We start from the raw sequence: 72,089 nt of genomic DNA, 5'->3' as shown, positions 1-72,089 counted from the left end.
CTAAAATTTCTCTCTATTGAAAGAGAAAATTCCCTATTTAGTATCATATCAGCAACATGATATGGTTCCTTATTTAGCATTGAGAGAGAAAATTTTCCCAACATAGCACTAGGTTCATTTTTTGTTCCCTATATAGCGCTGCCATTATATTTGGACTCTGACACAGTCAACTATGAGCAAAAAAAAACCATTTTGCCCTTGTTTTATGTGTAGTTACATCATTATGTCAACATTAATATTTTATTGCATAGATTTTTTAATAGTACTATTTTTTAACATTGAACATTTTTAACCAATACAAATTTTTTTGGTCCATGAACCTTTTTTGGCATTACCATTTTTTGCACAGGTTACTTATGATAGTACAATTTTCTGGACAGTACCAAAACACAATTTTGTGTATGTATGAACTTCGATGTACGTTTGGTAATGTAAAAAATGATCATTGTCCAAAAAAATTGTACTGCCATAAAAAATATGTGCAAAAAAATGTACCGCCAAAAAATTACATTGTCAAAATAATGTTCAATGTAATGAAATGGTATTGTCAAAAAAATCTATACAATAAAATATCAATGTTAACATGTTGATGGTGCTACACATGAAATAGGGGTAAAATGGTCTTTTTCCCAAATGGTTGACAGCGTTAGAGGCCACATCTAACGACATTGCTATATAGAGAACAACAAATGAACCCAATGCTATATTGGAGAAATTTTTATCTTTTGATGCTAAATAAGTAACCATATCATATTTCTGATGCTAAAAAGGAAATCTTCTCCTATTGAAATGGATGGATATAAAGAGGCTTTTGGTGTTGCTCTAAGTAATATAGTTTTATCGTGACATTTGTCCCTTATCAAATTGCGAATGAACGGACCAAATAAAATTGGCTTCTTTGTATAAGCCATGGCTTCTCAGCTGAGATACGAGCGATCAATCGCCTGTCTTTCTCTCTCTTATTTTTTTTTCCTTCCATCTCACCTCTCCCTAAACCCTAGACCTTCGAGTGCATTGGCCAGCCTCGTAGAGAGTAAATCAAGGTAGAAAGAGGTCTTGGTATCCCGATCCAGGACCTTAAAGCTTGGATGGTACTCGCCTGAGCACCTAGACAATGGGGCATTGTGGTGACAACCAACCATATATGTGCCAGTGCAGTAATAATTGATTATCGTATTTCTTACCAATTTTCCGTGCTACTTGTGTTTCTTTCCTCCGTGCGATTAGGGTGAACATCATATTTCAGTTTGGAAAGAGAATAGAAGCATGGTGCATTTTGGTTGGAGGGAGCTTCAAAGGTTATCTACAATCTATAAGAGAGAATTCCTTATTTGGCCCTAGAGTTTTATTAGATTTCTTCTTTGTTGACCACAGATTTTTTTCCTTGCCTATTTGAACCTAGGTTCTTTTTTTGCCTTGTCATGTTATTAGTTTTTAAGGCAACCATTCGGGATGCAAGGCAAACTGTTCACAAACCCATAAATTAAATAGGCTTAATTTTGTGGGTTATTTTCATAATGCATAAAAAATTGCCTATTTGCAGCTTCGTGAATAACCCGCCTCGCAATCCTAGCAACGATGTTGTGGCAGAACCTCCTAAGAAATCGGGCCCACGTGCACCTATCGTTGTCTTACCAGACCTCGGATAGCGTTCACGAGTTCCCAACAACTCAACAGGTCTGTCGAGTGTCCTCGGGAAACCCGAATCATCTATGATTCTCTTTTCAAACAGGATCCCAATCACAGTCATTGCAGATTACAACAGTTTATTCAAATATATACATCAGAGTAAAAGATAGCGGAAGTCTTAAGGTAACATAGGTTACAAACCAGTTGTTTTCAAACTTACAATACCATAAGTGTTATACAACCATAGTAGCGGGATAATATTACATTAACTTTATTTATCATACAAACTAGTGCCTTGTCCAAAGGCCATTCATCACTCCTCATCGTCATTGACTTCAAACACAGACATACAGCAGGGACCAAAACAAGCCTACGCATGCGACTCACCTTGAACAAGGGTTAACAAACCCTGAGTACAAAGGTACTCAACAAGACTAACCTGATGAAACGGGGTGTAAGACTTTAGAGATGCAGGGGTTTGGGACAAGGTAAGGATGTAGCAAAATTTAAAGTCCTTTGCCAAAAGCTTACTATATTTATCCTATTCTCAAATTTTACCCCTAAGTCCTTTTAGTTCATTATCTCAACTAATGTACATTTCCCATATTCCATTCCTTCTCATTCCATTCTTTCTCATATTTTAGTAATTCACCAGTCCTGCATTGCTTCTGTAATAAATTAAGTCTCCATATTCACGGAGCACCGGTAATTCGAATTGATTCAAGTCCCAGCTGGGGATTCCTTATCACACGACATATGTAGAACTTAATCTTACATATATCAACCTCGCTACCAGATCCTCCTATACTAAGCCATCTCCACGCCACCCGAGAGCACAACACACCTCAAATCCGGCCACATTCCAGCCATGAGGGTACACACTACTCCCGCCATCTCTCCACTCCTAGTGCGTGGGCATTCGTCTTAGTATCAGATTAGCCGAAGTAGGCTTACCAGAGTATGTGACCAGTACTACAAAGTGTCTCATTCAGAAGATCCACAATGAGTGGCCTTTAAGCGACATAGCCGGCAACCTTACCCAACATTCAAGATAAGTCACCCGACTAGTCTCTAATTCATTCTACATTCTTTCTTTCTTTGGCCAGTATGCCATCTTTGATTGTATTGAAACTTTTACTTTGAAAGCCTACCATAAAGCATACTAAGCATTCTACGCCTTTGTAAATGAAAACATCTTCAAGGATGGTAAACAAGTAACAAGGTAGGCAATGCATCAAGTAGGTAATATTTGAATTGATCAACTTAATGCAATAAGTAACATAGGTGATAAACTTTTCAAAGTAAACAAGGTAAGAGTTTAATGCATAAACTGGGGCTTGCCTTCGTTGATGATCTTAGGTTCTGAATTAGTACCACAATTATCAAATCCCGTGACAATCGAGGATTCTTCCAGGACTTGCTCAACAAGAATCGTTTCACTCTCGGGTTCTACACGAAATGATAACATATGCCTTAACATGATGATAATGTAAACATGATGCTTTCATGGTACATGAAATGTAAAAACACCCCGAATACGATTTTCCTTCACGGTACAGTTGCAAGCCAACAAAACCAACTTGTAAATCTACCATCAAGGATCACACATGTGACTTGACCAAACTAATCTTGAAACCCTACTGGTCACACAACATGACCCAAACAAAAATTAAACCCTAACCCTAACAATTAGGGTTGCTTTTATTCATTTTTTAATTAATTTGAAATAAGCCCAAAAATAAACTTGTTCTAAATGACCTCAAAATTTTATGTAAGCTTCCTCATAACAAATTAGTGTACCAAAATAAATTTCATAATTTTTGAAGCTATACAGTGGCCTACAAAAATCATGGAAATTGCAATTATTAATTAATGGACTGAATATTTAAACATTAAAAAATTATTTAAATTTCAAGTTTCAAATTTTTAAACCATACTAGAGCATGTACAGAAGCTGCACAAAATTTTTCAGAATTTTTGGATGTGTAAATAAATTCCTATAAAATTGAAAAATTGCTGCACTATTCAAAAATTAGAAATTAGAAAAACTCTCTGTTCTCTCTCTCTGTCGCTGACAGGTCGGCCCCACCCGTCAGTGACTCATACGCGAGCTCGGCGGCGCTGCCCGACTCCGACCGGCCAATTCGCGCCGTCGGCGAGTGCTCCGGCGATACGGTTGGCATCAACACGATCAACATCACACAGCGGACCTATCTCGACACTCATACCAGTCGCGGGCACACCGGAGAAGGTATCTCACCGGCCATGGCGGCTACGGTGGTGAACTCGCGGCGGTGCACGGTGGAACATCGACTACAACACGGTAGCGTCTAAAGCGAAGGGATTAACACGATCAGGGACTCACCACCAACACATTGATGTGCTCGGTGAAGACGGAGATGCTCTGGAATGACCTAGCCACGGTGAGGTTGACGGTGGTGGAGCTCCGGCCGATCCTGAGGAAGACGACGTCGCGTGGTGGCGCTGGACTTCCAGGAGCGACACGATCAGGCTTGGGAGGAGCAGAAAGACGAGGCGGAGCTACTGGCGGATGCTACTGACTTAGGATGCTACGACGGCGGTGAATTTCGCGAGCGCAGTGAGGTCATCGTCGGCGAGCAGAGGTAGGAAAGGAAGAGAGGGACGACGATGGTACGACTATTTATAGCCGGGAGGAGCTCGTCTGGCTTCGACAGCACACGACGAAGATGCCACGGTGATGATGACATGCCAGGGCGCAAGGAAGCGGCGCAAAACGCTCGGCGGCGGCAGTGGCGTGGCGCCGGCGATAAGCGGTGATGTAAATCTTGATTTTTGAATTATTTACAGAACTGCCACTGAGTCTATTTTTCAAATTACTCCCAAATTTTCTAAAGAAGTTGAAAATCTCCGAAAATGAAAGTTGCTCAACTTTTTAAACTCTACAACTTTGCTTCAAAGAATATTTTCAAATTCTGCCTCCATTTTGAAATTTGAATTTGGGGTGCATTTGAGTATTTGAATCATTTCAAAATTACTCCAAATTTTATATGTAAACTTGAAAAACTTTAAATACCAAAGTTGATCCACATAATATAATCTTCAACTTTGCTTTTTGCCTCAACCCCAAATTCCACATGGATTTTGAATTAGTCAAAAGGGGCAAAAAGGACTTTTATAATTTGAATTTGAATTCAAATTTGATTTGTCTTTCTTTTACTTTAACTTTGATTTTTGACCAATAACATGGCCCATTAGGGTTATTTGAGTCAAAAGACACATGGCCTCACATGATCACATGAAATTTGACCCTTGTGGTCATGATCTTTATTTAGGGTTTTGAAACACATCACATGAAATAACAACATTATGAAATAAAACTTATTTAGTGAATACATTCAAAATTTTCTACTCCATGAATGCTTTGCAATGCATATGATGACATGTAAAATTTTAGTGCTAGATCAAAACACCAGAGGTGTTACAACCCTTCCCCCTTAAAGAAATCTCGCCCTGAGATTTAAAACTTAGGATTAAGTAATGGAAAAGGAAATGTGTCAAGTTAACACATCATAACTTTATTCAAAAGACTAGTGAGGGGGTTTTCCATTCTTTTGACAAAAGAGACAAGTTACGATATAGACAAGGTATTGCAACTAGAGAGAAGCAAAGAAGTTAGGAAAGTTTTCTTCTAAGTAATCCTCAGACTCCCAAGTAGCTTCTTCTTCAGTGTGTTGGTTCCATTGTACTTTGTAGAATGTGATTGTACGCCTTCGAGTGACTCGATCTTTCTGATCTAAGACTCTAATGGGGTACTCGGCATAAGTCAAATCAGGTGCTAGTTCTACATCACCAAAGTCGATCACTTGGTTAGGTACTTGAAGACACTTTTTCAACTGGGATACATGGAAAATATCATGCACAGTTGACATGTGATTTGGTAGCTTGATGCGATAGGCGACTAGTCCACATCGTTGTTGGATTTGAAAAGGACCGACATAATGGGGCGCCAACTTTCCCCGAATCCCAAAACAATGAACTCCTTTCATTGGTGAGACCTTGAGGTAGACATAATCTCCCACTTTGAATTCTAGCGGTCGTCTCCTCTTATCAGCATAGCTTTTCTGTCGGGATTGAGCTACCTTCATATTGGCTTGTATGAGTTTAACTTTCTCTTCAGCTTCCTTGACCACATCCGGTCCAAAGAACCAACGTTCACCAGCTTCTGACCAATTTAAAGGTGTTTGGCACCTACGGCCATATAGTGCCTCAAATGGTGCCATTTTAATGCTCTCTTGATGGCTATTGTTATACAAGAATTTAGCTAAGGGAAGGCATTCATCCCATTTAGCACCAAAAGAAAGAACACATGCTCTTAACATATCTTCAAGAATTTGATTTACCCTTTTAGTCTGTCCATCTGTTTGCGGATGATAAGCAGAACTATGGATAAGTTTAGTTCCTAAAGACTCATGTAGACTTTTCCAAAACTTGGATATGAACAATGACCCTCTATTAGAGACAATGGTCTTGGGTGCCCCATGCAGACTAAAGATTCTATCAAGATAAAGCTTGGCATATTGTTCCGCTCGATATTTATCTCTAACTGGTAAGAAATGGGCTATCTTGGTTAGGCGATCAACAATAACCCATATTGAATTGTAGCCTGCAGATGTCCTAGGCAACCCTACTATAAATTCCATATAGATATCTTCCCACTTTCAAGATGGAACTGGCAATGAATGTAATGGACCTGCAGTCTTCATATGAACCGCTTTGACTCTCTGACAAATATCACACTTGGCTACATATTGAGCTATTTCTATTTTCATTTTGGTCCACCAATATCTCTTTCTCAGATCATGATACATTTTGTTGCTACCTGGATGAATGAAGTATCTTGTAGAATGAGCTTCATCAAGAATCTGCTTTCGCAGCTCTAGATTTTTGGGTACTACCAATCTATCCTTGAACCATACGACATCTGATTCATCAATCTTGAAACATGTTGGTCTCCCAGATCTGACTTTATCCTTAATATGGGCTATGCCCTTACTTTTTTGTTGAGCAGCAATGATCTAATCTTTGATAGTGGACTCAACTGCAATATTGGATAGGGAACCTTGTTCTATGATTTGTAAATTCAGATGCTCCATCTCTTGACACAATGTTCGTTGCATAGGTTTCACAGTCAGACAATGGCAATGACTCTTGCGACTCAGGGCATCGGCAACCACATTAGCCTTGCCCGGATGATAATGCACTTCTAAGTCATAATCTTTGATAAGTTCTAACCATCTTCTTTGCCTCATATTCAACTCTGACTGAGTAAAGATATATTTCAAACTTTTGTGATCCGTATAGATATAACATATATTGCCCAATAAATAATGTCGCCAAATCTTGAGTGCATGAACAACAGTGGCTAATTCAAGATCATGGGTGGGATAATGTTCTTCATGCTTCTTGAGTTGTCTGGAAGCATATGCTATGACTCTGCCTTCTTGCATAAGAACACAGCCAATACCAATTCCAGATGCATCACAATAGATATCAAATGGCCTCTCAATATCAGGTTGTGCTAATACTGGTGCAGTTGTCAGCAATTTCTTCAATGTCTAAAAGGCCTTCTCACATTCTGTTGACCATACAAACTTAGTTTGATTTTTCAGCAGTCCAGTAATTGGCTTCGCAATTCTAGAGAAGTCAGGGATGAACCGACGATAATACCCTACCAACTCCAGAAAACTACGAACTTGATGAATAGTGGTAGGTGCTTTCTAGTTAAGGACTTCTTCTACCTTGCTCGGATCAACAGCTATACCTTTAGCAGATAGCACATGACCCAGAAATTGTACTTCCTCTAACCAAAACGCACATTTACTGAATTTGGCATATAGTTGGTGATCTCTTAATCTTTGTAGAACAATACGGAGATGTTCCACATGTTCCTCTTTGCTCTTAGAATAGATAAGGATGTCATCAATGAACACCACTACAAACTTATCCAACTCGAGCATGAAAACTGAGTTCATTAGGTACATGAAATGAGCTGGGGCATTGGTCAGCCCAAAAGACATGACTAGATACTCATATAGACCATAACGGGTAGTAAACACTGTCTTTGGCACATCTTCACGTCTGATCTTAATCTGGTGGTAGCCTGATCTCAAGTCTATCTTTGAGAACACCTTAGCTCCTACAAGTTGATCAAAAAGCAAATCAATTCAGGGTAAGGGATATTTGTTCTTTATGGTGACTTCATTTAACGGCCGATAGTCAACACATAACCTTAAGGTTTGGTCCTTCTTCTTCACGAAGATTACAGGGCATCCCCAAGGTGATGAACTGGGTTGAATGAAACCCTTGTCTAACAACTCTTGTAGTTGCATTTTTAATTCTGCTAGTTCTTTGGGTGGCATCCTATATGCTCTTCTGGATACGGGCACTGTTCCTGGTTTTAGATCAATTCTAAACTCTACGTCTCGGTCTAGTGGCAGACCAGGTAGATCATCGGGAAAGACATCCGTAAACTCACATACCACTAAAATTTTCTCGGCTCCTTCAACACTAGTTGCATAGACCGTTTCCACTGTACTCTTAGGAAAAGGAAGTTGGATGAGAAGTTGGGTTTTGCTGTCGGGTACATTTACCCTTATGGTTCTACGTAGGACATCTATGATAGCCCCATGTTGAGTTAACCAATTCATACCAAGGATCACATCTATATCTTGATCCTTTAATATCAGCATATTGGTAGGGAACTCATAACCTCTCAAATCAATAGGTACATGCTGAACTACCTCCCTTGTATAGATTCGTCCCCCGGGCGACTGTATATGATAGGGTTCTTTTGTTTCCCAAATAGCTATCCCATGCTTCACAACAAATATACGATTGATGAATGTATGGGATGCACCAGAATCAAATAAGGTAATTGCAGGATGCTTAGCAATGGGAAACATACCCATCATAACTAGTTCTCCTTCTAGAATAGATTCCACTTGAGTATAGAAGACCCTTCTAGACTTCTTAGCCTGACCCTTCTGACTATTCTGAGTATTGCCCTTGTACTGATTCTGAGCTTGAGTAACAGGGGCTTTGGGTGCATCAAGATTGTTCTTCCTAGGATACGGACATTCTCGAGAAAAGTGTCTGGGTTTACCACAATTATAGCATGGAAAATTGTGATTCTGGGGAGTAGCATTGCGGTTTGCATTATTTGTATTATTTTGCTGCTGCAGTGCTTGATGAGTATAAGGCATATTAGTTGCAGGGCGAATGAAGATTTGCTGCCTGCTTTGGCCTTGTTGTGGGTGGAATGGTGCATGGCCATGATTCTAAGAATGGTATACTATCTTCTGACGCTTTCCACTCGACGATCCGAAAGCAAATATTTTCTTCTTCTTCGCCTCCTTGTGTCAGCGGTAATTCTCCTCTGAAGCGATAGCAATGTTGATTGTCTCATGATAAGATGCATTACCACAAGTTGCCATCATGGTCTGAAGTTTAGTGTTTAGGCCTCTAAGAAAATGATTCTTTTTCTTCCTGTCAGTATTCACATACTCAATAGCATACTGCGACAGGTGATTGAAACGCCCAACATAATGCATCACTAGGTGTTCCCCTTGCTTAAGAGCCAAGAACTCTTCTAACTTCATGGTCATCACACCGTCTGAAATATAGTGTGCCCTGAAGGCATCCTTGAACTCCCTCTAGTTGATTTGGTGACCAGCGGGCTGTACTGCTATCAAATTTGCCCACCAGGCACCAGCAGCTCCTCGGAGTTGCTGTGCCACAAACCTAGGTTTCTGAACCTCGGTACAGTGAATCAGCTCAAACTTTTGCTCTATAGTCCTAAGCCAATCATCAGCTTCTAAAGGTTCTTCTACCTTAGAAAACATAGGCGGACGTGTGTTAGTAAAATCCACATAGGTTGACTCGTCATTTCTATTACGACGGCCACGATTAGGGTATGGTGCCTGCTGGTTCTGCGCCAATTCCCTTAACAGCCTAGCATTCTCTGCCGTTGCATTGACGAGTGCGGCTATGGCATCTTCCATAGTCGAAGGCATTGGTGGAGGATTTGGGCACTCATCATCGTCGTGCGAGCCACTAGCACCAGTTCGGGTGATAGGACGAGGCATCTGTTAGAGAAACACGTTTACTTACATTATTCTTTATTGAAAGCATTTAAAAGGTTTCATACTACAAAGGGTCCTTATTTATATTACATGTCTTGTATCCCACAAGACAACCCTAGTTTTCTAGGAAAGCAGTAAAGGAACTATTTCTACTCTGAGCTCTCAGTCTTTGGCATCCGTGCCCATATCAGACAAAACCTCACCTTCATCTGAGAAGTACACTAACTCCTCAGGATCCTCCTCCTCTTCTTCATTCTCGACTTCCCCTGGAGCTACAATCATTTCTTCATCGGTAACTTCACCATCCCTATGAGGAGGATGAAGTTGAGCATACAACAGGTGGACATTCTCATGAAGAATGGCATTGTCCATCTCTAGGTCTTCCACATAGAACTCCAACTCATGGACGCGTTCATTGGCCGCATCCTCTCGTGTCCAGGCTTTATTTCGTAGCTCCATGGTCATGGTGATGCCCCTTTGCATTTCTGCCAACTCCTCTTGATCTTTGGCATGAGCTCGATGAAGAGTTTTGAGCTCCTTGTTAAGGTTCTCGATGTTGGTGGGGTTGCTTGAAGATCCTTCATCTCCTAAGGTCTTGGCACTACCTTCACCAAGCTCGTGGTTTCTTGGTGCCAACTGATGACGAGGGACTCCATGAGGTCCGGTGGACTTGCATGCAGTTTTCTTGGTCTTTGCCATAGCCTATAGGATTTAAGGTAGGACTATAAGAATAGCTTGAGGATAATGGAGGTTAGCAAGAATGGGATTGACATTACTTACCCAACCACTATTAAGGGGATTTATTATGCAATGTGCTTAAGCATGATGCATGAATCAATCTTATGAATCTATGTACAAAAGATTTTATATAATCATAAGTACTAGATTTTTAATACATAGGTCAAACCTAATCATATTATCCGCCACAAACTTTTCAATAAGTCAGGATTGAGTCTAGCTCAAAGGTAAGAAGAAAGAAATTGAACTTTCGAAATATCATGTTTACTTTCCTTGATCCAAATCATTTTGAAGGTTTTTCCAAAGTAACCTATAATGATCTTAGATGGGAACTGCTCTGCTACCAGCTGTGGCAGAACCTCCTAAGAAATCAGGCCCACGTGCACCTATCGTTGTCTTACCAGACCTCGAATAGCGTTCACGAGTTCCCAACAACTCAACAGGTCTGTCGGGTGTCCTTGAGAAACCCGAATCATCCACGATTCTCTTTTCAAACAGGATCCCAATCACAATCATTGCAGATTACAACAGTTTATTCAAATATATACATCAGAGTAAAAGATAGCGGAAGTCTTAAGGTAACATAGGTTACAAACCAGTTGTTTTCAAACTTACAATACCATAAGTGTTATACAACCATAGTAGCGAGATAATATTACATTAACTTTATTTATCATACAAACTAGTACCTTGTCCAAAGGCCATTCATCACTCCTCATCATCATTGACTTCAAACACAGACATACAGCAGGGACCAAAACAAGCCTGTGCATGCGACTCACCTGCAACAAGGGTTAACAAACCCTGAGTACAAAGGTACTCAACAAGACTAACCCGACGAAACGGGGTGTAATACTTTAGAGATGCAGGGGTTTGGGACAAGGTAAGGATGTAGCAAAATTTAAAGTCCTTTGCCAAAAGCTTACTATATTTATCCTATTCTCAAATTTTACCCCTAAGTCCTTTTAGTTCATTATCTCAACTAATGTACATTTCTCATATTCCATTCCTTCTCATTCCATTCTTTCTCATATTTTAGTAATTCACCAGTCCTGTATTGCTTCTGTAATGAATCGAGTCTCCATATCCGTGGAGCACCAGCAATTCGAATTGATTCAAGTCCCAGCTGGGGATTCCGTATCACACGACATATGTAGAACTTAATCTTGCATATATCAACCTCGCTACCGGATCCTCCTATACTAAGCCGTCTCCACGCTACCCGAGAGCACAGCACACCTCAAATCCGACCACATTTCAGCCATGAGGGTACACGCTACTCCCGCCATTTCTCCACTCCTAGTGCATGGGCATTCATCTTAGTATCAGATTAGCTGAAGTAGGCTTACCGGAGTATGTGACCAGTACTACAAAGTGTCTCGTTCAGAAGATCCACAATGAGTGGCCTTTAAGCGACATAGCCGGCAACCTTACCCAACATTCAAGATAAGTCACCCGACTAGTCTCTAATTCATTCTACATTCTTTCTTTCTTTGGCCAGTATGCCATCTTTGATTGTATCAAAACTTTTACTTTAAAAGCCTACCATAAAGCATACTAAGCATTCTACGCCTTTGTAAATGAAAACATCTTCAAGGATGGTAAACAAGTAACAAGGTAGGCAATGCATCAAGTAGATAATATTTGAATTGATCAACTTAATGCATTAAGTAACATAGGTGATAAACTTTTCAAAGTAAACAAGATAAGGGTTTAATGCATAAACCGGGGCTTGCCTTCGTTGATGATCTCAGGTTCCGGATCAGTACCACAATTATCAAATCCCGTGACAATCAAGGATTCTTCCAGGACTTGCTCAACTAGAATCATTTCACTCTCGGGTTCTACATGAAACGATAACATATGCCTTAACATGATGATAATGTAAACATGATGCTTTCATGGTACATGAAATGTAAAAACACCCCGAATATGATTTTTCTTCATGGTACAGTTGCAAGCCAACAAAACCAACTTGTAAATCTACCGTCAAGGATCACACATGTGACTTGACCAAACTAATCTTGAAACCCTACTGGTCACACAACATGACCCAAACAAAAATTAAACCCTAACCCTAACAATTAGGGTTGCTTTTATTCAATTTTTAATTAATTTGAAATAAGCCCAAAAATAAACTTGTTCCAAATGACCTCAAAATTTTATGTAAGCTTCCTCATAACAAATTAGTGTACCAAAATAAATTTCATAATTTTTGGAGCTATACAGTGGCCTACAAAAATCATGGAAATTGCAATTATTAATTAATGGACTGAATATTTGAACATTAAAAATTTATTCAAATTTCAAGTTTCAAATTTTTAAACCATACTAGAGCATGTATAGAAGCTGCACAAATTTTTTTCAGAATTTTTGGATGTGTAAATAAATTCCTACAAAATTGAAAAATTGCTGCACTATTCAAAAATCAGAAATTAGAAAAACTCTCTGTTCTCTCTCTCTGTCGCTGACAGGTCGGCCCCACCCGTCAGTGACTCATATGCGAGCTCGGCGGCGCTGCCCGACTCCGACCGGCCAATTCGCGCGCGTCGGCGAGTGCTCCGGCGATACGGTTGGCATCAACACGATCAACATCACATGGCGGACCTATCTCGACACTCATACCAGTCGCGGGCACACCGGAGAAGGTATCTTGCCGGCCATGGTGGCTACGACGGTGAACTCGCGGCGGTGCACGGTGGAACACCGACTACAACACGGTAGCATCTAAAGCGAAGGGATTAACACGATTAGGGACTCACCACCAACACGTTGATGTGCTCGGTGAAGACGGAGATGGTCTGGAATGACCTAGCCACGGTGAGGTTGACGGTGGCGGAGCTCCGGCCGATCCTGAGGAAGACGACGTCGCGCGGTGGCGCTGGACTTCCAGGAGCGACACGATCAGGCTTGGGAGGAGCAGAAAGACGAGGCGGAGCTACTGGCGGATGCTACTGACTTAGGATGCTACGACGGCGGTGAATTTCGTGAGCGCAGTGAGGTCGTCGGTGGCGAGCAGAGGCAGGAAAGGAAGAGAGGGACGACGACGGTACGGCTATTTATAGCCGGGAGGAGCTCGTCTGGCTTCGACAGCACACGACGAAGATGCCACGGTGATGATGACATGCCAGGGCGCGAGGAAGCGGCGCAAAACGCTCGGCGGCGGCAGTGGCGTGGCGTCGGCGGTAAGTGGTGATGTAAATCTTGATTTTTGAATTATTTATAGAACTGCCACTGAGTCTATTTTTCAAATTACTCCCAAATTTTCTAAAGAAGTTAAAAATCTCCGAAAATGAAAGTTGCTCAACTTTTTAAACTCTACAACTTTGCTTCAAAGAATATTTTCAAATTCTGCCTCCATTTTGAAATTTGAATTTGGGGTGCATTTGAGTATTTGAATCATTTCAAAATTACTCCAAATTTTATATGTAAACTTGAAAAACTTTAAATACCAAAGTTGATCCACATAATATAATCTTCAACTTTGCTTTTTGCCTCAACCCCAAATTCCACATGGATTTTGAATTAGTCAAAAGGGGCAAAAAGGACTTTTATAATTTGAATTTGAATTCAAATTTGATTTGTCTTTCTTTTACTTTAACTTTGATTTTTGACCAATAACATGGCCCATTAGGGTTATTTAAGTCAAAAGACACATGGCCTCACATGATCACATGAAATTTGACCCTTGTGGTCATGATCTTTATTTAGGGTTTTGAAACACATCATATGAAATAACAACATTATGAAATAAAGCTTATTTAGTGAATACATTCAAAATTTTCTACTCCATGAATGCTTTGCAATGCATATGATGACATGTCAAATTTTAGTGCTAGGTCAAAACACCAGAGGTGTTACAGATGTTAACCGAGAAATGACCTTTTTTTTGCTCCTCATGCATTGAGGCATCAAATGTATCTCATGCAATGCTTTTGAGCATTTTTTAAGCCATACCGAACTAAATTCTTCTCAAAAGGTCCATTAAAAAATTTATCTTTGTTATTGTTTCACGATTGCAATTTCATAATCAGCCTGTTCGCTGATTGGTTTCTGAGCTGATAAGCCCAGCTGGTGCTGATTTGTTGTGAGAGGAAAATACAATACCATGGCTGATAAACCCCGACTGAAACCAACAAGCAAACATGATGAATGTGTGTGCACAGTTCTAGCTGACATCTCAAGAATTTGGAGTCTAGGTTGGGCACTGATTTCTCAATAGTGAGTCTATTTGAAGAACCAAATATTTTATAAAGGTATACTAAATTGGCAATGTGCATGTTATCCAAATGGAATCTATAGTTCTTATTTGTTATCTCTGTTAGTTTTTCATTGAAGTTGGGTAGCGCTTCTAATCTATTTAGTGGTTTGGAGAGTGAAAATCATTACTAAAATTTTCAAAGCTAAGTGACTCGCCTTATCAATAGCATATAACCTATTTTGAAATTGTATATTTCAAAATTTGTAGCATTTAGACTTGTGTACGCTTACACTTTATATAGTGCACATGTTGAGTTTTATAGAATTTGAAGTGTAATTACTAATTTTATTTAAAGGTTGGCGGCGGCTGCAGTGGTGTACCCAGGATTTTAGAGTAGGGTATGCCCATGGCAAGAAAATATTTGGATGAACAACGTAAAAAGTTCACAAGAGCTTAAATAAAAGATACATATAGTTCAAACTAAATGTGTTCCATAACAAATTGAGATTACAAAATATTAGAAGAAAATTACAATTAAATTTCAACTTTCCAATCCTTCATTGTTTGATAGCGATTAATGACGTCATGATCTTTGACTTAAAAAAAGAACTCATGCTCATTAAATGTGACCAAACAATAATTCAAACGTAATTGAAAACACTCTCTCTGCAGTAGCAGTTGCTACAGGTTGCTATAGGTAGCACTAGCACCAATTTGAGAAGTTTGTACACAAGATCATGTTTGTTGTGCTTATTTGTTGAAACAAGCATGACAGAAAGCTCAGCAAGGTTGTTCAATGCTAATTACATGTGGTCTTGATGTGAAAGGGGAAGGGGAATGTACCCTACGTGCCTTTTCAGTTAGACGCGAATTACAGTGAGAAAATAGCGAAGAATCGTAATTTTGAGACCTTAACTATATTGTACATGTATATACCTCCAAGAACTACTAAAAGTTTTCTTAAAAATATTGGGTATGCCCGAGAATACCCGGGCACAACTGTAGGTCCACCCATGGGCGGCTGTGCCGCGCCAATCCCTCTAGCACGGCATAAGGGAGTGGCTGCATCGTCCTCTTTCACATGGTAGGATCATGTCTCGTTGGCATCCTTCATCACCGTGGCAGTTTTACCATGCTAATGCATGTGTTTTGTCGCATCACATGAACTAAGACAACCAAAAGAGTAAATTTAGGGTAGATTGTTAAAATATTTTTGACAAATTAAAAAATCCTAGGTCAAACTACTTTATATAAGTTTGTATGTTTTTTTTGGGGGGAATTATAAGTTTGTATGTAATCGAGCTTGCATAGTAGCAGTTTTTTTTTTTTTTTTGAGCAATTACATAGTAGCAGCTGGATCTGGTCCGTCCAGGAAGAGAGTACATGGGCTTCGGCGACCTGTATCGGCCCATACTGGTGGGCTCGGAAAACGCTCTGGCATCACGCAACAGTGAAGTTTGGCTGCTTGCTCTGTAGGACTGGTCCGGAAAGGGATTTTCTCGGCGCGCTACGACTGAGCTGAGAGGAGCGGTAAATCGGCGGTAGCGGCGAGCTAGGGTTCCAGCGAGTGCACTCAATGGCGTCCGAGGCGGCGCGGCGGCGGCAGGAGATGGCGGTGGAGGGGCAACGGCACCTGGAGGAGACCATCGCAGCCGCGTTCCAGATCCTCGTATCCATGAACGACGAGCTCTGCAACGCCGGCCTCTGGTCCTCCTCCTCCGTCTCGGCCGCCGCCGCCGCTGCCGCTGGCTCCCAGCACCAACACTCTGCTACTCCGCCGCCGCCGCCACACTCTGCAGATTCCGACGCCGCCGACGCAGGGGGCGCGCCCGGCCCCGGCGGATCGCTCGACGAGGCGAGGCACCGCTACAAGTCAGCCGTGGCGGCGCTGTGGGCTTCCATCTCTGCCGTTTCGTCCTGCGCTCAGGTGAGAGCTTGATGCACCTTGTGGTCCTGGCGCTTATGCGGAAATTTGATTTAGGCGCATTCTTTTGTGATGAAAGATGGCACTTATGGTGTAAAAAGAATCAGGGCATTGCCATGTAGGGGAGCCAAAGCAAATTCTTATTACGAGACTGATTTGAGATATTTGCAATGGTAACAACTCCAGCTCCTGTAATGCCATAGTGGTCATTGGTGTGGAGGGAGCTAACAAATTTTCATTTCCAAAGCTGACAATTTTTTTTATTTCCATCGATAGATACATATTGTGGCACAATTATAAAGATGAAATATTGATGTGAACTTCTGAAGTTTGTGGTGCTATGTTAGACATTACTTCTTTTGAGAAAACAATCTTGCCTTGCTAAAAAGAACATCATTGGCGACCTAGGATTGACTTCTTCCCACTGGCCCAACTTAGGAGTCTGCTGCTTTCATGCATGTCAAATGCACAGGTGTACTATTGACCAAAATTTAAAAACGTGCCTGGGGAGAACTAATATGCCCATGGCTTCTGGACAAAAGGCGAAGCGAAAGGCGCCTAAGAAAATGGACAATGGGAGTAATTCTTAAGGACAAATCCAACTGGTAAATAGCAACAAACATGGATTTTAGTTAACCAGAACTTGTGTTTCACGTCATATGTAGAAGACTGTTTACCTTACCTTAAAGTTAATATTATCCCATCATAGTCGTAATTGGTCAAGCCTGATTTTTGCACACTGTTCAAGATAAATTTGGTTTGCCAATGCTAGTTGAAATTGATCTAGGCTGCTTATCCCTCCCACACATGACTTCTCTAAGATCATGCATGCTCACTTTGTCAGGACATTGGATCAACAGAATCCGAAGCTGACCATGCTGAGATTGAGAGATTGGAAGAGCATGCTTCTGCTTTGAGAAAGGTACTAGCCTGTAAATTCTCTAGTTAGTTTAATCTATTCTACTATATTATATTACTCCCAAAGTTTGGACATCTGTCTGAATTATATTTGCCCATTTGGCTTCCTGTTAGCTTCAGGCAGCAAGTCCTTGTATGTCTATTCATAAGTAGTTAAGAACAGAGTGAGGAACTACTGTTTTTCTATCCTTGTCTGCATGGAGGTGTAAAAATATGAGTTAGAGCATTTTGCACCATCTGCATGATTTATTTACTGTTTGTTTTGTTTGTTTTTAGTGCACAAGGACTTTTTTTTTCAGATTCTGTATTGCTTCTCTGGTTCCTAAAAACTCCCAGCATTTTTTCATTCTTTGTCGTGATTCGAAGAGTACAGTCCCATGTGTCGCTATCAATTTAGTTTTGGATTTCATCTATGGTAGGATCTGCTGTATTTAGAAATAAAAAGAAACATGATTTTTGTCAACTTCTGATATACACTTTCTTTTATCACACTAATTTAACACATTTGACAGATAATTCGTATCTTTCTAACATTGAGATCTAATGCAGGAGATTGAAAGCAAAAACAAGCAAGTAAAGCTCCTCATGGATCAGCTCCGTAACCTAATAACTGACGTAGCAATGTGGCAGAGCCCTTGCTCAGTGTGAAGTGCCTAGTTAGAGACCCTACATAAAGGCATATTGTTCATGTTGGGTAACTGACCATATGAAAGGGAGAAATATATGGGATATGACTGGGCTGCACGGAAAAGAAAAAGTTTTCCTCTCTATACCAACTAAAAGTGTGTTGGACATCGAAGCAAGTGCAGATAGGATGTCATATGTTGGACATGAATGTTATTTTGGACACGACTGTAGATACGGGTATCCTTTTGAAACTTGTGTGAATTTTCGCAATGACGAATTTCCTGTAATGTTTTGCGAATCCTGAATCTTATAGTAACTTTCTCTTGGGAAAAACAATCTGGAATGATATTTGGCTTTTCACATGCAATGCGCATTATTTCTGTTAACTGAAAAGGAAGAAAGATTGCAATGTGCGTTTAACAGTCTGAAGTTGCGTTTGCCAGTCATATAATGACTTAATACAATGATTATATTTGCTTGAATGATGAAAAGAATACTTCAGTTGATCCATCGTTTATATACAAGCCTTGGGAAACAATATCTTACAAGTACAACATGATAAAAAAAACAAAAGTCAAGTTAGGTGCCACCGTATGACATGAGTGGTACGCTGTATTAGTTTTATCAGCATTTCAGCATTATGAAGGATGCGCATATATTCATTGAGAAACTGATTTTCCAAACTGGCAAAGTCAACAACCTATAAAAAGACATTCCTTAAAGTCACAGACACCTAAATATAGTGTTCATTAAACTGCTACTGTGAAAATACACCTAAATATAGGGAGTGAAAATACATCGTGGCAGCAATAATCTACTCTCCATTTCGTAAACACTGTACAAACTGACGGCCATCAGGTCCTAGTTAGTAGCAAGTGGAACCCATTCCCTAAATACTTCATTTATGTCATTGCTGGGTGCTGGCAGATCTCGAAACCGAAATGCTCCTTACATGAAGTTGTTGATCCCTAATAACTCTAAGTCAGTGTCAAATATTGATGTTACTTCATTTGATCCTTCCAATTCTGCCTGCATTTACAACAAGCATTTGATTAGCCATAACATGGAGATTTGAATTGATAAAAAAGAGGGCAAAAATACATGAATTTAGTGGCTCTTCTGGATTCTCTAAATTATGTTTATATGTGTATCGCATTGAGATTTAAAACTGATTAACCTATCGTTGCTGTACATGTCCCCTAAAAAAGAGAATAATGCCTCGATCGTCTGCAGACTGCAGTTGTGACTCGAGCAAGTTTGTCCTAAATTTGCTTTCAAGTACTCTGGACTAGTTTCCTTCATCAACATGACCTATGATGAGAAATTTGCTTAACTTGTTTAGTTTATTGGTAACTTCTTACAGCTGCCCTCCTTTATTGAAATGATATTGCACATTAAGAGGAAAAAAACTTCTTACAGTTGCCTGGCGAAACTCCTCAAGCATTCGTCGATATTGCATCCTCGCTTCGGTAGAGTCTACCATGGACATCACTCTTGACACAGCCTCCTTTACAGCTTGATCGACCTTCTGCCGACGGAAGACCTTGACTGCTTCATCATCATCGAAGTCATCGTCTTCCTCATCATCTTCCTCTATTGCTTCGACCATTGGTTGCTGCTCAGCTCGGAAACCACGTAGGCCATGACCTTTCCGGCGCCACCTAAGTATTACTTTCTCTAGCACACTGACAGTGCTTACAATTGTTCTGTATTTCTTTCTCACTTGATGGCCTCTTACATGAGCCTGTACAAAGAGAGACCTTTAGCGTGAACAAAGCACAAATTAACTTGCCAGATACCATATATGTATTTATATGCCCATGAATTCAACTTGAAGGAGGCTACCAAATAAAAAAAATCTGGATACCTATTCCCCTTACCTGTATTTTAACTGTATTTCTTCTCATGTTGAGAAAATGTTTGCGGCCTTTCCAACCTTTGTATTTCTTCTGAATTGAAACAGCTGCTTTATCATAAAACTGACCACTCGAAGCATGAGCTTGGTGGTACAACCTTGATGCAGCTGCAAGTTCATCTATATCCTCTTGGGTCATTCCATATTCATCCCTAAGTCGAGCAGTCTTCTGCTGTCTCTTCCTGAAAGAAAAGGCACGGAAAGCATTCTGGATGCGAGCTGCTGCTTGAGCTGAATTCCTCACTGCTGCCAAAGAATCCTTCATTGAGAGCTCATCTTCTGTGCCACCATGCAGTTGGGCACTCCTCTGAGATATGCTTTCCACAGCTCTCTCTGCTTCAACTTTAGCTGATCCTTTTGAGACATAACTTTCTTCTATAGTGAGTGATGCAAGATAGCTAGTTAGCGACACTTCTGAAAGATAGCCTGCAAGGCCCGTATGCCCTCGTTCAGAAGCCAGGAAAGCTGCTGTTTTACCCACTGGGTCTTGTGCAGTGGGATCAGTAACTGCTGTTGCCGATGCACCAGCAGCAAGAAGTGCAGCAACCATCTTTTCCCTGCAATAAAATCGACATATTGTTATCTTGCTTTTTTTTTGGGGGAATCATATTGTTAGCTTGCTAGTTCCAAGCTAATCAATAGTGCTATGTACCAACACTTGAAAAGACAATTACAAAGAAAGAAAAGCTGTAATAGAACACTACCATTTCACAAGAAAAGAACTATGTTGATATATGCATTGCACAATTGACTCCAGTACTAGTCCAAAACATAATGGGAATGACCATGTAGATCTTTTATGTACTGTAACCATTGTTACTGTTATTGTTTCCAGGTTCTTGGATTGGCTATTACCTAATTACCAAGCTAGCAAGGTAGCCCAAAATACTTGATTTTACCAGAATGAAACAGCTCATTGATTAAAATTTATATTTTTTCCTATTTAATTTAAGAATCATACCTACTTTATGTGGCTCTAGATTTTTTTCTACTGGCAGTTGCTTGGTTACCAAGTTAAAAGCACAATGGTATACGAAAATCATATCTTGAGTGAACAAAAGGATTCCTTTCTTTGCAGCTATTCTGTTCTGTCCATGAAAATTGCTATGGAGAAAATGTAGCAAGAAAAAATGGACTTGTACCAGCTCTACAATATAAACTTTGATTACCTTCCAAAATAAGCAGCCCAATGAAGAGCAGTCCAACCATTTGAATCACGAAAATTTAGACCAACACCAGCACTGAGAACTGACGACAATGCCCACTCATAGCCTAGGGCAGAGATTAAGTGTATAATACCCTGCTCATGCTTGGATAGAGAATCTGTTCCATTGAATCCTCTGGGCTTCACTGATAACCACTGTTGTAATTTACGTTTCAGCAGTTCCTCCAAAATCCAATCAACCGAGTTTAATGGATTTTCGCACCCTACTTTGAGTTCGTCAATCAACCTATCCCAGAGCTCTTCATTCATCTTAAGTTTTGGACACTGTCCAGATTGGGAACCACCATCTGGAACTTCAGGGCTTCCATTCCCAGACAAAAGCATTCTAGCAAATTTTGCAAGAAGTAACAACTCTTCACTGGATTTCAGATGTCTAGAAGATGGTGCAACGTCTGTGAAACCAGAAGAGGTTGGTTTTGAGCGGAACTCAAAGTCTTTGAATTCACTGCAAACTTCTCTGTTTCCCGAAGTAATGCAGATTCTGAGATTTCCACTGCTGTGCAGTGGTGTCTGGCAGCGGAGAACACCTGGCTGAACTATTTCAACAGGTACCTCACTGTCACCAAACATCACGGCCCAACACAAATTTGATGGATCACATAGAAAATCTCCCGTAATGATGACCTGAATAAATGAGATGGTGAGAAGAGCATCTGTAAATGAGAACATTTGGTGTTATGATGATTGATGTAAAAAAGCAAAAACTTCACCATTTACCTTGGTGATCTCATAGGAAAATGCCCATTCTGGAGAGATCTCACGAATGTTAAACTTGTTTGTCTGTCCTAAGGCAAATGATGTATCTTCTCTGGAGTAGGGTTCAAAATGACCATGATCAAACAACTCCGCTATTTCAGAGTCCTGAGAATTGCTTTGAAATGTTAATGCTGTTTTTGTTTGCCAATCTGGGTTCAAAGAGCTTTCAAATCTACTGTCATAAGATGAAATGGTATCAGTTACACAGTTCACCCTGTTTCTCAGCACAGAGTTCAAAGATGGTGAGTCAATGGTGGCCTCTGGTCCTAAAAGAAACCTTTTAGCAGCAGAAAGTTGTATGCGCAAATCACTGCTGTCCAGGCGTTCTGGTGGATGGTATTCTGAATTTTTCTGATACTCGGCATCAGATTGCTGTGCAAAAACGCAAGTCATTGATACAGTTCAGTGAGAGTATAAGCATGCAATGGTATTTATGAACAATTGAACACAAGGGGTATAATTTTGATATAGAGGACAAGATATTTGTTATGGATTTGGTGTTTGAAGATAATCTTTTATAGTACATTTAACAAAATGTACTTAAATGTCTTTTTTTTTCCCACGGTTCTTGTTCAAAATAAAAGACATTTAAGTACATTTTGTTAAATGTACTATAAAAGATTATCTTCAAACACCAAATCCATAACAAATATCAAATGCATGTCAACTTCAAATTTTCCTAAAGAGTAGTGAAAGTTAAAATGTTGAAAAAATATATTGAATGAGGAACACTTCAAGGCATCAGTTTGTTAACACAATTCCACATGCATCACTGCATCAGTTTTATGTGTTCTACAAGGAAGAAGAATCCCAAGTTACGATTTCCTCACCTGGGATATGGATGAAGTTGGTAAACCTGAACTGGAGTGCAGTACATCTTCCCATGATGGTGCTATATTCCTACTTAAACCTTTCTGTGTTCCTTCTTGTCGAATTTGTTTTACTTGGTTTTCACCTGAATAAGGCAGGAAAACCAATTTGATTTCACTTTGTTAACAAAAATTGAACTGTCAGTTAGTTCGACACCTAACAGCATGATGCTTCATATATACGTGTGCCAGAAGGCCACAAGTAGGCGCATCACTTGTGCATCAAAAACGTTTTTCTAATAGCAGATGATTGCATGGTGAGATTTTAAATATCTAGCAAGGCATGTGTTCAAAACAAAAGCTCACAATGGTTTGACGAAAAAAATGTATTGATATAATCATAGATATAATGAAAGCAAATTTGGCCCTGCACATCATACTATCACAGGACAGGTTGTAATTGGCCTCGTAGGGAAAAGAAAAAAAGGAAACTTTAACTACACAAAAAATCGACACCATCCTAATCCTGACAGAGTTCACTCTAGTACAAAAGTAAACACTTCAAATTCAGCTATTATAAAGTTTTCCTAAGTTACAGATATAACAAGCCTGTGAACATGACATCCTTTCAAAAAAAAAAAAAACTCTTATGTACAACTAGCGTGCTCCTGCAAGAAAAATAAAACAACTAGCATGAAACAACTATAAGCCTTTCAGTTAGCCTTTTACATACAACTGCGTGCATAAAATATTTTTAAATTTTACCTCCTATGGACCTAAAAAGAAATGCAGGAATAAACAAAAACATTTTCTAGTCTTACCTCCCACGGAATGAGCTTGATTTGAGTAAATGTAGTCATCATCATCATCTTCACCCAAACTTAACTGCTCAGCTATCTTCTTTAAAGCCATATTAAGCCCAGATTTATTTTGCGAGTTACCATTATCGGTCCGATTTTGTTGCAGACAAGTGTGTCCAACCTCTGGTATGCTTAGTAAACCGCCATTATTTTTGTTATACTCTTTGTTACCGGAATAGGAACTTACTTCAGTTACAGAACTCAAATTAGAATAGCTCTGATGGGACTCACTGCCCTCACTAGTGCCAGAAGTGAAGCTGTGGTATTGGTTTCCACAGATGGCGTTTGGATATCCCAAGGATGAAAGAGGTTCTGGGGGGCCATTCGACAGTTGTGATGAATAATATCTGCCCTGGGAGATGAAAGAAGCGATTGCACAAACATCATTAGTTACAGAAAGAGCTCATGTATTTTAAATAAGTAATAAAACCAAAGAATCTCTTATAATAAGGGAATAGGGATTATCTAATTCACTAAAAAGTTAGTTTCAAATTTTCACAATTTTTTGGCATAGCAAGAAAATATTCTCTGTAAAGGATAAAACATGAAAGGCGTGATCGGATTATAGCAATTGGCATTTTGTCTATCGATAACTCAATAGGTCATCTGAGTCAGTCCTGTCCGTATTTTATTTGCAGAGCCGATGATCATGTCAAACAACACCAGAAAAAAATACATGAAAGCATAACAAGGCAATGTTAATATTACATACCTCAGCAACCTCTCTATATTGTACCAGCACAATGTGTTCATATGCACTGCAAAAATAGAGAATACGAATCAATCAATAAACTTGAAAGTTGTAACCACTGTTTTTGTTTCTCAAGGACAGATGTTCAGAAACAATTCAATGTATACTTAAGTAACAAATTACACAGTAATTCAGCACAATTGTGACTACAATTATCGCATACAACTTAGATGGGCCATAGATCATAATTTCACAGATTCGAGCTAACTGAATGGAAACATAATCTTACGGTTCCAACATCCAGAAACACCGTCTCTGGAAACATGGATTTTGCTCCCCATGAGCGTAATAGCAGCTCAAAGAATCAACATTTCCAACCTGCAATGTTGAGAAAATGTCAGATATGAAACAGAGGACACTGATCAATAATCGACTTCTAAAATTTATGATCCGTACCAAACTAGTAAGATAAAGGAACCTCTTTCATTTGAGTCCTATAAATCCCTACAAAATTCTTAATTCCTAAGAAAATCTCATGTTAATCGAGAGTGAAAAAAACTGCAACCTTGATCTGGTGACACCTGATCTCGCACTCGCACTACACACCACAAACAGAGAAAAACTAGAAACAAAAGGTCCTGTTCAACAATCAGGCAATCATTAATCTAACAAAGGCCAGGGGTATTATATTCCAGCAAACGACCTGACCAACAGCTCCTAGAGCGCTTTTTCTCCAGCAGAGCACCATAATATGCATTCATCTGTGACAGCCTGCAGCAGCTATGAAACTCAAACTTGTCCCATTAAAGACGAGTCCAAGCGTCGTGGCTGTGCTGCAGGCTGCCACAGATGAGGTACATCATAATTTCATAAAGTAATTGCCAATGATTCTTTTGGTCACTATGAAAACACAAAGCTCCACACAAACATTGACTGTTAGGACAATACAACATAGATTGAAACAGTTTTTGGTATAGAAAGCTTGCAATGCTGTTTGTAAAATCATCAGTACATGTAAAGGTCACTTGAACAGGCTATCATGGAAATTAAGATGGACATAATACATACTTTGACCAAGTAAGTGGTTTTAACTGTCGTAAGTCAAGCTTCTCTGACTTTGACCAAGTTTATAAAAAAAATGCACAAACATCTTGTCGGGTTCATAAACCCGGGGTCCCTCGTGGACCGGCTTCACCAGCAAAGGCTCGGCCCAGCAGACGACGTTGCGAACAACGCACAACTCCTGGGCCGGCCCAGATACCTAAAAAACAGGCCAGAAGGGCGATCCAAATCTCCGACCGGAAGGGCTCGCTAAGGAGGAACAACGCTCGGTTCCGACTCCGGCCCGCCTCTCCGGTCGGAGCCGCCTGAGACCAACCGACCGGAGACACCCGCTCGGTGAGGACCAGGAAACAGACGGAAGCAAATAAGGCAGGACACTCAAGTCAACCGCAATACCAAGGACCGTACCCTGTACACCTGTAGGACAGTACCCTGCAACCTTCCTAGCATGTCAGAACCCAAGCAATGTTGTGGGCGCCGACATTTTCCCTACAGTGTTGTGGGCGCTATCAACTCCTATACTAGACAAACACGGTAAGGCTCCCTCCACATGCCTCTGGGCATCAACAGTGTTGCGGGCGCCGACATTTACCATACCAGGCGAACATGGTAAAACCCCCTACATGTCTCTGGACATCAACAGTATAACAGGCACCGACGTCTGCCATACCAAAGAAAGACGACGAAACCTCCCACATGCGTCTGACAACAACGGTGTTATGGGCGCCTACCATCATCTTGTACCCGACGGCGTGAGCAACAAGACTTGGTAGCATACGTACTTCTCTCTCTCGCCTGTAATGGCCGCCCCCTTCATCTATAAAAGGGGATGCGCTCTCTCGCAACAGATAGATCCCTCAATTCACTCATACACAACAGAACCACCAAGTTTAGACCCCGAGCATACGGAGTTCCCGTCACTCTCGGCTCTTCAGACCAGGGTCCGACCGGACCTCTTGTACCCCCCATCTTTCTCCTTCTCGTTTGTAACCCCACTACAAACTTCGAGCACTTAGGCTCAGGAATAAAGTCATCGACCAACTCAAATTGGACGTAGGGCACGTTGCCTGAACTAGTATAAACCCTGTGTCATTGAGTGCAAGGCCACATCCGATCACAACGTACGGTAAAACTAAAAATATTTACGTGTTGGTCACTTTCTGCACCGATAGTTGGCGCTGTCCATGGTGAAGACGTTGTACGTTCACACTTTTGGTCATCGGATGGCCCACTTTTCCGCCACCTTCGCCATGGCGGGCTCAAGCGATACGACTCGCTTCGGCTCATTGGAGTTTCCCGCACTCCCACCTGTTGGGACGTGGGTTCCACCCGTCTTCGAGCCATCCCAGGCCTTACTCTTCGAAAGCCTAGACTTCATCACCGACCGGCTCGGCGTACTACACCTCCGCGAGGAGGCACTTGTTCCGGCGCCCGTTGAAGGGGCGCCCTCCATCGGCTCCAGGACACACGACGACTTCAACAACGCGGCGCCTGTGCTTCATTCCGAGCAAATGCTCTGCTCAAACCCCGCTGTGAGTAATGTACATGCTGTTATTTACTCGCTATTTACTATCTTCTGCCGATTATCCAGAGCGACCGCATTGTCCGCACCACAGCCACTGTTCGACCGGTTCCCCTACGGCCTCGCGTCCCCCGCGGACGCGTACGCTCGGGGACTCCGAAGGACGCTGGCACCGCCCCCTCTCACATCCGAATTCGTGGGAATGGTGAGCTATGCTCCCACCTGTTTCTACGAACTCGTGGATAACGAGGTTGAGAGCGACGGCTCCAGCATCGGTGACGTGGCACCTAGCCACCGTCCGTCCTGGAAGTGCACTATTGCGGACGCTCCGGATCAGCCGCCGGTGGTTGCGGAGTCCTTGCAGACTCACACCCCTCCGGACCCTCGTGTGGGGGCCCTCACACTCGCACAAGAGCACGTCGAGGAACTACGACAACGGCGGCAGAACCAGCCGCCACCTGCGCCGGCGCGCTCGGTGCAGCACGTTGCGCCCCATGAGCGTAACCCGGCGAGCGGCGCCCGAGGTCATGCCCGCCAGGTCCAGCGCGACATCATGGGCGAGGGGAACGACCCCCCACAGTTCGCTCGGGCCAGCCAGAACATCGCCGCCGCGGCAATGCTTCTACGCCGCGTTCCCGAGCCCATCAACCCCTAGGAGCAGGCCGTCCACCGGAAACTTCAGGCGCTGGTGGAAGCCGCCGCCGTTCAACAGGCGAAAAGCTCCACATCATGACTCTGTCTCGCGGCCTCTCTCCCCACCAAGGGAGTGGGGATGCACCAGACGGATCGCTCCATCCGCTCACCGCTACAGCCGCCAAGAGCGGCACAGGAGGCCGTAGCTGCGCTGCGGTCCAACCCGACGCCTGCTCCACACCGACCGCCGGTACGCGAACGGCTCGGTCCGAGCCAAGATACTCGCAGCGTCATCAGCAGCCGGCATCAGGCCCGGCGTAATGATGATGTCTATCGGGCGGTGGTGAGGGCAGGCGACACGGGCCCCGACCGGACCATTGAGGGGAGCAGTGAAACACGCCCCAGGAATGGTCGCCGGTCGGACGACCGGAGTCCTAGCCCAGATGGCCCAGGACCACGGGCCTTTGGCTAACGCATCTGGAGAGCGCCGTTCCCACAGCGCTTCCGACCGTCCACCAACATCGTCAAGCACACCGGAGAGACGAACCCCGGTATATGGCTTGAAGATTTCCGGCTCGCCTGCCGAGCCGGAGTGGTGGATGATGATCATTTCATCATTCAATATCTCCCCATCTGCATGGGGGAACATGTTCGAGCATGGCTCGAATTCCTCCCGCACGACAGCATCCGCGACTGGGCGGACCTCAAGAGGATCTTTGTCGGAAATTTCCAGGGGACGTATGTCCGCCCTGGTAACTCCTGGGACCTCAAGAGCTGCCAGCAGGAGCCCAGCGAGTCCCTGCGGGATTACATCCGCAGGTTCTCCCAACGATGCAACTCCCACCCTTATGTCGTCGACGCAGACATCATCAGCGCATTCCTCTCCGGGACAACCTACGAGTCCCTGATCCACAAGCTTGGGTGTCTAAAGCCCCGTACCACCCGCGACCTGCTCGACTGTCGCCACAAACCACGCCTCCGGCGAAGAGGCGGTCGGAGCGGTCTTCAATGGAGGCCGGGACAAAGGCAAGGCCAAGCGTGAAGACCAAGACGAGGGCCCTTCAACGCAGAGGGGCAAGAAGAACAAAAAGAATCCACGCCGACCGGACAACACTGCATTGGTCGCCGCTGCTGATCGCATGGGCAAGCAGCCCCAGCAGGGCCCGCCTGACCACTTCAACAAGATCATGGATAGCCCGTGCACCAACCACGCCTACCCCGTCAAACACCTCTACAAGGACTGCGAGCTCCTCAAACGTTTTCTGCGACAGGGCGGCGGGCCGAAAGGAGACGGCAAAGAGACGGCAGTCAAGAAGGGAGACGCGGCGGGCAAGGATGGGAACAGCTTCCCCGACCCCGAGGAATGCATCATGATCTTCGGGGGATCCGACGCCATCTGCTCCAAACATCAGCATAAGGTACGCTATAAAGAGGCTTATGCCGTCGAGGCGGCCGTCCCCTCCTTCCTTAGCTGGTCAGAATCTCCGATCATCTTCGATCAGAGTGACCATCGCTCCCACATCGTCAGACCAGGACGCTACCCGCTCGTCGTCGACCCCATCGCCCGCAAGAAGCGCCTCACCAAGGTGCTGATGGACGGAGGCAGCGACCTCAACATCCTCTACGTCGACACCCTCGACACCATACGCATCCCCCGGTCGGAACTCCGCCCGACGGGCTCTCCCTTCCACGGCGTGATCCCGAGAGCACAGGCGTACCTGCTCAGGCAGATCGACCTGCCCGTCACATTTGGCAACCGAGCCAACTTCCGCTCGGAGGTTCTCATCTTCGAGGTGGTGGACTTCCCAGGGTCCTACCACGCCATCCTGGGGCAGCCGTGCTATGCCAAGTTCATGGCTATCCCCAACTACACCTATCTCAAGCTGAAGATGCCGGGACCGAACGGCGTCATCACTGTGTAGCGTCTTCTCGCACGCATTCACGTGCGACCGGGAGCATTTCGAGTTCGCCACTGCGGTCGTCAACTCGTCCGAGCTCCCGTGGCTCGGGGAGTCGTCGACCTCAGCAGTCCCGGACTGCAACAAACCAACCTTCTCGACGGCCTTCTGCCCGCTTGAGGAAACCAAGGCGGTGGGAATCGACCTCACTAACCCTATCAAGAAGATGCGGATCGGGATCCAGCTCTCAGCCAAATAGGAATGCGAGCTCGTCGACTTCCTGTGCGCCAATCGCAATGTCTTCGCATGAAAGCCTTCTGACATGCCGGGCATACCGCGGGAGGTCGCCGAGCACACACTGCACCTCATCCCGGGCTCGAAGCCTGCCAAGCAGCGTCTGCGTCGCTTCGACGACGAGAGACGCAGGGTCATAGGCGAAGAGATCGCCAAACTCCTGGCAGCCAGATTCGTCAGAGAGGTATTACACTCCGACTGGCTTGGCAACCCTGTTCTTGTTAAAAAGAAGACCGGGAAATGGAGAATGTGCGTTGATTATGCTGGCCTCAACAAAGCGTGTCCAAAGGATCATTTTCCTTTGCCACACATAGACCAGATAGTCGACTCCACCTCGGGATGCAAGATCCTCTCCTTTCTGGATGCCTACTCAGGCTATCACCAGATTGTGTTGAAAGAGTCTATCAACTCGCAATATCGTTCATCACCCCGTATGGTTCGTACTGTTACGTAACCATGCTTTTCGGTCTGAAGAATGCTAGCGCCACCTACTAAAGGTGCATGCAGCAATGCTTCGCCGACAAAATCGACCCGCTCGATCAGCCTGAACAAGCCGAGCGGCCGAAACCAACCATCGCCGTCTATGTTGATGACATAGTGGTCAAAACGGCTCAAGATTGCGACTGATCGCAAACTTAGCCGCGACATTCGCGAACCTCCGAAGATTCAACATCAAGCTGAATCCCGAAAAATGTGTTTTCGGGGTTCCGAAGGGGAAGCTGCTTGGATACATTGTGTCCGAGCACGGCGTCGAGGCCAACCCCGAAAAGATCACAGCCATCTCCAACATGGGCCCTATACGCAACGTAAGGGCGCACAAAGGCTCACCGGCTGTCTGTCTGCCCTGAGCCGATTCATCTCCCGGCTCGGCGAACAGGGGAATGCCACTCTACAAGCTCCTCAAAAAGACGGACACCTTCGTCTGGACTGAGGAAGTTCAGTAGGCTCTGGAGAGCCTCAAAGCGTCATTGACGTCGGCCCCGATCCTCGTCGCTCCCAAGCGAGGAAAACCCCTCCTCTACGTCGCAGCAAGCAACCATGTGGTGAACGCCGCCCTTGTCGTCGAAAGGGAGGAGTCGGGACACCACCTTAAGGTCCAGCGACCCGTATACTTCGACGGGGAGGTACTCACCAACCCAAAAGTCCGGTACCCCTAGGTGCAGAAACTCCTATACACCGTGCTGATGGCGACCCGTAAACTCCTACACTACTTCACCGACCATGAAATCGCGGTCGTCACTTCATACCCGCTCGGAGACATCGTCCGCAACCGCGACGCCGAGGGACGGATCTCCAAGTGGGCACTCGAACTCATGGGCCACGACATCAGGTATATTTCCCATACCGCTATTAAGTCTCAGGCTCTCGCGGATTTTATTGCCGAATGGACGGAGGTCCAGCTACCGATCCCAGACGTCACCCACGAGTACTGGACAATGTACTTCAACGGGTCTGTCATGGCGCCCGGCTCGAGGGCTGGAGTGGTTATGATCTCCCCAGACTGGATTAAGCTCCGCTACGCCATCCGCCTCCACTTTTCAACCTCAAACAACGCCGCGGAGTACGAGGCCCTCATCAACGGACTACGCATCGCCATCGAGCTTGGCGCTATGCGACTCTACGTTCGCGACGACTCGGAGCTGGTCGTCGATCAGGTCATGAAGGAGTCCTGCAAAAGCCCCCTCATGGCAGCATACTGCCAAGAGGTGCGTAAGCTCGAGGACAAATTCCAAGGGATCGAGCTGCATCACGTCCCCCTGAAAGGACAACGATGCCGCCGATTTTCTCGCAAAATTGGCCGCCAGGCGGGATCCGTCTCCGAGCGGGGTCTTCATCAACGATCTCCACGAGCCGTCCGCCCGCATCCTAGAAGGGCCGATCCAGACACACCCCGACGCCAACCCGGCGCTCGGGGGCTCCGACCCGAACGCCAACCCGGCGCTCGGGGACTCCGACCCCAGCGCCTCCAAGACTGACGTCGCCCGCCGACGTCGCTGTGTTGGCACTCGATCAAACCGACTGGCGAGCGCCGCTACTCGCCTACCTCCTCGAGGAGGTTCTCCCACCCGAAAGGACTGAAGCACGACGGATCGCTCGACGCGTCAAGACCTTCGTCGCGCTCGGTGACGAACTCTACAAACGAAGTCCATCGGGGGTACTTATGAAGTGCACCCCTACCAACCAGGGGAAGCAGCTCCTCCTCGAGGTCCATGCAGGGATCTGTGGATATCACGCAGGGCCCTGAGGTCGCTGATCGGAAAAGCCTTTCTCCAAGGCTTTTACTGGCCCACCGCGCTATGAGACGTAGAGGAGGTCGTCCGCAGGTGTGAAGGATGCCAGTTCTACGCTCGGCAAACCCATTTGCTGGCACAGGAGCTCCAAACCATCCCCATCACCTGGCCGTTCGCGGTCTGAGGCCTCGACATGGTAGGACCCCTAAAAAATGGCCCGGGCGGCTTCACTCACCTGCTCGTGGCGGTCGACAAATTCACCAAGTGGATAGAGGCCTAGCTCATCACCAACATCCGCTCGGAAGGGGCGGTCAAATTCTTTGTCGACATCATCTACCGGTTCGGCGTTCCTAACTGTATCATCACCGACCCTGGGACTAACTTCATCAGGAAGAAGTTCCTGAACTTCAGTGATGGATACGGCATCTGAATCGACTGGGCCTCGGTCGGACATCCACGTACTAACGGTCAGGTCGAGCGTGCCAATGGCATGGTCCTCCAAGGATTTAAGCCACGCATCTTCGACCGACTCAACAAGTACACCGGGTGATGGGTTGCAGAGGTCCCCAGGATCCTCTAGAGCCTAAGAACGACCCCGAACCGATCCACAGGGTTCACACCCTTCTTCCTCGCTTACGGAGCTGAAGCAGTGCTGCCCTCCGACCTCGACCACGGCGCCCCAAGAGTGAAGGCTTTTGTCCACGACCGAGCCGTGTCGGTGTTTCGAATAAACACCAACTAGTAAATTTATATTTGTTGCATGTTAGACCCGGATGGTATACTAAAGGACACAACGGTTTATACTGGTTCAGGCATAATGTCTCTACATCCAGTTTGCTGCTACTCGTGTTATTAGCACTGAAAAAGGTTTGTAGTAGGGGGTAGAAACGGTCGAAAAAGGGAACAGGTCCCAAGTCTCTAATGGAAAGGTCGAAAGGATGCCAAGAGCTCGGTTGCTGCTCAGCTATGTCATGTGATCTGTGTGGAATCGATCCCCCCTTAGTGAGGTGTCCTGCCCTCCCTTTTATAAACCAAGGGGGAGCAGGGGTTACAGATGGGAGAAGGAGGAAAAAATCAAAGGTAAAGAAGGTCCTTCGAAGGTGTCGGGTTTTTCTTTTCCCTTGAGCCTGCCCTGCTGACATGGCAGACGGTGCCAGAGATAGCACGTTCGTTGATCCTGGTAGGACCGTGCTCTGGCCTCGTTCAGCAAGTGGTCGCGTCCCAACCTACTCCGGTGGATGGTGCGGCGTGCCAGGGTGCCGAGCCATGACCCGACGGGGAGCAGACAGGGAAGTTACCATATGTCCGTTTATTGTAGATGATGTGAGTTCCCTCCTGGATTATAGTGGTTGTCGTATGCTTATGTCAGGGTCCACGTCCGAGGGCTGATGGCGGCGCCCACAACACTGTAAGGCAAAAGTTGACGCCTACAACACTGTTTGGGACCCTGTCATGCCTGAAAGGGTTTAAAGCGCCCGCCCCATCATATCCGGACGATACTTTTCCGTAGGCGTGCAGGGTATGGTCCTCGGTACTGCGGTTGACCTGAGTGTCTTGTCTTACACTATGCTCGCCATTTATGAAGGACCAGGGTGTAGACGCCTGGGACGTCGGGCGAGGTGGAGTCTGTCCTCGGACGTCGATTGAGGCGGAGCCAGCCCCGGGACGTCGGGCGAAGCAAAGCTTGCCCTCGGTCGTCGGACGAGGCGGAGCCAGCCCTGGGACGTCGGGCGAAGCGGAGCCTGCCCTTGGACGTCGGGCGAGGCTTAGCCATCCCTCAGCCGTCGGGCGAGGTGGAGCCAACCCTCGGACGTCGGGCGAGGCGGAGCCAACCCCTAGACATCGAGCGAGGCGGAGCCAGCCCTCAGCCATCGACCGAGGCGTAACCCTGTCCTTGGACGTCGGGCGAGGCGGAGCCTTCCCTTGGTCGTCAGGCGAGGCGGAGTCCAGCCCTCGAGGGTCTGGCGAGGCGGAGCCAACCCTTAGGGGTCGGGCGAGGCGCAGCCAATCTTCGGTCGTATGGGCGAGAAATGTAGATGCGCTCTCGTCTGTTCGGAAGCATCAGCGCATGATGGTTTATTAGTTCCACCTCTTTGGGTACCTCAGCATTCGGTCCCTGACAGTAGCCCCCGAGCCCCTGGACGATTCGGATAGAATCGCCCCTAGGGGGTGATTTGACTTGCCAGAGGGTGCAGGGCGAGCGCACTCGACGGGTGTAGCCCCAAGCCCCTGGGTGATTCAGATAGAATCGTCCGAGGGGTATTTCGATTCGCCAGAGGGTGCGCGCGAGCGCACCTGTCGGGTGTAGCCCCCAAGCCCCCGGGTGATTCGGATAGAATCGCCCGGGGGGTAATTCGGACTCTTCATGAGTATGGCTGTGAGATTTGGTGTTTTGGATAACTAGATAGTTTTAAAGGGAACCCCGGTAGCCCGTTCGCGGGGATTCGTCTAGGGTCAGCCCGGTTGAGATTTGATCGTGGATCGAGACTCCCTTTAGGCTTGTGCGCCTGAGTTTTGGCCGCTCGCAGGCCCATCCCTCGTTGGGACGGTCGTCGAAACTATTGGGCCAGCCCTCGAATCCCTGGACCCAGGCGGGCCGGAGAAAAATGCTTTTTTGACCCGTATCCCCTCTGCGGGAAAAGAGTCTTGGTCTGCCCGGGAAGGCGAAATATCCGGTGTGACTTTCGTGGGAAAGGATAGGGATTACGGGCGCATATCCCGCGACGTGACATGGTGGTGTATCGTGCCAGGCACAGAGATCTAGGTGGACAGTTGCCCTTCTCGCATCCGTCGCCCCTATAAAACCAAGGGGTTCGCTCCTAAGGTTCCGTACTTTACCTCCTTGCCTTTGTATCTATGACCTTCGCCGCCAATCGCCTGAGCCTCCCGCACTCGCATCACAGCCGTCGTCAAGCTCGCATTCCGACCACCCCCATCGTCTAATGGAGCAGTGGTGCAGATCCGATGTCACCCTCCAGCGTCTGGAGGGCCTTGTTCGCTGTGGCCATCTTTGCGCGCGGACCGCCGCCGCCGAGTGGCGGCTGCTCAGCAATGAGGACGCGCCGTCGCCGCCCGATGGCTACGTTGTGTCCTTTGCTCACTTTCACGAGAGGGATTCGCCACCCCCGCCCACAAGTTCCTTCGAGGGCTGCTGCATTACTACAAGGTGGAGCTGCAGCACCTCACTCCCAATGAGGTCCAGCACATTGCGGCGTTCATCGCCCTGTGAGAGGGGTTCTTGGGAATTTGTCGCCACTTCGACCTGTGGCGGCATCTCTTCGCCGTCACCCTCTTGAAGAAGCTGGAGCCTGAGCATGCCGATGGGATGCACCGGCATCTCACTCCGCAACAATCGGGTCAACGAGTACCCGTCGATGCGTCTGTAGACCTCCAACAAGGGGTGACATTCGCATTGGTTCTATGTCAAGAACGACGTAGCCGCCCCCTTGCCAGCGGTCACCAGGACGCCGCATCGAAGAGGTCGTGGAATCGTGGAGGATATGGGGGGTCCCGGATATGGACAAGAAGAAAATCCAGGATCATCTCACCGCCCTCCAAATTCTGAAGGAGAGGGGCGTGAAGGGATCAGGGATCATCGACGCCTACCATACGCGGAGGGTGGCGTCACTGATGAGCCACGCGCTTCACCTGTACCTGATGGCGCTCGGAGCATCACGCGATGGGACGGCGCTTGTCGACGAAGCGCTCCCCCCTCCGAAGTGGCGCAACGCATCAAGGAGGTGATGGAGCCTTCGAAGGATGACGTTGGCGTCGTCCTTGATTTCGTGTATCCGGTGTCGGGGCATCCCCCAATTCGGCCGGAACCGGGGTACATCGACTTCGTAAGTACTCTTTCCCCGTGCCTCCCTTTTACTTGAATTCCCGACCCCTTGGTGCTGACCATGGAATAGCGGGACCAGCCGAAGAGGCTCATCTTTATGGATAGCTCGACTCCGCTGCCGAAGGACCCACTCGTGGCGGCAGCGAATCGTACCGCGGTCGAGTGGGAGAGGAAGACGAAGGAGTTCAAGAGGAAGAAGCTACAGAAGCAGCAGGCACGGGAGCGAGGTGAAGAAACAAACAGTGATGATGACAACGATGAGGAAGATGGCGAGGTAGTCGCTGACATCGAGTGGGGTGACCTGGGAGGCAAGGAGGCACTGACAGGTGCCCACCCGTTAATGCAGGGGACCCTTCCTGTTCCACGGGAGGGAAGGTTCGGCCGTGAGTCCAGAGGAGGAGGCGGGCCGGACCGTCCTTAGCACCATTAGGGGTGGGCGGATCCGCCGCCACACTCGTGGTGCCGATAGAGGGGGGTGGCTCCGCCGCCATGCCCCCAGATACGAGAGAGACGAGCCCCCCGGCCCGAGAGCCGGGGACGAGCTCAAAACGAGCCTCGACGAGGGGGAGCAAGGAACTGGGGGTTCGTCCCCCAAACGTCTCCACCGCCCAACAGTGCTGACGTAGGTTGCCGATTTCTCTATTTCTCTGTTTTTTATAGTGACTCACGCCTTTTTTTCTTCTGCAGCGTCGGGAGACAGGTCAGACGGGGCACTTCCATAGCACTGGTGCCCAAGAAGACCGTCGCCCTTCAGGCAAGGCAGGGGCCGCCGCCTGATGTCGCTCCCATTTTGGGCGAGAGCGGAGCCAGCGTCACAGCCTTGTCAGCCGGTCTGGCGCCGCCCGTGGTGGTGTCCATGTCCTTGGTGGGTCAAACGGTCGGCGAGGCTGATGGGGCGCCCTTGGAGGTTGTCGTTCAACCGGCGATGGAGGTGATGCCGATGCCGACGTCGGGGGCGGGCGAAGCTGTTGGCCGCACCCACTAAGTCGACCACAGCGGGCGCGGCGTAGCCGGACGAGGTCCCGCCTACGGAGGCGGAAGGTGATGGTGGCTACGACAGATGGGTCACAGCGAGGAGCTGTGGTGGTTGCGCTCGAGGCTGCGGCACGTGCCGTGTCACCGACGGCCCCAGAGGAGACGCCCGCCATGGGCGGGACGAAGGGGGTCACGGCCGAGGGACCCTTGGACTGCCGCAGAGGTTGCTGAAAAGACCGGCAAGGAGTTGTCCCTGGCACTGACATTGGAGGACCGCCACTCGTCCGCGCGGGATGAGCCCCCACTCCGGTGGGTGAGTCCGTGGGACCCGTCATCGGAACTCTTCACCCTCGACGATGCCGTCGAGGGGTTCACGACCACGCTGGAAGCTCCGAACCAGGCCAACAGCGCCCTTCGAGACGTCATTGTTCCCACCGGCCAGGTATTCACTTGGTCGTGCCTCTCGATCTCTTTTTTTCTTCATCTCTTTTTGTTTTCTGACCACCATCTTCTTTCAGTCGCTTATTGCTCGCAGCTGGGAGAAATCCCGGTTCCTCCGTGAGAACGAGGATTGGAACCGCCTCGTCAATGAGGCATAGCTGCATAGGGACGCGACCGCCCAGCTCCGCCAGAGGGTGGCTGAGTTGACTCCCCTTGCCTCGGAGGCAGACAATCTTTGACGGCGGGAGGCCGAGGCCCGCCGGGATGCGGAGCTTGCCAAGAAGTCCTTTGATGAGCTATCGGAGAGGGCGCGACGGGATCAGGAGGAGACCGCTAGAGTGCAGCAGGAGCGGGACGAGCTGCTCCAACAGGACGGCAAGACTCGTCAGGGGATCAACGACCTCCTGGCCGAGTCCGAGAGGGAGCGGGATCTTAGGCTGGTGGCCGAGGAGAGGTCCACAGCCCTGTAGGAGAGGGCAAAACTGGACGCCAAGACGGTCGCCCGACTGCGCACGAAGCGAGACAAGCTACGCCATACTGCGGAGAGGCTTCGCTCGGAGCGTGGCGCGGCCTACGGGGAGCGGGACCAGGCCGTCCGGGAGCGCGATTAGGCACAACAGAGGATCAGCTCCCTCCAGGCCGAGCTGGAGACCGCAAGAGCCCAGAAGCTGGAGGCCGAGGGTGCCCCTGCCAGACTGGCCATGGATCTCGCCGAGGCGAGGAGTCTTCTTCAGGCGGAGAGCGATGAGCTCGATATCCTGAAGGTTGCCCTTGGCGTAGTCTGTAACGACCTGCAGGTGGTGCAGGCGGCGGGGAACCAGCTTGCTCGCGGCCCGTGCCGCAGATATCACGGCGTGGGTGCGCCAGCTGGAGAAGGAAGCTCTTTGCACCGGATCACCCAAACCTTCGCCGTCGCCCACTCGCATTATGATGACAACATCGATTTCGAGGCGATGAGCCTTGGCTTTGCGCCTGGTTATGAACCCTCCGAGCTGGATGACATAGAAGCGACGGTGACTCCTTTCGCGGAAACCCTGGCGGGCAAAACTGAAGATATGGTTCTCCCCGAGAGGGGGTAGTTAGTCAAATGAGTCTGACGGACATTTATCTGTAATATATGGACAAGTGTCGGTTCTTTTGAAAATAGATTCGCAACTTCGTTTTGTTTAAACAACTTCGTAATTTTGTTTCGTTTGGTTGAACTTGCTTTCTTCCCTTTTTGCGTTCGAAGGAAGGTGCTCATGCGATCCGACCCTTCCGTTCGTTAAAACCCTAGGGCCCAAGGTGTACCAGAGGAAAACTTTGATTATGCTGGTGAGCAGAGTTACCGTAGCCATCGGAGCATGGGTTTTTTGTAGTCTTACCAGGCACGCTCGGTTATTTGTTCCCACAAAACCTTGCCGCTAACCTTAACATGAGGAAGAGGTTCGACGCAGCGACTCTTTCGAAAAAAAGAAGGTATTTATACCTTTATCAGCCCCCGAGTGAGATCCGACCCCTTACGGTTGCTGGGGCCGGATGTTACTGAAGACCGAAGCGTGGGTAGCGAACTTACTCTTGTATTCGCACGTACCCCTTAGAATTTTAGCTATCGTTCTATGACCGTGCGGTCGATCTCATAACAAGCCCGGCCTTCCCCGAACCCCCGCGCGTGGCGGGGATTCGGTCAAGGGTCGGCTCGTTTTGTGATTGTCGCTTCGTCCGAGGTTTTCGCACCCGGAAGGGTTGAGGCGACGTCACTTGCCTCGACGGCTCGAGTGACGTGCTTGATGAGCTTGCTAACGGGGATGTTCGAACAGAATCCGATCCCGTTGCTCGTGACAGAGTCGACAAAGCCCTCGGGTGGTGTTCCGTTGCTCCTTAACCTGCCTTCTAACAGATTCCCCCTCAATGGGGATTCTATGGGCTCGGCTAGAGGCTGGATTGAACTAGAAGGTTGCGATGACCCTATCCGCCTCTATGCAAGTTGGACGAAGGCCGCTAAGCCTCATCTGCATTTTCTTCCCTAGCTCTTGTTCGACGCGAGGCGGCCTCGGACCCTTCATAGGCCAGCCTTCGAACCTCGGTCTCTCGATCTTGGATCGAGCGGCTTCGAGCCCACGAGCCTCTTGGGGTCTGATAGGGGTCGGGCGTGTTTCACGCGTCACCCGGTCCTCGGCTTCCGCAACCAGAGGGGCTGAGCTAATGACACTTGCCTCAACGGCTTGAGTGTCGCGCTCAATGAGCTTGCTAATGGGCACGTTCGTGTGGAATCCGGGACCATCATTCGCTGACGGGATCGGCAGAGCTCTCATGTGGCATTCCACTACTTAACCCGCCTCCCGACAGATGCCCGAGCCGTTTGATACGCTCGGGTGGCCCGTTGGCGTCTCCTCGATGGAGATTCTGTGGGTTTGGCTCGATGTTAGAATCGAACGAGAAAGGTCGAGATGTCCCTGTCCGCTTCCGAGCGGGGTCGGGCGAGGCCGCTGGGGCTCATCTCGATTTTTCTCCCGTGACTCTGTTTGACGCGTGGCGGCCTCGAGCCCTTCGCGAGTCGGCCTTTGAACCACGGTCAGTTGCTGCTCATATCGAATGAGGCGACTACCGCTTCATGACGCGACACAAAGCGTTGAGATGCAGCAATTGCATATGCAACGTTTGGATGCATGGGATCAATGTACGATTTAATTGAAACGAAGGCGGGGGTCAGTGATGTTGCCTCAGTGGCATGAGTGACTGGAAGCTCTCACCGGACATGTCCGTGCGGGGTTTGAGTCCGACGTTTGTAACGGGGCCGACGTAACCTGCACGAGCATCGCAATTTTTCGTTCCTGTCTCTCGGTAGCGATTCCGAGCCGTTCGATTGATTTAGGTGGCCTAACAGTTTCTCCTTGAAGGAGATTCCACAGGCAGACCCCTCCGAACCCTTCTTGAGAAGGCGGATGCTAAAGCTTAGATTGAGGGGAATTATGAATTCAATTATGCTGGTGAACAAAAAAACGTCGTAGCCGCTGGGGTGTAGGGTCTAGCGGTTCGTCCAGTTTTACTCAAAGTTTACATCCGCACACCGTGCCTCCGGTTTTTGAACGTAGGGAGAGGTCGAGCGAAGAGAATGTCTAAACGAGTGGACACTCGGCAGCCCTCGAGCGATGTCCACGCCCCTGCCGTTGCTGGGGTCGAAGGCACAGTAGTAAAATTGACACGCAAATTAAGTAAACAAAGGTGCTTATCTTTCGGCGGCCGTTTGTTCGGCGTCCGCCTAGGCCGTCCGATCGACTCAGGAGGCCCATTGGGCTCCCCTTGATGGAGGTTCCGTTGTTGGGTCCTTCCAGGTCCTGCCTGGGGAAGTGGAGAGTCGCCTATATGCGGGTGCACCTTATTTCTCGCGCCCGGCGTGCGGTAGTGATGGGCCATGCCCAAGCCACGTCCTGTTTAACCAGGCGCCGTTTCGTTGAGCAGAGCCCGTCTCGTTGGTCCAGACGCAGTCCCCTCGAATTCCCGTCAGCATCGACTTCCCATCTACATTGAATAGGGAAGGGAGAGGGTTTTTCGTCCTAACTTTTCGCCTTTCTTCAGCTGCTGCGTCTCCTTAAATAGGGGGAGAGAGGGGGTTCTCGTCCCCATTGCTTCACCTATTCTTGAGTTGCTAGCTCTGCTTCTTTCTCCTTCTCGCCGAGCGCGTTTGCATGTCGCGGCGGTTCCTAAGTGAGAGAGGGTAATGCGAGGGAGAGGACTCACTGATCCGTTCGTGAATCCAGAGCGCGATGTCGAGCTGGACATCATCCAACGTAGATGAGTTGGTGCTGGCCGCCTTTGCCGAGAAGGGGCCGCTTCTGCCGAAGGAGGCGTACTGGAGAGTGCTGAGCGTCGTCGGCTTTGTCGTCGTCCGCAAGGCCTTCATCGGGATGGAGCCGTACAGGAACTTCTTTCGGTGAAGCTTCCCCAGGCGAGCCTTGTCGGTGGGGAGGCCGGCTAGAATTGCGTCGATGGGGGGCTTCGCCCTTGCAGCCGCTCAAATCAGCCAGTTCATGAAATTCGATGAGATGTCAGAGACATCCATCAGCCATGGCGGCCGTTCTTCGGCGGGCAGCGCCCCCCGTCCAGGTGCCGTTGTCAGGGTTGCGGCTGATCACGATGGCGTAGTCCCTGGACGCCCTGGCGAAGACACCACGGTCACCGACGTGGTGCCCGACATTGTAGACGATGGCGCCCTCAAGGATTCCGCGGAGCGGTAGGACGTTGCCGATGGAGACCGTGGCGCGGCGACCGTACTAGTATTTAGAGTAGCATTGATCAGCAGATGTAATCGTTTAACTTGTGGGGGAGCCCCCGTGTGAACTGTTTATGAATTCATGAATACATCAGTCCCTTTTTGTGATGAAATCACTTTGTAAGCAATGAATTTGTGCGAAAAATGAATAAGTTCTCAAATTTCGTTACGTCAAACAGCTTTTCAGCTCCTTCTCTCTCTTTTTGTAAAAGAGGTTCAGTGCCTTCCGACCCTTCCCGTACTTAAGGTCGCAAAGAGCTCGGAGTGCGGGTGAGTCAATTCTAATCACGCTAGTGAGCAAGGAGACTGTAGCCGTTGGGGCGTGGGCTTCCCGTAGTCCTACCAATTATACTCAGAGTTTGTTCCCAAAATCCCAGCTCTTAGGACTTAATATAAGAAAAGAGGAAAAACACAGAGAATGTCTGTAAGATAGACTGTTCTCATACCAGCCCCCGAGTGAGGTCCGGCCCCTCGCACTTATAGGGGTCGGATGTCACGAAAGATCAGGGATTTTTTATGACAAAACTGATAAGAGAAAGTATGCGTTTATTTATTGGTAAAAACAACATAGCTACCCAATGTTCTAGGCGTTGGTGAAGACCTCACTGTCGATGGTTTTCAACATATAGGCGCCGGGCCGAAGTACTTCCGCGACGACGTACGGCCCCTCCCAGAGCGGGGAGAGCTTGTGGCTATCCTTGTTGCTCTACACGAGGACGGAGAACCAGGTCCTTGATGTTGAAGGCTCGGTCCCACACCCGTCGGCTGTGGTACCGTCGCAGCGTCTGCTGGTACTTGGCCGAACGATGGAGGGCGACATCGCGAGTTTCGTCTAGCTAGTCCATAGGCGTCTTCGTGGGATGCCTCGGCTCCCTGTTCGTCGTACGCTCTGATCCTTGGCGCTCCATAGTCGAGGTCAGGTTAGAAGGACGACCTCGAAACCATAGACCATGAAGAAAGACATGTAGCCGGCTGGCTCAGCTGGGAGTTGTCTTTAGGCTCTAGAACACTACGGGAAGATCGGACGACCCAGCGTGCGCCAAATTTGTTCAACCGGTTGAAGATCCTGGGCTTGAGGCCCTAGAGGAGCATGCCATTTGCGCGCTCGACCTGCCCGTTCGTTCGGGCGCGCGCAACGGTGGCCCAATCGACCTGGATGTGGTGTTCATCGCAGAATCAAAGGAATTTCTTGCCAAGTGAACTGTGTGCCGTTGTCCGTGATGTTGGAGTTCGGTACTCCAAAGCGATAGGATGATGTTGAGAAAGAACAGCACGGCTTGCTTGGATTTAATCACGGAGATCGGCCGAGCTTCGATCCATTTTGTGAACTTGTCTATGGTGACAAGCAAGTAGGTGTAGCCCTGGATGCCTTCTTGAGATGTCCAACCAGAGGAGCCCCCAGACCGCGAAGGGCCACAGTGATGGGGAACATCTAAAGTGCCTGGGCCAGGAGGTGCGTTTGCCGAGCATAGTACTGACACCCTTCGCAGGTGCGCACGATCTGCTCGACGTCGGCTACTGTAGTGGGCCAGTAGAAGCCCTGTCGGAAACGCGTTTCCAACCAAGGTTCTGGGCGCGACGTGGTGACCATAGACTCCACTGGGGATGCAGAGCTGCAGGATCCCGGTGTGGCTTCATTTGTAGAGTTCGCCCTCTACAAGAACGAAGGACTTAGCGTGACGTGCGAGCCGTCGAGCTTCCGTCTTGTCTGTCGGCAGCGTGTCACGGAAGGAGGTAGTCAAGGTAGAGTATTCTCCAGTCGACCAGAGGGTCGGGCTCTGTCGCTGGATCATCTTCAAACTCCATGACCTCGGGACCGGACAGAGCCGTCGTTTGGTTAGCCCCTGAGGCTAGATCGGATGGACCGTCGTCGGCTTGCTCCGACCCTTCGTAGCGCACCAAGGGCTTGCGTTGGTCGCTTGCGATGGTCGCTTGCGAAGACTCCTGTTGGCACCGGTTCTCGGCCGGATGACGCCTTCGCAAGCGCGTCGGCCGCCTCATTGAGGCGCCTTGGGATATGATTGAGTTTGAGGCCGTCGAATTTGTCCTCCAGACATCGGACCTCTTGGCAGTATGCAGCCATCTTGGCGTCGTGACAGCTTGACTCCTTCATGACTTGGTTGACAACCAGCTGAGAGTCGCCTCGGATGTCGAGGCGTTGGATGCCCAACTCGATGGCAATGCGTAGGCCGTTGATGAGCGCTTCATACTCAGCCACATTATTGGATGAGAGGGAAATGAAAACAAACCATGTACCTCATGCGTACCCAGAGGGGTGATATGAAGACCAGCCCCGCGCCGGCGCCCTTCTTCATCAACGATCCGTTGAAGTACATCGTCCAGTACTCTTGATCGACGACCGTCGGTGGTGTTTGGACCTCGGTCCATTCCGTGATGAAGTCAGCCAACACCTGGGATTTGATGGCCGTTCAGGAGGCATACGTAATGCCCTGATCCATCAACTCAAGTGCCCACTTTGCGGTTCTTCCCAGTGGCGTCCTGGCTTTGGACGACCTCGCCGAGGGGGAACTGACGTCACGACCATCACCGGGTGTGACTCGAAGTAGTGGCGTAGCTTCCTCTTGGTGATGAGGACAGCGTACAAGAGCTTCTGGATTTGGGAGTAGCGGGTCTTAGAGTCGGATAGCCCCTCGCTGATGAAGTACACAGGGTGTTGCACCTTGAGGCCGTGTCCATCTTCTTCCCGCTCCACTACCAGGGCGACGCTGACCACTTGCATGGTGGCCGCTATGTATAGCATGAGGGATTCTCCATCGGTTGGAGGAACCAAGATCGGGGCTCTTATCAGAAGCAGTTTGACCCTGTCAAGTGCCTCTTAGGCCTCAGGATGTCCACTCGAAGCGGTCGGCTTTCTTCAAGAGTCGATAAAGGGGGAGACCTCGTTCGCCGAGGCACGAGATGAATCGGCTGAGTGCGGCGAGGCACCTTGTGACTCGCTGAACCTCCTTTATGTTCTGTAATTGGGCCCATCCTTGTGATGGCTAAGATTTTCTCTGTGTTGGCTTCGATGCCACGCTCGGAGACGATGAAGCTGAGTAGCATGCCCCTCAGGACCCCGAAAACACATTTCTCGGGATTGAGTTTGATGCTATTTAACTCTGCCTATGTTGTCTCAACATAGCAGGTCCCAAGTCCTCGGTAAAGGAGGAGGGTTGTGATGGGCATAGCGAGCCAACGTTAAATCTAGTCATTCTAATGGAGATGAAACCCGAAAGAAAACCGTTGGGACGTAACCCTCTTAGCGACGCGCTATATCGAAACCAGGGTATGGTGTTAAATGAGCAAGGACCGGGTTGTCACCCCTGTGACGCGTCGTGTCGTGATCTGGGCACGGTGTCGAGTGAGAAAGGATCGGGTTGTCGCATCCTTAGTAGCACGCTACATCAGGCACTCGAGTGTAAGTGAAAAATGAGAAAGGGTCTTCACATCTGAGTTGACGGGTGCGAAGGGTAAGGAAGCTAGTCGAACTAATTAGGATTCGTTTAGGTAGTTGGAATGTAGGGTCGCTTACAGGTAAGTTAAGAGAATTAGTTGATACCAACTAGGAGACATGTAAATATATTATGCGTTCAAAAGACTAAATGAAAGGGTCAAAAGGCGAAGGAGGTGGACAATACGAGTTTCAAGCTTTGATACACAGGGACAGTCGCGAATAGAAATGGAGTAGGAGTTTTGATTGATAAGAGCCTCAAGAATATTGTGGTGGGAGTAAGAAGGCAAGGGGATAGAATTATCTTAGTCAAGCTTGTCATCGGTGATATGGTCTTAAACGTAATTAGTGCGTATGCCCCTCAAGTAGGCCTCGACGAAAGTGCTAAGAGACAGTTCTGGGAAGACTTAGATGGTCTGATAAAGCTGTACCTAGTAGTGAGAAGCTTTTTATAGGAGAAGATCTTAATGGGCATGTAGGTACTACAAGCGTAGGTTTCGAGGCAAGTTCATGAAGGTTTTGGGTATGGTAGTAGGAATCAGGAGGGGGAGAAAGTTCTGGACTTGGCGGTAGCTTTTGACCTGATGATAGCCAACATTTGTTTAGAATGAGAGAATCTCATCTAGTGACCTTCAGTAGCGGACAACACTCTAGCCTAGATTGCCTTTGTCCTCGTAAGGAGAAAGGACAAACGAGCATGCTTGGGTTGCAACGTGATACGAAGGGAGTGTGTTGTTTCTCAGCATAAGCTTTTGGCGGCAGACTTTCATTTTCAGGTGCGTGCCCGTAGGGGTAAACAAGTTAAGATTAAAAGAATAAAGTGGTGGAAACTGAAAGGGTAGACGTCAGAGATATTCAGAGAAAGGGTTATCAAAGAGGGCTCTTGGAAGGAAGAAGATGACATAAACAACATGTGGGAGAAGATGGCAACCAACATTCAGAAGGTGGCCTCAGAGGTGTATGGAGTAACCAAAGAAAGTGTAGACGAGGCTAAAGATACTTGGTGGTGGAACGAGAAAGTCCAAAGGGCTATTAAAGAGAAGAAGAATGCTATAGATGCTTGTACCATGACAAGAGTGTGGACAACATATAGAAATATAAAGTGGCAAAGAAGACTGCAAAGCGAGCTGTAAGTGTGGCAAAGGTAGAGCATAAAAGGATCTTTACCAACATTTGAGAACGAAGGAAGGAAAGGACATTTGTAGGATGGCTAGGGTTCGTGAGAGAAAGACAAGAGACTTCAATCAAGTTAAGTGCTTTAAGGATGAAAGGGAGCATCTCTTGGTGAAGGAGGATAAGATCCGATATCGATAGCAAGAGTATTTTGACAAACTGTTCAATGGTGAGAATACAGGATACAACCTTTCAGTTAGATGACTCTTTTAATGACACCAATAGACACTATGTGGAGAATTCAAGAATCGGAGGTCAGAGAGACGTTGAAAATGATGAAAGGAGGTAAGGCGATGGGACCGGATGATATCCCAATCGAGGTGTGGAGATGCCTTGGATACATAGCTATAGTATGGCTAACCAAGCTGTTTAACCATATTTTTTGATTGAACAAGATGCCTGACGAGTATAAAAGTATATCGGTACCGATCTACAAGAATAAATGGGATATTCAAAGTTGTACTAATTACCTGAGGAATTAAGTTGATGAGCCATACTATGAAGCTATGGGAGAGAGTTATCGCGCACCGCTTGAGAGCAATAACACGGGTCTCTATGAACCAATTTGGTTTCATGCTCGGAAAGTCAACCATGGAAGCCATTTTCTTAATAAGATCAAGTTATGGAGCGGTATAGGGAGAAGAAGAAGACCTACACATGGTTTTTATTGACTTAGAGAAGACTTATAATAAAATACCAAAGAATGTTATGTGGCGGACTTTGGACAAACATAAAGTCCCAACGAAATATGTCGGGCTCATTAAGGATATGTACAACAATGTTGTGACTAGTATTCGAACAAGTGATGGAGACACGGATTACTTCCCGATTAGGATAGGACTACATCAAGGATCAGCTTTGAGACCTTATCTGTTTGCCTTAGTGATGGATGAGGTCACAAGGGACATACAAGAAGACATCCCTTGGTGTATGCTTTTCGCGAACGATTGTAGTGCTAGTCGATGAAAGTCGGACATGAGTGAATCAGAAACTAGAGTTGTGGCGGGAGACTTTGGAGTTCAAAGGTTTTAGACTCAGTAGAACTAAAACTGAGTATATGAGATGTGACTTCAGCATTACTACTCGGGAGGAGGAAGGTATTAGTTTGGAAGGTCAAGTAGTGCCTAGGAAGGATACCTTTTGATATTTAGGATCAATGCTACAAAGAGACGGGGATATTGATGAAGATGTTAGCCATAGAATCAAAGCAGGGCGGATGAAATGGCGCCAAGCATCTAGGTGTCCTATGTGACAAAAGAGTACCACAGAAGCTAAAAGGTAAGTTTTATAGGACGACGATTAGACCTGCTATGTTGTATGGTATAGAATGTTGGCCTACTGAAAAGACGACATGTTCAACAGATAAGTGTCGCAGAAATACGTATGTTGCGTTGGATTTGCGGTCATACAAGAAGGAATCATGTTCGGAATGATGATATACGTGATAGATTAGGGGTAGCACCAATTGAAGAAAAACTTGTCCTAACACCGGTTGAGATGGTTTGGACATGTCCAACGGAGACCTCTAGAGACACCGGTGCGTAGTGGAATCCTAAGTCAGGATAGTAACGTGAAGAGAGGAAGAGGAAGACCAAAGTTGACTTGGATAGATGCAATAAAAGGAGACTTGAAAGGATGGAATATACCCAAAGACTTAGCCTTAGATAGGAGTACTTAGAAAATAGCTATTCACGTGCCTGAACCTCGATTGCTTTTGCTGGGTTTGAACTCTAGCCTACCTCAAATTGTTTGAGACTTAAAGGCTTTCTTCTTCTTCTTGTTGAGTTTGATGCCATTTGCTCGGAGTTTTGCAAAGATCTGCTCAAGATCGGCAACGAGGTGGTGAGCTTGTTTGGACTTAACTACGATGTCGTCAACATAGGCCTCAACGGTTCGCCCGATGAGATCCCTCGAAGCATTTGAGCATACAACGTTGGTACGTAGCCACAACGTTCTTTAGATCGAACGGCATTAAAACATAGTAGAACGATCCTGAAGGGGGTGATGAAAGATGTCACCGAGCTGGTCGGACTTTTTCATCGTGATTTGATGGTACCCGAAATACGCATCAAGAAGCAGAGGATTTCACACCCCGAGGTAAAGTCGACTATTTGGTCTATGCGTGGTAAAGGAAACAGATCCTTTGAGCACGCATTGTTGAGACCCGTATAGTCTACATACATCCTCAATTTTCCACTCTTCTTCCCTACAAGAACGGGATTAGCTAACCACTCTGAGTGGTATACTTCCTTGATGAATCCGACAGCCGATAGTTTTGCTATCTCTTCACCGATGGCCCTGCGTTTCTCCTCGCCGAAGCCACGCAGGCGTTGCTTCACCGGCTTGGAGTCTGGATGGATTTTCAAGGTATGCTCGATGACCTCTCTTGGAATGCCTGACATATCCGAGGGTTTCCACGCAAAGATGTCTTGGTTGCCGCGGAGGAAGTCCTCTACTGACTCGAACGACCCGGTCGACCTCTTGGCGTCAGGCGCTTCTTCGGTGACCTTCTCCTTGAGGGTGGCGAGCTCCCCGGAGGCGACGATTGCTGTGGCATGACCGCAGTACTCGACCTCGCACTCATAGGCGCGTTGGAAGGAGGTGTCGACGGTGATGACCCCGTGGGGGCCCGGCATCTTCAGCTTGAGGTATGTATAGTTGGAGACGGCATGAACTTTGCGAAGCATGGACGTCCCAGGATGGCCTGTATTTGAACTGATCCTCGAAGGTAACGGGCAGATCGATCTGCCCGAGTGGCATGGCCTGCTTCCTGGACACGATGCCTGTGGAAAGGTGCTTGGGTTGGGCGGAGGCGGGTCCGATCGACGCCCATCTCATCGAGCGTCTTGGCGTACATGATGTTGAGGCCGCTGCCTCCATCCATCAGTACTTTGGTGAGTCGCTTTGGGCCAACGATTGGGTCAACCATAAGCAGATATCTCCCCGGGTGCGGGACACTATCCGGATGATCGGTCCGATCGAAGGATAATGGCGGACTCTGACCACCGAAGAAAGGGAGGTGTCGTCGGTTCGGCCGTGTAGACCTCGCGGCGTGCGACCTTCTGACGACGTTTGGAGTCGTAGGCTGCTGATCCTCCGAAGATCATAAGACAGCCATTCGACGTCGGAAAGCCATCGTTCTTGTCCTCGGCGTTGTCCGCAGTGGGGGCAGGGTCCTTTCCGTGCTCCCCGTTGTTGGAGCCTCCGGACAAGAACCGCCGCATGAGGCTGTAGTCCTTGAGCAGATGCTTAACCGGGGAGGCATGGTTCGGGCATGTCCGCTCGAGTAGTTTCTTGAAGTGGTTCGGAGTGCCCTTCGTGGGCTTCCGACCAACTTTGCGGTCAGCAGCGGCCACGAGCGAGTCCTTGCGTCGTTGCTTCTTGTTCTTCCTTTCAGCGGAGCGATTGGAGGTGCCTTCGTCGGCACCCTCGTCCCACCTTGCCTTGCCTTCGAGACGATCGAAGATTGCTCTGACCGCCTCTTCTAATGAGGCGTGGCTGGTGGCGATGTCTAGGAGTTCCTTGGTGGTTCACGGGCCCTTGCGTCCTAGCTTATGAACCAAAGACTCGCAAGTGGTCCCGGACAGGAAGGCTCCTATAACATCGGCATCGGCGACATTAGAGAGCTCGTTGCACTGCCGGGAGAATCGCCGGATGTACCCACGGAGGGTCTCACCAGCCTTCTGACGGTAGTTCTTGAGGTACCATGGGTTCCCAGGGCGCTTATATGTGCCCTGAAAATTCCCCACAAAGATCTCCTTCAGATCCGCCCAACTCTGGATCGCATTAGACGACAGGTGTTCCAACCATGCTCGTGCCGAATCAGCTAAGAACAGTGGAAGGTTGTGGATAATGAAGTCGTCATTATCCGCACCACCGGCTTGGCAGGCAAGCCGATAGTCTTCGAGCTAAAGTCCGAGGTTTGTCTCCCCAGAGTACTTCAGGATATTGGTAGGTGGTCGGTACCTTGGTGGGAAAACAGCGTTGAGAATGTATTGGCCGAAGGCCTGAGGGCCCAGTAGGCCAGGGCTCGGTCTTCGGTCCTCGCCGCTGTCGTAGCGTCCGTCACGACGAGGATGATAGCCGCGGCGGACTCCTTCTCTAGGGTCACCGTACGTGCGTCTGCCGGTGTCGAGGGTGCTGCGTGCGTCGCGGTTGCGGTCGAGACGCTGATGCACTGGGACTGTGGCGCGCTGCCTGTCGCTTGGTGGTGTCTGGTGGACTGACGCGTCCCTGGCGGGGAGCGCCGAGGTTGTGCGCTGACTGGCGTCGAGCTCGTGTCGTCGAGACAGCGAGCTCTTAGCCTGCTGCGCAGACGCACGCTCGAGTAGCGTGCGAATCTCGCAGTGGGCCTGACGATCCTCAAGCGTCGCGGCCTCTGGAAGGCTATGGAGCAAGGCCGTCGCGGCGACGATGTTCTGGCTCACCCGAGCGAAGCGAGGAAGGGCTCCATCATCGGCGATGATCCTCTGGTTTACATCATGGGCCATGGCACGTGCGCGCCCACCATCTCTACGATGTTCGATCTCTCGATCGAGCTCCACGCACTCCTGCACAAGTTGGATTCTAGCTTCCTCGATCTCTCGCTTTCGGGCTTTCAGCTGCTCTACTCCCATGCGAGGTGGGGCCACTGTCTCCCCTTCGATTTCGTCGCCGAGGTTGCCCGCCAAGGTAGCCTCCTCCGCGGAGATGCTTTCGACGTGTCCTTCGGGGGTACCCGTCATGAAGCATTCCCTAAGAAGGATGATGACTCCCGCTGCTGGAGTCAAAGCCAGAGGACGACCCCGACCCCTCTGTGAGGAGGTTGTGGAGTGATTCCGTGATGTGTTCGATCACCCCCACGAACTCGTTGTTCGTGGGTGGTAGGACCATGCACCGTGCCACAAGGTGGCCAACGGTCGCCGCAGTGTTGCAGAGACCGAACGGAAGCGCTGTCGGGGCGCTCCTGTATGCGGTGTTCTGGAGAGTGCCCCCCCCTCCAGAAAACCACGCCGTGTCGTTGGCGTCGGAAAGGGTGAGGCGGCGCTGGTCCTCCCTAGAATACTGGGGTCCAAGGGAGACACCGAGCCGGCGCTCAAGCCTCTCGTGGTTGAGGTTGTTGGAGGGGAGAGATTGGCTGGTGGCGTGAGCCAATGCCAACTCTCCTCCCACCGTGATGATGGAGTCTACGCTCTCGAAGCACACGGATGCGCCTGGGACCCAGCTGATGTCGTGGCTAGCCATCCGTGGCCTGATGTTTATAGTCGGAACGCGCAAAGGTCCCCTACCTAACGCGCCAACTGTCGGTGTCTCGAATAAACACCAACTAGTAAATTTATATTTGTTAGGCCCGGATAGTGTACTAAAGGACACAAGGGTTATACTGATTCGGACAGAATGTCCCTACGTCCAGTTTGCTGCTGCTCGTGTTATTAGCACTGAAAAAGGTTCGTAGTAGGGGGTACAAACGGTCGAGAGAGGAACAGGTCCCAAGTCTCTGATGGAAAAGTCGAAAGGATGCCAAGAGCTCGGTTGCTGCTCAGCGATGTCGTGTGATCTGTGAGAAATCGATCCCCCCTTAGTGGGGTGTCCGTACCCTCCCTTTTATAGATCAAGGGGGTGCAGGGGTTACAGATGGGAGAAAGAGGAAAAAACCAAAAGTAGAGAATGTCTTTCGAAGGTGCCAGGGTCTTCCTTTGCCCTTGAGCCTACCCTGCTGACATGGCAGACAGTGCCAGGGATAGCACGTTCGTCGATCAGGACCGTGCTCTAGCCTCATTTAGCAAGTGGTCGCGTCCCATCTACTCCAGCGGATGGTGCGGCATGCCAGGGTGCCGAAGCCATGACCCGACAGGGAGCAGACGGGGAAGTGACCATACATCCGTTTATTGTAGATGATGTGAGTTCCCTCCTGGATTGTAGTGGTTATCGTATGCTTATGTCAGGGTCCGCAGTCCGAGGGTTGATGGCGGCACCCACAACACTGTAAGGCAAAAGTCAGGCGTCTACAACACTGTTTGGGCTCTGTCATGCCTGGAAGGGCTTAAAGCGCCTGTCCTGTCATATCCTAACGGTACTTTTCCGTAGGCGTGCAGAGTATGGTCTTCGGTACTGTGGTTGACCTAAGTGTCTTGTCTTACACTGTGCTCGTCATTTATGAAGGAGCAGGGTGTAGACGCCCGGGACGTCGGGCGAGGCGGAGTCTGCCCTCAGACGTCGGGTGAGGCGGAACCAGCCCCAGGGCGTCGGGAGAAGCGGAGCCTGCCCTTGATCATCGGGCGAGGCGGAGCCAGCCCCGGGACGTTGGGCGAAGCGAAGCCTGCCCTCGGACGTCAGGCGAGGCTTAGCCGACCCTCAACCGTCGGGCGAGACAGAGCCTACCCTCGGACGTTGGGCGAGGCGGAGCCACCCCCGAGACGTCGGACGTCGGGCGAGGCTTAGCCGGCTCTCAGCCATCGGGTGAGGCGGAGCCTGCCCTCGGACGTCAGGCGAGGCGGAGCCTACCCTCGGACGTCAGGCGAGACGGAGCCTGCCCTCGGATGTCGGGCGAAACGGAGCCAACCCCTAGACATCGGGCGAGGCGGAGCCAGCCCTCAGCCGTCGGGTGAGGCGTAGCCAGTCCTTGGATGTCGGGCGAGGAGCCTACCCTTGGTCATCGGGCAAGGCGGAGTCCAGCCCTCGGGGGTCGGGCGAGGCGGAGCCAACCCTTAGGGGTCGAGCGAGGCGCAACCAATCTTCGGTCGAATGGGCGAGAAGTGTAGATACGCTCTCGTCTGTTCGGAAGCATCAATCTTTGATGGTTTATTAGTTCCACCTCTTTGGGTACCCTAGCATTCGGTCCCCGACAAGCCGCGAAGGCTCAGCAAGACGCAGTCGACCTGCTCGAGAAGGCCCGTGAGACGACCGTCATTCACTCCGCTCACTACCAACAAACTCTCCGCAGGTACCACGAATGGAAGATCAGGGGAAGGATCCTCGAAGTCGACAATCTCATACTCAAGAGGACCCAGTCAACGAAGGAGAAACACAAACTCTCCCCACCATGGGAAGGTCACTATACGGTGACCGAGGTGATCCGACCGGGCACCTACCGACTGAAGGACGACAACAGCGACGTTATCACCAACACTTGAAACATTGAACAGCTACGTTGTTTTTCCCCTAAATTCGGTCTTACCGCTTTTATTCAACACTTGCCCCTATAAAGCACCCCAGCCTGAACACTTTTAGCCCGGGCCGCTCGGGGGCTCCATGAGGGTACAATACTATATACTACCTCTCTTTTTTACTATCACATGGTAAAAACCTTTTGCCCAAACAAAAGGACATTCCATTCCTTTGACTACCCTACGTGACTTTGTTTTTACTCCCGACCGAGCGCACCCCGCCACGACCTACGGCTACGAGCAGCCGAGCCTCGTAGGCCACACCCGGGTTCTTAAAGTTACAGCCTACAGAACGAACGGGCAAGTGCGAAAAAGAAAGGATAAAAACAAAGCTATGCTAGGATAAAAAACAAGGAACGGATAGTGATGTTATCACAAATCAGAACTGATGTATTCATTGATACAAAACAACGAACTTAAAGATTACATTTGCTGACTACTACTCCAAATGCTACAGTGGCCACTCGACAGCATCAGTTGATGCCAAAGGTAAGGCCACGGCACATGCCGCCAAAAATAAACATAACCGCAAGGGCCCCGCCCGGTTCCGCTCCCTCGACTTCGGCAAGCGCAACGTGTACCTCAAGGGCGTCGCACCCGTAGAAACTCAGCAAAAGAGCATGGAGCTTTGGACCTTCTCATGTAGCCGAGGTAGCTCCTAGATAGGAACACTGCCCGCTGAGGTATGGCCACCGTGGCTGGAGGATGTCTCATCAAATTCTATGAACTGGCCAACCTAAGCAGCTGTAGGCGCGAAACCCTCCACCAGCATGGTCCTGGGCGACTTCCCCTCCATGAAGGCTCGCCCGGTGAAGATCCACCGGAAAGAGTCCGCGTACGACTCCATCCCGAAGAAGACCTCGTAGACGGATCCAGCATGCCACCTCCTTCGGCGGAAGCCACCCCTTCTCAGACGAAGGCAACACCGCCTTGGACGGCCTCTAGCTCGACATTGCGCTCCGGATTCACGAAGGGATCTATGAGTTCTCCCCCTCGCTTACCCTCTCTCACTTAGGAACCGCCGCGGCATATAGGCACTCTTGGTGAGAAGGAAGGAGGAAAGGCAATAGTTGGAGAATAGGCAAAGGATTGCAGGCGAGAAGCCCTCTCCCTTCCCATATTTAAGGAGAAAGCGCAACAGTTGGGGAAACGCGAGGGATTGGGGTGAAAAACCCTCCCCCTTCCCCCATTCAATGCGGATGAAAAACGACGGGACGCGCCCTGACCGATGGGACGCACCCTGCCCGACGGAACGGCGCCTGGTCAGACAGGACATGGCCTGGGTATGGCCCACCACTATCACATGCCAGGCGCGAGAACCAAAGCGCCACCACACGCAGGAGGCCCTCCGCTTTCCCAGGCGGGACTTGGAAAGGCCCAACTACGGGATCTCCGTCCAGGAGAGACCATCGGGCTTCCTGAGTCAAACGGACGGCTCAGGCAAACACCGAGACAGGTAAGGAGCAGAGGGACACCCCATGTGGGTCATGCCGACTCCATCACTGAACAACGAGTGCGGATCCCGGTCGAACATTTTCGATTGGAGCTCCTCAAACCCCGTCACTCGAGTCATCAAGATAACATTACCAACCCCCACTATGTCTTTATATGATCATTCATTCATCTATACATGCATTCATTCATTCCATACATCCGAGGCATCGCATGTGCAGTTAAATGCATCACAACGCTCTGCGTTGCGTCACGAAGCGGCAGTTGCCTCATTCAACATGAGCAACTGACCGACCGGAGTTCGAAGTCCAGCCCACGAAGGGCTTGAGGCCGCCTCGCATCAAACAAAGCTAGGGGATAAAACGCAGATGAGCCCCGAGCGGTCCTCGGCCTATCTGCCCCGAAGCAGACAGGGTCATCTCAACCTTCTCGTTCGATCCTAACCTCGGCCAAACCGACAGAATCTTCATCGAGGGGAGGCCAGCGGGCCACCCGAGTCAGTTTCCGAAACGACCCAGGCATCTGCCGGGTTGCAAGGTTAAGGAGCAGTGGAATGTCACATGAGGGACTACACTGACCCCATCACGAACGACGGATCCGGATTTCACTCGAACGTGCCCGTTAGCGAGCTCACCGAGCACGTCACTCGAGCCATCGAGGCAAGCGACGTTAGCTTAGCCCCTCCGGTTGCGAGAAACAGCGGACGGGTAACCCATAAAACTCAACCGACCGCTACCAAGGCCCAACAAGGCTTAGAGGCTCAAGATCCCAAAACTACCTCGGCTGCACCCGACGCGAGGATCCGCGAGCTCCGTCTCGCCCGATCCGTAAAACTGCATCGGCTGCGCCCGATGCCAGGATCCGTGAGCTCCATCTCGCCCGATCCATAAACTGCCTCGGCTGCGCCCGACGCTAGGATCCGCGAGCTCCATCTTGCCCGATCTTTAAAAACTGCCTCGGCTGCACCTGACGCCAGGATCGGCGAGCTCCGTCTCGCCCGATCCCTAAAACTGCCTTGGTCGTGCCCGACGCCAGGATCCACGAGCTCCGTCTCGCCCAATCCCTAAAACTGCCTCGGCTGCGCCCGACGCCAGGATCTGCGACCTCCGTCTCGTCCGCTCCCTAAACTGCCTTGGCTGCGCCCGACGCTAGGATCCGCGAGCTCCGTCTCGCCCGATCCCTAAAAATGCCTCGGCCGCGCCCGATCCCTAAACTGCCTCGGCCGCGCCCGACGTCAGGATCCGCGAGCTCCGTCTTGCCGGATCACTAAAACTGCTTGGGCTGCGCCCGACGCCAGGATCCGCGAGCTCCGTCTCTCTCGATCCCTAAAACTACCTCGACCGCGCCCGACGCCAGGATCCGCGAGCTCTGTCTCGCCCGATCCCTAAACTGCCTCGGCTGCGCCCGACGCCAGGATCTGCGAGATCCGTCTCACCCAATCCCTAAAACTGCCTTGGCTGCGCCCGACGCCAGGATCTGTGAGCTCCGTCTCGCCCGATGCCTAAAGTACCTCGGCCGCACCCGGTGCTAGGATCCGTGAGCTCCGTCTCGCGAGCTCCCTAAAACTGCCTCGACTGCGCCCGACGCCAAGATCCGCGAGCTCCCTAAAACTGCTAAACTACCTCACTGACAAAACCCCCCAGGTGATTCTGCCCGAATTGCCCGGGGCTCGGGGGCTACACCCACGAGTGCGCTCACGCGCACCCACCGACGAAACAAAACTTCCCCCGCTGGCGACACGAAAAACCCCCAAACGATTCTACATGAATCGCCCGGGGGCTCGGAGGCTACACCCGCGGGTGCGCTCGCGCGAACCCACCATCAAGACAAAAATCCCCCAGACATTTCTACCCAAATCGCTCGGGGCTTCTGTCAGGTTCATAAACCCGAGGTCCCTCGTGGACCGGCTTTACCAGCAAAGGCTCAGCCCAACAAACGACGCTGCGATCGACGCACAACTCCTGGGTCAGCCCAGATACCTAAAATACAGGCCAGAAGGGTGATCCAAATATCCGACCGGAAGGCCTCGCTAAGGAGAAACAGCGCTCGCTTCTGACTCCGGCCCGCCTCTTCCGACCGAAAGTCCGGGCCAAACGCCGCTTCCGAACTTCGACCTGCGTCACCGACCGGGGACGCACCGAACCCCTACTTATAGCTCTTCTCCGACTGGCGCAGTCGAAACCGACTGGGACCAACCGACCAGGGACGCCCGCTCGGTGAGGACCAGGAAACGGACAGAGCAAGTAAGGCAGGGCACTTCAAGTCAACCGCAATACCAAGGACCATACCCTGTACACCTGCAGGACAGTAACCTGCAACCTTTCTGGCATGTTAGAACCCAAGCAGTGTTGTGGGCACCGATATTTTCTCTACAGTGTTGTGAGCGCCATCAACTCCCATACCAATAAACACGGTAAGACTCCCACCACATGCCTCTAGGCATCAACAGTGTTGCGGGTGCCGGTATTTACCATACCAGGACGAATATGGTAAAACCCCCTACATGCCTCTAGGCATCAACAGTATGGCAGACACCGACATCTGTCGTATCCAGAGGAAGACTGACGAAACCTCCCATATGCGTCTGACAACAACGGTGTTATGGGCGCCTACCATCATCTTGTACCCGACGGCGTAAGTAACAAGACTTTGTAGCAAACGTACTTCTCTCTTTCGCCTGTAAAGGTCGTCCCCTTCAACTATAAAAGAGGATATGCTTTCTCCCAATAGATAGATCCCTCAGTTTACTCATACATAACAACAGAACCACCAGGTTTAGACCCCGAGCATACGTTCGAACACTTAGCACATAGCGGAGTTTCCGTCACTCTCGGCCCTTCAGACCCGGATCCGACCGGACCTCTTGTACCCTTCATCTTTCTCCTTCTCGTTTGTAACCCCACTGCAAACTTCGAGCACCTGGGCTCAGGAAAAAAAATCGTCGATCGACTCAAACTGGACGTAGGGCACGTTGCTTGAACCAGTATAAACCCTATGTCATTGAGTGCAAGGCCACATCCGATCACAACGTACGGTAAAACTATAAATATTTACGTATTGGTCACTTTCTGCACCGACACATCTACAACATCAAATAAGATTCATTAGATACACCATGAAATATATTTTGATAGTCCATTTATTTGATGTTATATATGTTAATATATTTTTCTATAAACTTGGTCAAAGTTAAATAAGTTTGAATTAAGACAAAACTAAACAACTTACAATTTGAAACCTAGGGAGTATATTCAAACCACATTAGTTAAATAGGCGTGATGTCTCTCCTGAAATTCAAAGAGGAAGCCGGATAAAGCTAGATCAACCTCAAATACTTATTGCAATTCACGGGTCCATAATTGATTAATGCTAGGGATCCAATACCGACCGATATACAGTAAACGAACATGTGTGACTGATATCCATTTTCTCCAATATGGATGTTAAAAGATTCATGATAGGTGTCAAGTAAATGTATGTAATTGATGAGATTGGCATGCTAATTAATTTGCCATATTCAATAGTTTACACGTTGCACCGCCAAAAAGTCTTGGTAGACAACAAGATGATTTGCCCCAAAAGTGAGTTTTGTAATATTGAAACAAAAGTTTAAAAACCACCATTGAACTAGAATATGCAGATAAAAATATGGAAACAACTGGAATGATTTGGTGCTATACTGAGCCTACTGAAATAAACCTTCAGTCGTTCATGAGCCTCCCCAACAGTTCTTCCATCCTTCTTCCTCCGCCATGTGTGACCATCTCTCCGGAAATACCGATTGACACGACGATTGTAAAGGAATAGGGAACCACCTGTAGAACAATCAAATGTGTTGTTAAAGAAAAGCACAATTATTATACAAGCAATATAATTTCCTCTACTTAAGGGATACATGTGCTTTACTGGGTGGCTTCTTTGGTGCCTCATGGGTTATCGGGAACCTCTCGTGATTCTGCAATATATAGTACACTTCAGAAGGCTTTAACCACCTCGTCCTTGCTTCTTCACAAAGTACGTTGATGTCGAAATCTACAGCCAAAGAGAGTACCGAAGGATAGGCGGATAAGGTGTGGCATTAGTTAATTTTCTATCAAACCCCATAGGACCACAATAAAGTCGTAACACTAACATGAATCTCATCATGGGATATGATTAGTTGAAGAAATCATTCTCTCCTCAATATGAAAGATATCGTATAAAGCTATTGAAAAGAAAAAAAAAATCCCAATCTTTTCAAGCTCTTCCAAAAGCTTGTACGAACATCCCAGGCAGTTGCAGTTGTACCAAAAGCTCAACGATACATTCGAGCTAGAGTCGACGGACTGGAAACATGAGCTAAAAAAAGAATCTAACAAACACCCTATTCCATCATTCACTGCTGAAACAGAAGGGCTCAAAAGAATCCGATGTTTCTTTTCTCTTAATCGGGTGAAAAAAAAGGCATCCACTTAACAGCATCAGAAGCAATTAAGAGCCACGGCCAAGAAACAAGAACCGCTGCTCTGATCGCCCTACCCACTCGGTCAACTCCCAGGAAGTAATAAAGATGACGCCTTGGCCGCGGCAATCAAGAATCACCAAATAAACGATGAGAAATCGCAAGGGGCTCACTCTGGCTCATGGTCACTTGCAGAGATCCAGCAGCTTCCAAGCTCCCATGGAAAGAGAGGGCCGAGGAACCCCCGCACCAAATCTAAATGGTCCCCCCAAGTTCCCAACAGAAGCCCTGAGATTAGACGCTAACAAACAAGAGTTGGTAGTGTGGGAGGAGGAGAAGCTGTACTATGCCAGAAGAACTCCCCCGTGCCCTTTATTCGCTCCACAGATGATACGGACACGGGCCGCAGGGTGAGAGGGAGAGGAGATATTGATGGGCAGGAAAATCGATCAGTTCAGTTCTGTTCGCTTATTTTACTGAGATGTATGAAAAATAAATATTTTTTTATAATAAAACGGTGCTTAACGATCGGTTTAGAAAGTGATCAACTAGTAAATATTTATAGTTTTGTTGTACGTTGTGATCGGAGGTGGTCTAGCACTCAGTTATACATGATTTATACAGGTTTGGGCAACGTGCCCTACGTCCAGTCGGGGTCGGTCGGTGACTTTATTCCTGAGCCCCGACGCTCGAAATTTGCAGTGGGGTTACAAACAGAGAGGAAGAAAGATGGAGTGTACAAGAGGTCCAGGTCGGCTCTAACCGAAGGGCCGAGAGTGACAGGAACTTCGCTACCAGCTAGGTGTTCAAGCGTGTACTTACGATCAAAACTTAATGGTTCTACGATTGTGAGGTGTTGATATCGATCTTAAGGAACTTTGGCCTCCTTCAATCCGTCGCTTGTTGGAGGGAGCCATCCCCTTCTAAGTGAACCGGGCCTCAGTCTGTTGCTTCTGCAATTCAAGACAGTGACCGGCCCTTTGTCCCCAGATTTAGAGTTTAGTCCATGTCCATCCACAGTTTTTGTTTTGTTTTGCGAAAAGCACAGCTGCGCAGCGTGCCGACTGACGCGGATAAACAACTCTAATAAGATATTTAGTGTGTAGGTGCACATGGAATTTTTTATATTACCATGAGCAGCTTGTGCAATCCTGACTTATTAAACTGCTCTTCTCATTTTTTGTTCTTTTAGGTTTTCAGCCTATTCGTTTGTTGATTTCAGTCAGAGCTTAACAGCTAGTCAACTGTGTTTTTCTGTCACAATAAACCAGTATCACCCAAACTTATCAATTTAGAAACCAACCAACAAATAGCCTATTTATTTATAGCTTCGACTTGACCTGGGAGTTGAGATGATGAGAGTGGAACCATTGGTCACTCCTTCACGTCTGAATGCGAAAGCAATTGTTTGTTCTTTTCGCAAAGAAAGGGGGTTAGGTAAATTGCATGCCATCTAGAAGTCAGTGACGCACGCTGAGTGTAGCTGTAAATGAATGCTTCAGCGTCTTGCTGAGATCGAGTGTCTACACCGGTTATTACTGTATTCTAAGGTGGTGTTCGGACATAGTGACTTAAAATTTAGAAAGTGTGTTGGAAGGATGTTGCATGAGGTATTTAGATACTAATAAAAAAATAAATTACATAATCCATCAGTACTCCATGAGACGGTTTTTTAAACCTAATTAATTCATAATTAGTATATATTTACTGTAGCACCACATTGTCAAATCATGGACTAATTAGGCTTAAAAGATTCGTCTCGCAAATTAGTCGCAAACTATGCAATTAGTTTTGTAATTAGCCTATATTTAATACTCCATACATGTGTCTAAATATTCGATGGGACAACAGCTAAAATTTAAGAGGGGCAACCAAACACCGTGTAAGCAAAACTTATCGTCATCACCCTAGAGGCATTCGTTTATTTATTTATGGGTAAGAAGGCCCTCAAACTCTACTTGACAGAAATACTGCAAAAGTTAACTATCGTCCTGTTTGCTTAGCTTATAAGTCGTACTTTTTCAGTCAACGAACAATATTTTTCTCTCACAACAAATTAGTCAACAGTACTTTTAGCCGTGGCTTATTAGGCAAGCGAAAAGGGCATACACTTACTGTTCAAACCTGACAAATGAGCACGAGTAAATTTCTGGGTACCATACATAGGCTAACAAATTGTTTTGCCCAACTAAGGCCCCGTTTAGATTCTAAAAATTTTCAACTTAAAGTGTTACATCAAATCTTGCGACATATGCATGGAGTACTAAATATAGACGAAAAACAAAACTAATTGCACAGTTAGGTGAGAAATCACGAGACGAAACTTTCGAACCTAATTAGTCCATAATTAGATACTAATTACCAAATACAAATGAAAGTGCTACAGTAACCAAACGGTACCAAACCCAAAAACAAAATTGGGAACTAAACGCGCCCTAAACTTGCTTTTAGGATGGGACAGCTGAAGAGAATATGGCTTTACCGCTTCGCTCTCAAAGTCGTCTGCGTGAGCGCGAGCATGACATGGGGCAGCAAGTGGTACCACCAAATTGATGGGACACGGTACAAGGTGTCCGGAATGATTAAGGCCTCGTTTAGACGCTGGAAAAATTTCAACTCGATAAATAGTACCACTTTCGTTTTATTTGATAAATATTGTCTAATCATGGATCAACTAGGCTCAAAAGATTCATCTCGTGATTTCCAACTAAACTGTGTAATTAGTTATTTTTTTTACCTACATTTAATACTCCATGCAAGCGGCTAAAAATTGATGTGATGGAGAGAGTAAAAAACTTGGAATTTTGGTGGCATCTAAACAAGGCGTAAGGAATGAAATGAACCTGGTGATGTGTACAGTACAGTGCACCCCAGTGCATACCGTTGGTTTTAATGGGCATGGTAGAATGGAGTTTTCTTTTTTTTTTTCAAACTATCAATATACAATAACGTGGTGCGTTGAGACGTTATTATTTTAGAAAAACAATGGTAAAATATTCTATTGAAATTATGATAAGTAAAGAATTGGATATTTATGTGTTTATATGTTCTATGTGCTTTATTATATGGGCATGAGAGAGAGAGAGTTAAACTATGCAAACACTTAATACAGTAATCATTATTCCAAATCATTTAGAAAATGGAGTGCTCCGTTGGGTCTGCCGGATCTCCATCAGACAGTTCTAACCTGCGAGTTCTTTCTCTTTTTAATATTAGGTGGAGATAGAGATTAATGTGGAGGCTTTAAAACAAGTCTGACTTGTGAGTGATGACGGGTCAAGAAATATTTCTCTTTTTAGTATTAGGTAGAGATAAGATTAATGTGAAGACTCTTATGTAAGTCTCTTGCAGTGGTACACGGTGACAACCGCCTAAAACAATTCATTTCTGTAGGTGCTTGTCTTCTATTAGACGTTAAACATCCTAAGAGTGAGTTAATTTAAATAGTTATATCGAGCACAACCCATGGGAGAACCCAAAAATCCACATTTTTCAATAGGATCATAAATGGGAGAATAAAGCTTACAACATTTTAGTCATTTCTTACATCACTTTCCATGCAACATTAGAGTATAATATTTATTGCTTATAACAACGGAATATAACCATGTTATCAGAGTTTTAGCGAAAATAAAATCATTTAATGACAAGTTAAACATTAACGTGATGATCCGTTATATACATCATAACAGGTTATAAGTTTTTCCATTGTAAAACATTTTGGGTGAAAGTTTCAAATAAACTCTATGCCCGCAACGTTAAGGAAATCCTCGCTGAGCCTATCAGGAGGTTTTCATATACAAGTGTCAGCTCCACATGTTCCTGTCATCTGCAACAGGGTAGAATAAAATCTGAGTACTCAATTGTACTCCGTAAGACTTACCCGTCAGGAGGAAAGAAAAGATTCCAAGGATATGCAAGGATATCTGGCTTATGGTTTTATTGCATATGCAGGAAGCATTAATAAACATGCATCCTTATATTCAATTTCATTAGCAGTCATCATTAGTTCATTAACTAACCTATTCTATGTAAGCACCAGTGCTACTTTTAAGCAGGTGATAAGCAATCAGAACTATTTTACCATCTTTCATATTACAGTTCTTACTACGGTGTTAGATCGTAGCCAAGCCATACCGTATCACACGGCGATTCGTGAACAAATGTATCACAGCTAGGGTACCCCAAAACACACGCCTCGCTTGTACCCTAGGCACAAGCTGGACCAATCCATCACTCTCCTGTCAAGGGGTCTAGGTCCCCGTCCAAACTTGGACTCCAAGGCCCCACACCTGAGTCTCGGACTCAGTGTGGTGCTTAGACCTCTACCATCCCCGCCTCCAATTAGTCGGTTCGGAAAGAGCCAGAACCCACGGCAAGAGAGCAATAAGCCACTCCGCTCCCATAAGCAAGTATGTGTTCAGGATAGTAAGTCTGTGACTTAACTAGAATCCAATGCAACGGACAATCCTCAATCGACATAGGCGGAACAAGTGCAATTAGAGCCTCGCTTGAATGCCAAACCAAGTCAAAATCCAAAGTACCATTCTACTCGGTCTCCAATTATCATTCATATATATATTCCAGGTGATAGTAATATAATAACAACAATAATATCTTTTCTATCTCTCGCGAGTAATAGGCAATCACTCGACTTCTATCGGAGTCCTATAGCATAGCAATCTACATGATCCTATCATACTAGTAAAACTCATAGGATAAGGATATATATATATATATATATATGAAAGTGGGTTTCATTCAACTCCTTAAACTTAATGCATAAGGTTAAAATAAAGTGTAGAATAATACGGATTATGCACCGGGGCTTGCTTGAGTAAAATATAACTAAGTTAGCTTTTTATCATGGTGGCATGATCATCAAGTCACCATCTGCTTCTGCTACTTCGGTCGACTTCATGATCCAGTTGTTCCTATTATGATATACGTGGATGCAACGTAGAAACATAAATGATCATGGCAATCGCAACTCTAAAATACGATTACGCTGCTAAACTAACGAGCTAGCTCTAGCGAATAATGTACAAGGCTACGTATCCATGTTGTCGGGCGAGGCATTACTTCCTAATAAGTATTTTAGCTATAAAATCCCCAGATATATCCTTAATTCATTTTATTGATTTAATATATTTTCAAACCAGGGCTTAATAGCTATTCTAGCAAACTAATTATTCTAGAGCTGCAAAAATTATAGAAAGCACATAATAATATTGTGAAGCTAATGTAAAATTTTAAAGCTAACACTATCATTATTTTGCCACAAAAATTCCTACAAGTTCATACTTTAATAATTTTAGAGCATGTTAAAATATTTAAAGCATCCGTGAAATATTTTAGAACCACGTGAACCAAGTACACTAGCAAGTAGATCATGATTTTAGAAGCTTAACAAAATTGGTTTCACAATTTTTGGTCCACTACACAAATTTATATTGAATTTATATTTTGCCTTAGAAACTAAATTAGAAAATGCTTAGAAAAGAAAAAGAGGTCGGTAGCAACCATATTGGCCCCAGCGGCCCACGCGGACACGGCGCACGTGGCAGTTGGCCCAGCAGCGGCCCAAGGCTGGGGAGCCCACGCCCGCGCCACACTTTTTGTAAAATAGCCCCTAGCCTACCTGAATATTATGCGGCGCCTCCTAGTACTATTGCACCAGAGAAATCCTTTGCAGAGAACACCCCCAACAAACCTATCTTCGCAACAAGCCGGTCCTCGACACCCTCCCCCCCCCCCTCGCGCGCATGGCGGAGCGACTCCAGTCGTCGCAGCGCACCCTCGCTGGCCATTAAAGCGAAGCACCCACCCTACAAGCAAGCCTACGAGGACCGCGGAGCCAAGACAAAACCTAGAGCGGTGATTTGAAGCTAAACGATGACCCCCAGTGTGCTGCCCACATAGCTAGGCAAACCTCCACGGCGGCACACCTTCTCTAATGAACTAGGGCTACGATGAGTATAATGGATCGAGCGAGAGAAATAGGAGCTTACCCTGAGGCTAGTTGCGGTAATGGATAAGACAGGGAAGCGATGAAGTGACCGGGCCATTTACGCCCGCACCACACAACGGCGCACCGAGCATGACATCAAAGCGTCAGCCCATCACTGGTGAAGGTTTTGGCCAAGCCGAGGCGAGCACCAGATAGAGGGGTCAATGGTGAGTTTGTATGGCCATCAAATGAACTATAACGGTGACAAGATAGTCATCGTAAACCAAACCAAGACACGACGGTGAAATGGACCGGCGGCGAGCAAAACTGAAAATTGGCTAGCAATAAAGCTTGGTTGTGGCTTGGTGCGGGACGGGCTATTAGCTAGCTTTCCACACCTAGCTATTGGGGCATTGAATCGAGTTGTGGTGCCCCATGGAGCATGAATTTAACTCGCGGAGCGGTGCGGTTCCGACGGCAGCGATGGCAGGCGGGCAGCGGCTCCATGACAAAGGCAGCAACGCAATGGGACAGCGGAGATAGGCAGTGGCTCGGCAGTAGGTGGATCGAGTGGTCAAGACGGGTGCCACATCGACTAAAGCTGTGGCCCTTGGCTGGTAGTAGCCATCGGCCTCGTGCATGGCAGTGCACGTGCAGTGGCACCACAGCGCAGCAGCATGACCTGGTGTGCATGGCTTAGGCATGGACATGGCATAGTACCGAGAGCGGCAGCAACAGCAATAGCCCACGACGTGGCGTGCAGCCAGAGCCAGCGAGGGAGGCTAGTGGAGAAGCAACCACGGCCAGGAGCGACCAACCCACGATGGCGTGCTCAGCATGGTGACCGGGGTACTCAGGCCGAGAGCTTGGAACGACGTGTTGCACGCTTCTTAAAGTAGCCCAAAGTTCACTTACTAGCTCGACAAAAACTCCAAGTTCACGAACCCCAAATTGGCACTATCGACTTGCTAACGAAGCAATTGTTGTCGCCACTGGATGCCCCGAGAGGAAGTTGGAGAGGCGCCAAGGTAGGTTTGTCACGCCGAACGGCAGTTCACGAACAGAGCGGCAACGACATAGCTAAAACGGTTCTGACGTAGTTCGGACACTACTTGCGTGAACATCGTAACTCAAACGCAACCACAACCTTCACCATATTCAAGTTCACACCTCGATGCACCCAATCATGCAAAAACATAGGTGTGTCACTTAACCAATTTTGTTGGAATTTAAATGCCAAAAACAACAGGTGTCTATCATTTCCGATTTAGAAAAGTTAAGGGTTCAGTTTGATCTACAACTTTTAACACTTTAGCCGTAATTTTCAAAGGATCTAAACCTTGTTAATTTCAACTAACTAACATACCATGACCTAGTCCATATTTCATAGTAACTCCTAGGAACAAAATATTAAAGCACTATTTAAGTATGTTCCACTATATAATTCACCAAAGATAGCACTTTAAACATAATCATTTGTTTGCCGACTTAACCGTGAAGAGTGGATTTAATTTCAATTCGATTTTCGAGCTTCCCAAAAATACTAGCTAACATTATTATTCTCCAAGATTTAAAATTGCATGCCTAGCTACATAACTTGCCCTCAAATCTTTATTTCCACACTATACTCCAGTTATAATTGGTCGTTGTTCATAGAAATTGTTTTCATACCAACAATTAACAAAACTCATTTATTCTTTTTATTAGGAGTTTTCATCACCACCTCTTTACGCTAAGTAAACGAACTCACTATATTATTAGAACTATCTCTCATGCCATAATCTCAGTGCTTAGCGAGCTCGTAACACCAGAGGTGTTACATACACTATCTCTTTTTATCAAGTTAAGAGTGATCAATATTGTGGAGAACAGTCGTACATGATGGAAAAGCAGCTGAAAAATTAACATATGGATGAATTGGACCTAAAATGTGAGGAAAAATTTGCAGTTAGGTCCCATTTTGTGTGGCTCCTTTTTTGCTCTGGCTCTAGCTTCTCTAGAGGAACCTTGCCAAACGTTTTAGTAGGGAGAGCTGTTTGAAGCCATTTTTCAATAAAAAAAAAGCCAGAGCCGTTTTAGAAATGGCTTTGATGTTGACTCCTCTGGAGAAGCCCATGCTCAAACACACCCTTAGACAATGTATAGGGGCTCAACTTGTGTCAATTTTTTGAGATGAAGAGAGATTAAGCAGTAGTGCATTAGGAAAAGGAAGAAGTTGTCTCCTGTGTTTGCTCTCAAGAGCGCTCAAAACAAAAGCGAAAGCTGCCAGGAACTACTAGTCAAATTCAGTGGTCAAAAAAGGCGATATGCATGTGCGAGATGATGGTTCAGGAAGTTACCAAGAACCGTAAAAAAATGGATATCGATTTAACGACTGGTGATGGAAGTGGATATTGTCAAGGGAGACATCATGAGTCAACTTGCTACAGGAAGAATGGCACTTGTTACAATTGTGGTGGGCTCAGTCATTTCTCTAGGGAGTGTCCTAAGCCAAATTCAAACCTCATGCTTGGAGACCGAACCAAACCGATGACACAGGGAGTAGTGGCGAGAGGTGGTGGTACACAATAGCCAAGATGTCATGAAGGTCTCATCTCTCAGCGCGACGTGAGATTTAGAGGTAGAAGAGGCGCACGAGTCACAGTTCAGGCACATCATAGTGAGGCTGGGGGACCAATCAACAGACTAGGTCAGATAGATGACACTACCATGGCCACAGAACTGATAGCAGGTATCTTTAATATTTTTGGGTGCTTTGCTTACGTACTGATTGATACTGGATGCAGTCACTCAATATCATCTAAAGCTTGGGTCAAAAGATGTGGGCTGGCAACAATAGAGAGTGGAAAAACAATGTTGATCGGAACACCCACCTTTGAATTCTTCATTTAGGACGATACGATGCTGGGCTTGGAATGGTTGACTATGCATCATGCCACAGTTGATTCGTAGGAAGGTGACATTCCAGAAACCAGGGACTAAGCCATTTGATTGCAATTCAGACAAGTTGGTGATCGAATCACGACTATCTCAGCTTTATAGGCACAACATCTAATCAAGTCAGGTTGTACTGCCTACCTTGTATCAGCCATGCAGACAAAATCGAAGGTCAAGAACCTATCATCTATTTTAGTGGTGTCAGAATTTACCAACATCTTCCATGAGAATCTACCAGGATTATCGCCTGAACGAGAGGTTGATTTATGTGTCGAAACCAAACAAGCAACGGAATGGAGCAACTAGCGCAAAAGCCGTTGCGCATTTTGGTTTGGTTTATCCACCATAGTAGAAAGGATAAGCTGCTTCTTGTTTAGGGTTGGCTATCTTGACTCTTGAGCCTGAGAGGGAGAAGGCTTCCCGCATGGGCGGATTAGCAATCCCTAGTCTTCCATAACGCGTATTGGACTTATGTTTCCTCCTCCTCGAAGATGATGGATCTATCTGGTCATCGAAGCTAAATGGACCCAAGCTATTGATGACCAAATAGAAAGGTTTATTTGCAATGGCAAGTCCTAGATGATGTAGGCTTTGCTTATCCTGGCCAACCACAAAGTACGCATCTCATGTGCAAAGAGACGATCTTCCAGTCATTATCGACAAAATATGGTTGGCAATCCACCGAGGGGTATGCTCACGGTAGTAGATGAATCAGTGAAGATGCGCTGTAATAGGAACCGGATGGTGACACAAGCACAGAGACATCAATTTAGACAGGTTCAGACCGTCTGATCGATGTAATACCCTACGTCCTATGTCTTAGGTGTATTGTATTGAATATAAGATGATTTTGAGGGGGGTCCCTACCTGCCTTATATAGTTCGGGGGGTAGGGTTACTAGTTGGTTTAGGCCTAGATCTATTCGGCTATATGATAAGTATTTACAAGGAATACGATATCTATCATATCTGAACAGATCTTTCTTCATCGCCAAGATGTCTTCTAATTGCCTTACGGTGCACGCTGACCAGAGTTGAGCACCATAGGCCTTGGTCTTATGGGCTAGACCTCCCTTGGTGGTGCAGCCCATGTCCATTGCCGTAGGTACCTGGGGTTATACCCCCCACAGCTAGTCCTCGAGCGCCTTGTATCCGCTAAGCAACATCGTCTTGAGCAGGTCTGAGTTGTTTAACTTGGAGTCAAATAGTTAATCTGGCAATCTAACTAGTTTAAATGGTAATCCAATCAACAAAATGAAGTGCCGACCAGTTTGACCGGTAATCCAACTAGTTTAACTGGTGATCCGAGCGATGGAAGTTGAAGCCGACCAGTTTACTTGGTGAACTGAGCGATGAAAGTCAAAGCCGACCGGTTTAACTGGTACGCAGATCTCAGGACTTAGCCAAGTAAGGCTTGCCAGAAGGATGTAAGGGGCTCAAGATAAAAATTTGAAAATTCTCTACCTTAGGCGAAGTGTAGCCACTGAGACTCCGTTTGTGAGGAATCATCCATGATTTAGTCAATAAGGAGGGTAAATCAAGAAAAGAGCACTACATTCACCGCTAGGTGAAGTGTAGCCACTTAGTCCCTGAGCTTACTAGAATATGAAGAATGAATCTTGTAGCAGGCTCAAAGAAAATAAGTCTGAAAGCTTGTCGACGTCATCTAATATGTGCGTATCAAGACCAAATGTGCTGCCGAAGATCAGCACCCTGATCCGAATAGCATGGAGCAACTTGATAGCACACCAATAAGACGTAGTGAGATCCTACCACCAAGGGAGTCCCCAGCTTAGTCGGCGACTCTTGCACGAAGAATCCGAACACTAGGGGAGTCCCTAGCTTAGTTGGTAATGCTTGCACGAAGAATCCGAATGTCAGGGAGTCCCTAGCTTTGCTGGCGATGCTTGCATGAAGAATCTGAACACCGAGGAGTCCCCTAGCTTAGCTATCGAGCCCCTAGCATGGCGGACTGATTAAACGATGGACAATCCAACTAGTTGGTTGGCGAAGAATCAAGCACCGAGCAACCCAACCAACTAGGTCGGCGGTGAAGTGAGCGCTGAGTAGAAGTAAACGTTGAATAGTCCAACCAACTGGTCAGCGATGAAGTCCATGAACCTAGTGGTCTGACCAGTTGATCGATGGAGAAAGCAGCGCAGAGCTTGCTGGAGACATTGACCTTAGGTGAAGTGTACACACTTAGGCTTCATTGGCAAAGTCAGATGATCATCATTTATGACTTAGTCAAAGAGGATGTTAGTATTGATATATGCGCCTGCAAGGTGCAATGTATACCTTGTAGTTCCCGAAAATGACAGTAGGTGAAGAATACATCTGGTGTTAGGATCAAAAAAATTACAATGATCACTTAGTCAAAATAACTAAGTCCCAGCTTAGTCGAGCACATAGCCAGTCCCCAGCTTAGCTGAAGACCAGTAAGAGGAAAACAATACACTCACCACTAGATGAAGTGTACACACTTAGTCCCTGAGCCAGCTGTAAGATAGAGCAGGATCTTGTAGTATGATCAAGGAAACAAGTAAAAAGGACAAAATCCCCGTGCATAGCACTAGACATTGGAGTAAAATTTGGAGAGTGCTGAGCACTTAAAAATGGAGAAAAAATGGAGAGTGCTAAGTAATTGACCGTGGCAAATTTTGGAGAGTGCTTAGCACTATACCATGGTGAAATTGGTGAACGTGGAGAGTGCTTAGCACTATACCATGGTGAAATTTGGAGAACGTGGAGAGTCCTTAGCACTATACCATGGAGAAATTTGGAGAGCATGAAGAGTGCTTAGCACTATACCATGGCAAAATTGGAGAACATGGAGAGTGCTTAGCACTATACTGTGGTGAAATTTGGAGAACATGAAAAGTGCTAAGCACTATACCATGGCAAAATTTGAAGAACATGGAGAGTGCTTAGCACTATACCGTGGCAAAATTTGGAGAACATGGCGAATTTTGGAGAGCATGGAGAGTGGTAAGCACTATACCGTGGCAAAATTTCGAGAACATGGAGAGTGCTTAGCACTATACTGTGGTGAAATTGGAGAACATGGAGAGTGCTAAGCACTATACCAGTGGCGAAATTGGAGAACATGGAGAGTGCTTAGCACTATACTGTGCAGTGAAATTGGAGAACATAGAGAGTGCTAAAGCACTATACTGTGGTGAATTTTGGAGAACAAGGAGAGTGCTTAGCACTATACCAAGGCGAAATTGGAGAACATGGAGAGTGCTTAGCACTATACTGTGGCAAAATTAGAGAACATGGAGAGTGCTAAGCAATATACCGTGGTGAAATTTGGAGAACATGGAGAGTGCTTAGCACTATACCGTGGTGAAATTGAAGAACATGGAGAGTGCTTAGCACTATACGGTGGTGAAATTGAAGAACATGGAGAGTGCTTAGCACTATACCTGTGGTGAAATTGGAGAACATGGAGAGTGCTAAGCACTATACTATGGTGAAATTTGGAGAACATGGAGAGTGCTTAGCACTATACCATGGTGAAATTGAAGAACATGGAGAGTGCTTAGCACTATACTATGGCGAAATTAGAGAACATGGAGAGTGCTAAGCATTATACCGTGGAAAAATTTAGAGAACATGGAGTGTGCTTAGCACTATACCATGGCAAAATTTGGAGAACATGGAGAGTGCTAAGCACTATACTGTGGAAAAATTTGGAGAACATGGAGAGTGCTTAGCACTATACTGTGGTGAAATTGGAGGACATGGAGAGTGCTAAGCACTATACCATGGCAAAATTTGGAGAACATGGAGAGTGCTTAGCACTATACCATGGCAAAATTGGAGAGGTAAACCTGACGAGACATGGGAGGCATTCTATCCCAAGATTCTTGTGCACGCTTAGGAATATGGGGATCACCAAGGAGCCACTGCCACCCGCTCATGACGTAGGGCGCTACTGCTCGTGCATGTTTAGGTGCTAAGTCGAGGATAG

At 47.4% G+C, this 72,089-nt stretch overlaps 2 protein-coding genes across 3 annotated transcripts; one reads left to right on the top strand and one right to left on the bottom strand.

The window, feature by feature from the left end:
- The first annotated feature begins 16,161 nt into the window (after positions 1 to 16,161).
- Positions 16,162 to 18,413, top strand: LOC136497686 (mediator of RNA polymerase II transcription subunit 30). The gene is made up of 3 exons (XM_066493536.1): positions 16,162 to 16,618; positions 17,460 to 17,537; positions 18,083 to 18,413. The coding sequence occupies exons 1-3, from the start codon at positions 16,268 to 16,270 to the stop codon at positions 18,179 to 18,181; spliced, it is 528 nt and encodes a 175-aa protein (XP_066349633.1). The 5' UTR covers positions 16,162 to 16,267; the 3' UTR covers positions 18,182 to 18,413.
- A 391-nt stretch (positions 18,414 to 18,804) lies between these two features.
- LOC136497684 (calmodulin-binding transcription activator 4) lies at positions 18,805 to 59,569 on the bottom strand. 2 transcript variants are annotated; one of them, XM_066493535.1, is made up of 13 exons: positions 59,401 to 59,569; positions 58,693 to 58,818; positions 58,486 to 58,601; positions 24,706 to 24,794; positions 24,438 to 24,483; positions 23,687 to 24,077; positions 22,887 to 23,011; positions 22,334 to 22,428; positions 22,018 to 22,231; positions 21,245 to 21,924; positions 20,041 to 20,632; positions 19,578 to 19,904; positions 18,805 to 19,189 (listed from the first exon to the last, which is right to left on the bottom strand). In XM_066493535.1, exons 1-13 carry the CDS (start codon positions 59,408 to 59,410, stop codon positions 19,109 to 19,111), a joined length of 2,892 nt encoding a protein of 963 aa, XP_066349632.1. In that variant the 5' UTR covers positions 59,411 to 59,569; the 3' UTR covers positions 18,805 to 19,108. The 2 variants fall into 2 exon arrangements, with proteins under 2 accessions (XP_066349632.1, XP_066349631.1); XM_066493534.1 differs by having other exon boundaries at positions 18,806 to 19,189; positions 22,018 to 22,428.
- Positions 59,570 to 72,089: the final 12,520 nt, after the last annotated feature.

Source organism: Miscanthus floridulus, chromosome 12, assembly GCF_019320115.1.
Source record: "Miscanthus floridulus cultivar M001 chromosome 12, ASM1932011v1, whole genome shotgun sequence".
NCBI lineage: Eukaryota > Viridiplantae > Streptophyta > Magnoliopsida > Poales > Poaceae > Miscanthus > Miscanthus floridulus.
This window is presented reverse-complemented; position numbering and strand designations above follow the sequence as displayed.

Coding starts and splice junctions, on each gene's coding strand:
- LOC136497686 (XM_066493536.1), top strand. CDS start 16,268: ATGGCGTCCGAGGCGGCGCGGCGGCGGCAGGAGATGGCGGTGGAGGGG. Junction 16,619..17,459: donor CCGTTTCGTCCTGCGCTCAG/GTGAGAGCTTGA, acceptor TCACTTTGTCAG/GACATTGGATCAACAGAATC. Junction 17,538..18,082: donor ATGCTTCTGCTTTGAGAAAG/GTACTAGCCTGT, acceptor GATCTAATGCAG/GAGATTGAAAGCAAAAACAA.
- LOC136497684 (XM_066493534.1), bottom strand. Junction 20,633..21,244: donor TGGGCTGCTTATTTTGGAAG/GTAATCAAAGTT, acceptor ATTTTATTGCAG/GGAAAAGATGGTTGCTGCAC. Junction 19,190..19,577: donor AGGAGTTTCGCCAGGCAACT/GTAAGAAGTTTT, acceptor TTGTAAATGCAG/GCAGAATTGGAAGGATCAAA.